General features: G+C 41.8%; 4 protein-coding genes and 1 pseudogene across 4 annotated transcripts; 3 read left to right on the forward strand and 2 right to left on the reverse strand.

Moving 5' to 3' along the window:
* The first annotated feature begins 2889 nt into the window (after positions 1-2889).
* LOC104611870 (uncharacterized) lies at positions 2890-11254 on the forward strand. The gene is made up of 4 exons (XM_010279124.3): positions 2890-3520; positions 4633-4869; positions 4986-5203; positions 9917-11254. The coding sequence occupies exons 1-4, from the start codon at positions 3254-3256 to the stop codon at positions 10095-10097; spliced, it is 903 nt and encodes a 300-aa protein (XP_010277426.1). The 5' UTR covers positions 2890-3253; the 3' UTR covers positions 10098-11254.
* Positions 11255-15238: 3984 nt separating this feature from the next.
* On the forward strand, positions 15239-16959 carry LOC104611896 (putative LRR receptor-like serine/threonine-protein kinase At1g12460; the record flags this gene model as incomplete). Its single annotated transcript, XM_088895722.1, is given in 6 exon segments — positions 15239-15563; positions 15566-15761; positions 15763-16018; positions 16020-16410; positions 16413-16594; positions 16596-16959. Coding segments are annotated over 6 exon segments (1569 nt in total), but the record flags the coding sequence as incomplete, so codon positions are not given.
* Positions 16960-17458: 499 nt separating this feature from the next.
* LOC104611872 (uncharacterized) lies at positions 17459-18725 on the forward strand. Its single transcript, XM_010279125.3, has one exon. The coding sequence runs from the start codon at positions 17607-17609 to the stop codon at positions 18585-18587; it is 981 nt and encodes a 326-aa protein (XP_010277427.2). The 5' UTR covers positions 17459-17606; the 3' UTR covers positions 18588-18725.
* Positions 18726-19245: 520 nt separating this feature from the next.
* Positions 19246-23263, reverse strand: LOC104611873 (putative aminotransferase ACS12). The gene is made up of 4 exons (XM_010279126.3): positions 22537-23263; positions 22292-22429; positions 20218-20381; positions 19246-20125 (listed from the first exon to the last, which is right to left on the reverse strand). The coding sequence occupies exons 1-4, from the start codon at positions 23026-23028 to the stop codon at positions 19270-19272; spliced, it is 1650 nt and encodes a 549-aa protein (XP_010277428.1). The 5' UTR covers positions 23029-23263; the 3' UTR covers positions 19246-19269.
* Positions 23264-46004: 22741 nt separating this feature from the next.
* Positions 46005-58537, reverse strand: LOC148804295 (nicotinate N-methyltransferase 1 pseudogene; annotated as a pseudogene).
* Between the last annotated feature and the right edge of the window lie 13552 nt (positions 58538-72089).

The raw sequence follows: 72089 nt of genomic DNA on the forward strand, positions 1-72089 counted from the left end.
TCAACAAGCTCAAAAGGCATAAAATCGGTTTTTTCTCATTTGGTAATCAAAAGATGGAAAGATAAGAAGATGCATACACGGAAAGACCCGAAAACACCAAATTTCAGGAAGCTTTCATATGCAACTTTCTGGTCTTTCTATGTAATAAATAACTTTTAAACGGGTTTTTAAAAACCCAATAAATCAAGCTGTTTATCAAACTGTCTTTATCTTTAAAGACAACATTCTGAAAACTTATTATGTCTTTTAATCATTTGAACTGTTAGAAGATCATTCTAAATTAATTTTCCAAACAATACCTAAATTAAATAACCATTCCTTCAATTCCGCAAATTCATGGGAAGTGAGGTATAGGCCGTTACAAGCACACGGCCAAACCTAATGCAGAAGTTATTCTTGTGTCATGTAGTTGGGTTGATCACATCACACCATATTAATATATTAGGTACATCCAAAGTACTTTTTTTTTTTTTATTGTTGTGCCATCAACAAACGTGTTTTTCAAGTTGGCCAAGAATACCTTGTTTTTTAAAAAAATGCTAGGAGAGGATTTGAGTGGTTTCCGTGTGGGTTGAGCTACAATCCACCTATTTAACCCGGCAACCCATTTATTGCTATTAGCTTAATTATAAGCCAATCCAATCCAATCCAATTATAATCAGTTTGGAACAATTAATAAAACAGAATTAAATGATTGGTGTTTGATATCATTGTCATTTTTTTTTTATTTTAAAATTCGATAAAATAATTTTTAGTTTTAGGTATGTTTTATATTATTATTTAATGCTATTAGGTGCTATACAGGTGAAAAATAAGTTGTTTTCATTGTGAGAAACGTTAGAATAACATTTTCACCTTTAGAATCCAATACTACTTGAAACGATTTGAAAATATACAAACCAGTAAGAAAAAAAATGAAGGAGATAACAAAATTCCCACATATCACTGAGATGGTGTAAATGCCTTAGAAGAAACAATTCCAACACCAAATATCATCATAATCAAGAATCAAAATTTCTATATGATATAATTGTATCTTTCGGTTTCTAATACAGTTATTTACAAGTGTTTTCAGGAATCCATTCTTTTTTTTAAATAATATATATAAAAAATATATTTAAAACTAAAACTAAAAAAAACAACTAAGAAAAAAAGGGGAAGTATCGTTCAAAGTGCCCATACACCTATATATATATGTGTGTGTATATGGAGATTCAAAGTATCGATACACCGATAGAGGCATATTGGTGTGTATCGGTACCTGTTTTTTTTTTTCTTTTTAGTTTTTAATTTTTTTCAAATCTGATTCAGAAGGTTTGGTTTAACATCCATCCCCTAAACTAGTCGAGACCTTGAAACACCCATATAAGAGGATTACTTTGAACCTTGCTTATATATATAAATGTAAAACTGGGGCTTATATATATATATATATATAAAAGGATTGGTTTGAGACTTTGGGTTGATTGATCGACCCACTTACGGCCTTATCTTTATACCCTGACAGGAGGACCACTTGGTCGTTAGACAAGGACCTAGGCCACACCAACCATTTGCAATGAGAAAACCAGTAAGCTAGCTTCATCAATACAAATAGCTGGATTTGTAACATAAAAAAGATTCTATTCTGCATTATCTTTCACTCACCGACAAGTAAATGAAATTTAATGATTTTTATCTATCACTAATTGGCAATAGAGGATGCATGGAATCAAATCATTTTCTATATTTTATTTTTGTTTTTAGAATTAATTGTCGATGAACTCATTAAAGACCTACACCACAAACAAAAGTCGATTATTCCCTGTGGAAAGTGGGCCATATAAGGTGGGGGGATTTTGAGATGTATTAGGGTTTAGGGTTTAATATGGGATTGAGTGTTGAGATATTTAAATTAGGAAAGTGAGAGGAAGATGCGGTATTTGGGATTTGGTAAGCCTCAATTTCAATTCTTTCGGAACAACCGAAAAGAAAGACGTCAATTTTTTTTTTTTTTTTTCTTTTTTGCAATCGATGGATATAATATATAAATAGAATGAGGTATTATTATTATTTTTTTTAAAAGGGAGATAATAAATGCCGGAAAGGTATAATACCATCTGATACGTTATGATTCCATTCTTATTGCCACGTGGCAACAATATGTAATAGACCAGAGTAGAAATTTATCTTTCACACTTCTCTCCTTTATTCTTTGTCAACGGCTGGCACGCCACGTAGTCGCTACCGACTTGACGTTAGGATTGGTCTTTTTTTATTAGAGCTCAGACTCAGAGCCTCTGAGACTACAGATTACAACAACTACAACTCGACCGTTTGAACCACGTCAATCCGTGACTCATTTGTGTCATCTTGCCTAAACTTCCTCCATTTGCCAATTGTTTCTTAGCACGAAACGTGGCGGCACTTGCACGATACACCACTCCAGTACGCGAAACCTGTGGAATTGCGGATCGCCGTTTCGGGAATCGGAGTTCTTTTACCGGATGGTGATTGGGATGATATTCAATATCGTCGTAAGCATCCACCCGACCTTTCGTTTCGTGCGGAACGTTTCGGTTCAATAGGGTTTATTGCGTTTTCCTGTTACGGTTGTCCCCAACTGCTTACTGCAGCCGCACATTCGGAACATCTTTCCATGTACAGCTGCAGTGGTAGTTTGGGACATTGTTGGGAGCGTTTTGTTGGTAGAAGATCCCTGCCTGGAGGAGCTCTCACCGAAAGAGGATTCTACCACTGGCAGTCTGGCACTGGGCCGACTACCTTTTTATTTATTATTTATTTACTCTAGGATTATTTTCGTGCTTCAGCAGTTCAGGCTGTTCAGCTTCTTCCGATTATTTTGTGATTTTGTCAAACATTCTTGTACCTGTCATTCGGTCTCGGTCATTTGAAGCTTGAACGTACTCCAGTTTCTGATCGAACCAAATTGGCTTCTAAGGTTTCTTATTCTACAATCTACAGGAGTGGAGGAAAGAGATGTTTTTATGAGTACTTGAAGTGCTCTTGCTTGAGCCTTGAGGCAATTAAAAGGGGAGGTTTTGCTGTTGTTCTGGGGTTTCTTCGCTTGTAGGGTTTCTCTAACGATTGCAGATTCAAGGAACCATGGCTAACTACTAAATTCCCCATTCGTTTTTAATATTATTGGGGGATTTTTTTTTAATTTTTTAGTAGTTTCATTTTACCAAATTTCAATTCTTTGTTGGCTTTCTCGGATTTGAGAAATTGGGCTTGGTTTGAATACCCCGGAGAGATGACATACAATGCCGATGATGATGTGGTTCCGGAGATGAAGCTACAGATGGGGGATGAAAATGGGGATTATGTGAGATTGGAATGCTCGAATGATTGCGAAGCGGGTGGATTGGAAAGGACGGAGTCTCCATCATCTCCTATTGGGTGCAGATCCTTTTGGGGCAGATCTTTCTGGTGGTGGGCGAAGGTGATTCTAGCATGCATTTGCTTGGGATTGCTCACCGCTGCTTTCCTCATCTGGGCCGTGCCTTTCGTCCTTGACAAGGTTTTTATTTGCATACAAACTCCATTTTTCAGAGTTTCATTTTGAAGTAATTTTTGTTCTTTGTTTTTCATTTCCTATTGCTTGAAGTCAAAAATTTCCTCTGCCTATATCTTTGACATATCCCAGGAAGCCAGGAGGTAGAATTTGTATTGTAATGAATGACGACTATGTTGCTGTACTCATTTTATCAGATCTTCTCTTGTTGACCTAAAAATTTAAGAATCTATATTTGTTGGTTTTTTGTTGGTGTGCCTTATTCAAATTGCACTAATAATGTTTATGCATTGGACTGGTCCAGTTAGGAGTCTCATTAGTTTGTTATTCCCTGCATTATCTTCAAGTTGTTCTGCATTCATTGCCTAGTTTTGACTTCTGAATTTGGAATTCATGATTACTTCCACTTTTTTCTTTTGGCACGTAGATGGAATATCATCAAACTAGCTACTAGTACTAGCCTAGGGATGGAACGTTAACATCTTTGAGAGTACTAGCCATTTCAGGAGGGGGATGCTGGTTCCAGGTCCTGACACCCACAACATGACCGCTTGGTTCCCTTCCTTATTCCAATTAACAAATTGAAGATTCAAATCCTGTTGATTGAATTGCTGATGTGCCAGCGTGTGGATATCCTTTATGTTTATGATATTGACAATTGTTCATGAAGTTTCATAGTTTCCATCGACTCATTCAATCACCACTTTGGAATTGTCTTCTACCATTGCTTCATTGTAATCGACTTCCATTGTCAAAATTAGAGTTTCCATTAGTTGCTCCAGCTTTAGCACATGTGATTGTTGATCTTTCTACTGATCCGAATTTGTTGCGCAAGTGCTCCCTAAACTAGTTTCTTGCTATGCATCCCGTTGTTGCCTCTCTGCTTTGGTTGATAGATGCATCAAAATTAATTTTTGTGATGTATTATTGATGCTTCAATGTGGTATGGTTGATATTAGACAGTATTTGGTATCTATTCTTCAATATCAACTGGCATTTGGTTGCTTGGTGTTTGTTTCAACAAATTGCAATGGGAATGCTTTCTTTCTTTCTTTTCTTCTTGCACTCTTTGTTCCCCTCCCTTGTTATTAATGCCCTGATTTTTGGTGTTTTGACAGGTGGTTATCCCGATCTTAGATTGGGAGATGACAACATTCAGCCCACCAGTGCTTGGAGTTATACTCTTTGTTTCTATAGCATTATTCCCTACTCTATTGTTGCCATCTTCACCTTCCATGTGGGTGGCTGGGATTACATTTGGTTATGGTCTTGGCTTCCTGTTAATTATAGCAGGGGTGGCCGTGGGCGTGTCATTGCCATATTTCATTGGTTCCTGTTTTCATCATAAAATTCAGGTTAGTATTTTTTGTTGTCACAAATTTCTTTTAATAGCAAACCAGATCTTTCTTTATGTCCTTTCTTTTCTTTTTCAATTGCATATCTTAGTTTAATGTCCTCTATGATAATGCAGAGGTGGCTGGAAAAATCACCAAAAAAAGCTGCAATTATAAGATTAGCTGGTGCAGGAGATTGGTTTCATCAGTTTCGAGCAGTTACCTTACTGAGGATTTCTCCATTTCCATATATTATATTCAATTATGCTGTTGTTGCAACAAATGTTAAGTATGGCCCTTACATACTGGGATCATTGGTGGGAGTGGTGCCTGAAGTTTTTGTTACAATCTACAGGTATGCTTTTCTCCACTACCTCCAAATCCTTGCAAACATGAAATGCTAAGCACACAAATTTTAATATAGTTACAGTGAAGGTTGATCCATTACCTATTGACAGGTCGTAGGCTAGGGATCCTATGTCATGCTTAGTGTTTTAAAAGCACAAAACGCAAAAAAAGCGCAAGGGCCAATTTGCACCTAAGGCACAATGCAAGGTGCGCGCCTTTTTAAGCAAGGCGCAAAACTACAAAAAAAAGCTAAAAGTAAAAAAAAGTCAGAAAATTAAAAAAAAATGCAAAAAAATATTAAACATAATATTAATAAAAAATATAAACTTAAATTTTAAAATGAATGTTTTAAAAAAACCTATTATCTAAAATTAAAATACATAAGTATAACATGTAAAGCATATTCAAATGAAAATTTAAAAATAAAAGCAAACATATAAAGCATTTTCAAGCATGTAAAACCCACAATCACTTTTTTTCCTTAATTGCATTGTTTCAAGTAGCTAATGTGATGTAAAACATATTGCATTCTTGATTCTATGAGTCACCTCTGTACCACGCCGCTTGAGGCAAGCCCGAAAAATAATGATTTTATAACTTTCATTGCCTTTTAAGAAGATATTTTATTGCAATGAATGAATGAAAGTTATAAAATCCGAGAACCCCCTATTTGCTAATGTTGTTCATTCATTCATTGCAATAAAATATCTTCTTAAAAGGCAATGGAAGTTATAAAATCATTATTTTTTCTGTGAGAAATAAGAATTTCAAACCCTAACATAGACTTGTTTGGGCTTGCCTCGAGGGGCGTGGTCGGGGTTCGGGGGTGGAGCCCCCAGCCCAGCCATTAGACTCAAAAAAGCAAAAAGTGCAAAATTTTAAAGAGGCGCACGCCTGGGCTGAGGTGCAAGGCGCATCAGGCGAAAGGGGTGCGCCTAGGACCTAGGTGAGGCACATACCCCAAAATGTGCCTTGCCTGTGCGCCTGGGCGCGACTTTTAAATCATTGGTCATGCTCCCCAAGTTTACTTGTGACATCCTTAGTTTTAGGAACTGCAATTGAAGGAGTTATAACATTGTTCTTTGCTTTGATTAGAGCAATTGCTTGATGTTCTACTTTTGGAGCATTTGAAGGACTTTGTAATTGGATTTGTGCTTCTACCCAATTGTGAAGTTTGAAATTTGAATTCATGACGCACAACTTTAAGTTTTTCTTCATGAAGATTAAGGTAGCTAAACATTGTGGCTTAATAGTTGAGATAAGGCTTTGTTAGTTCAGTTGCCTCACTATCATCATCTTCTTATGTTCCTAGGATATCTTCCAAGATAGACCAGAGGAATTGTATGTATAATTACAAAATCTCATAGCCACATTGAATATTATATTGTTTGTTAAATACCTTCAACATTCTTAAACCCAACATCTCAACCTCCCGCAGATGCAAATTGCTAGGAATGTTTTTAAAAGTAGCTTCCATGTTCATATTGAAGGCCATTATCCAATGCCAGTCCCGGTTATCTGGGGTCTTCGGAGGGGTGGACTGTCTGACCTAACCTTTGACCTTGTTCTTTTCTTCTTCTTGTTTTTTTTCCACAAAGCGGCAGCTCTCATACTTAAAAAGTGCATTCTCATTGTTGTCATCCCCCTGAGGTTCTACTGTTACACCAAGCAATAGCCCCTAACTTCTTTGATAATATGCTAACTTAATAAAGTTCCTATACTGACTTAAACAATACTATAATTTTTATTTTTCAAATAACTTAAATAATCTTAAACTTTCCTCCCCCTCTGCATGAAATTAATCCCAAATCTAAAATAGTCTTTGATTGTTGCCTATGCCATGCACCCTAATCATCCCTACAGCCTGCGGACTAACATTCTCCTATGCCTATGTACACATTTGTACTCCCCCTCCATCCCATCTACATGAACACCCTACCTTCAGCTCCATGGCAAAATGCATGTTTCTCTGGGTCATCTCTTCCACCAATTCCCCTTTCTTTTGTCATTGAAGTGTTTGGTTCTACTCAAGGTTAATAGTATTGATACACCCTTATATGCCGGAAGGGGTATATAAGTACTTTTAACCTCACACATCATATTTTTTTAGGTGTTTTTCAAATTTTCAAAGGAGGTCCCCTTTGGTGTTATTTAACTATTAAAAACAATGTTTCCTTAAAATGCCTTAAAAAGCTGTTTCAGCCACCTGCTGGTATGCTATGATATGCCCAATACAAGGCACATCATGTCAAATTTTTGAACCTAGGAACCTTAAGTGCTTAGTCGACACCACATTGCAAAAAGTTGTAAGATATCTAGGGTCTAGCAAAAGGAACTTGAAGACCAAAGGTAGAGAGACCCATGCCTCCCCACTTATATGTTAACTATCCCACACTTAACACATTCTATCAGAACTCATTAGGCTGCTACATGGACATCTAGCATTCCTATCTTGTCAAGAACATGAAACAATGGTGCTTTATTGATAGATTTGGTCAAGACATCTATTAGCTTATAAGCAGTTTTTGCATAAGGAGGACAAATTTCCTTTGAAGCAACTTTCTTATGAATAAAGTGCTGATTGACCTCAATGTGTTAAAAAGTTATTCATTGTAATCAATAATCATCACCATTATCATCCAAGCCTCATCCCAACTATATGGGGTTGGCTATTTGGTCATATTGTAATCAGGGATACAATTGCAATTTCTCCTTCATTTGAAAGTTAATAAAAGATGGGTCAACAGGTTGAGAGTATGACTCTTCTTCTTCTTCTTCTTCTTCTTCTTCTTCTTTCCTTAGACTAAAGCTTCTTTCCTTATTTTCTATTGTTTCTTTCCTTCTTCAGAGTACATGGTATAAGAGCACCTGTAATCTATTGGTTCGTTCTAGACACCCTTTTCTATTATTTCTTATTTCAAACCCACTCTATATGTTGTTGAAGGAAGGAAAAGGGACGCAAAAGGACTGATCATCCCTAAGGCTGTGTTTGGTTGCAGTGCAAATTTATTTGCACTAGTACAAATGTATGAGAGTGCAAATGTAAAAAATGCAAATTCTTGTTTGATTTCGTTTTGGATTTTACTTTATTCTTCTTCATGCCTTAATTTACTTCATTTGTACTGCAATCAAACAAAATAAGCTAAAATTTCAAACAAAAATAGGTCAGAATTTACTCTCAAATCATTTGCACTGCCATGGTTTTGCACCAGTGCAAATTTATTTGCATTGCAACCAAACACAGCCTTGGGGAAATTTATTCCAGTTTGTGTGCTGTTGGTGGTTTTCTAGACACCCTCTAATCAGCAGTTCAAAGAGGGGTTATTTTCTTCATGTGAAGTGTTACAGTGATTTTTCAATGTGTTGTGTTGTTTAGTTGATGTGTTTGGGGCAACTGTACCTTAGTTGGAGGTTGGTAACAGTGGTAGTTGATTCAGGTGAGTTAAACTATACCTTAGTTGATGTGTTTGGTGCAGCTGTACCTTAGTTGACATGTTTGGTGCAGCTCCCATTCACGTCTTGATTCAGGTGTGTCTTCTTCCTTCTCTACTTTAGCCTTATAGTAATCAGAGGCACAAATGTAATTTCTCCTTTATTTGAAAGTTAATACATAAAATGGATCTACAGGGTGAGTCTCAATTAACTCTTATTTTTCATAAGCAGAGTCGCGATTAATTTCTCCTCTGTTTGAACCCTATTTTTTTCCTCCATTCCTTAGACCAAAGTTTCTTTCCTTATTTTCTTTGTTCTTCTAAGGGTTTCAAGGCAGATTACAGAGAGAAATTCCAGCAAGGCAGCAACCCATTAGCTTACAAACTAGCTCACATTACAATTCGGCCCAAAATAGCTGCTTCCTATGAGCCCTTTGCCGTGCTAGGAAAACTAAAATGTAATCATTTGATCGAGTCATTGGGTGAACTACGTTGTATAGAGTTTCTTTAAATTTCCAAGTCAATATATGCTGATGTTCTCTTATTATCTTGGACTAGAATGCTTGACGTCTAAGTCATTGTTTGTCAGACTCAGGGTGGACCAGATAGTTGGACCAGTGACAATGACCCAATCGGCATTCTGGCTTTCTGTCCAGTCTGAGTCTGACACCACACTGTTGATAGAATATTTTTGGAATGCTTGGACATTAGAGAAGATGATGTATAGGTTTGTTATTGCATCTTTGAATAGTCTCACTGTAGGAGAAACTTCTGAACCTTTTTGTATGGATGTTCTCTCTACACTTTGAATAGTCTCAGACTCTCAGTATAGGGTTTAATCGGGGAAAAGGATTAATGGATTCAAACAAGACGTAGAACCCAGATTTTCAGATCAAAAGAAGAGAATCAATAGAAAAATGGAACTATACATATTTAGTAAACAGCTAGAATATATATATATATATATATATAGAGAGAGAGAGAGAGAGAGAGAGAGAGAGAGATTATAGTGACAATAGACAGTAATATCGTGTTTTTAACTAACATTGTTTTATATATTTTATATCAAACGTACCACTTAATCAGTTTGGAAATAAGCAAGAACCAGAACTGACCCAATTAACAATCAGGAAAAAACCACAGAACCAGAACCAATATAATCGGTTGGTTTGGTTGGTTAGCTAGAGCCAACTCATTGACAGCCTTATGTAAACTAATAACCTTAATAATCAGGATAAAAAACGAACATATTGCTCCTTTTATGCTGACTTGAACTTTCTCTGCAACAGTGGTATTCTAATCAGGACGTTGGCGGATGCTGCACATGAAAAGAGGTCCCTCTCAACACAGCAGACCATCCTCAACATTGCCGGGTTTTGTGGGACAATTGCCGTGACCGTAGCCATCACACTATATGCAAAGCGCCAACTCAAGAAACTTAGGAAAGAAGAGGTACCATTGTTAGAGTAGGCATTAGATTTGATAGCCGGAGAGGTGTCTGCCGGCCATGCCTTGTCGAGCCGTGTCTAAACCAAGTGCTACTATGTGCTTAGTGATATATTTCTACATCACTGAGTGATCACTCACTTGATTGGAACTGACAGGAGCGGGATGGGGAGTTGCTGATGCCACGTCAATTTGTTTGGAGAGGGGGGAGGGGGGTATACAGGCAAGTGTATATATATGACATTAATATATTAGTGTATGAAAAGCAGAAAACTTAATAGCAAAGTAGATGTGAACGTTACTGACTTGTTGGGAAAGTGGGTAGAAAAAAGGAAAAGAAAATGAAAGAGAGAAAGCATAATTTACAAGGTTAGAAAGGGGCGAATTCCATTTGGTCTTGTTGAATTGTTGTGTGATGACCAAGTCCGGATGAAGTCAACTAGGATGCCATACAGATACAGACATCAAGAAAACAAATCAAAAGTGTGTGGGAATGTGGGTCTAGGTTTGGTTTCCCTTCCCACTCCTTGCCCTTGGTAGGGACTAGGGAAGTGGTAGGAGGGAGGATACTCTTTGTGACTCCTTCAGTTCTTTGTTGGGGAGACCCTTGCCCTGGGTTTCAGGCTTTCAGATGGGTTGGGTGATTTTATTCCTTTTCCTGTTCCTGGCGTCAGACTTTGCTGTCGTCAATGTCCAGGCCTCCTGCCTATAGTGCTCGTCCTGGGGGTGGTTCTATCTCTTCTCTACTTACACTCGTATCCGTATGTGACCAAGAATTCTTTTGACCGGTTTGTTATTGTTTATTGATAATAACCAAAAAAAAGTATATGAGAATCTCGAAGGTTTTTTAAATATTGATTGGCTTATGAAGAACTCCCATATCCTATTCCTATCCATGATCTCATAGTTGTTGAACGTAGAAGTTGGTGGAATGGTATATCTCCGTTCTCCGTAGGACTGAATTGTGGTGGACTGTCAGCTCTCAAGCCCAGCAGCTTTTTTCTGTTTCTTGTCTGATTAGTTTCTAGAACTACTACTGAATGGAAAAGGATATTTTGAGAGAGAGAGATGTTTTAGGGACATGTATGGATAAAAAGTGTGAGTATGTTTGAAGCATCTATGTTAATGGCTTATATGAAATATGAGAAAAGCTATTGTCTATTGGGATATGAGCTTATCAATGGTTAGAAATAGAAATTTTAATAATTGAATTTTTTTTTTAATCTTTTTGACTTGAGCACTGAGAAGAGAAAGTCATTGTATGTTTAAGACCCAGATAGTTTTTAAGTTTTAACAAGTGAATTTTTTGAAAGCCATTTGCACAAAGAACCCGTTTGAAAGGACAGCCGCTTACCGTTGTTCACACTAGTGTAAAAATTGATCAAACCAACTTGAACCGATGTGGTTGGTTTTCAAATAAGCTGGGCGATTTTGGTTTAGAAATAAGTCTGATTGAATGGTTTGATTGCGGTTTATAAATATGTAAATCGAAATAAAACCGAATCGAGTACATGTTAATAATACATGTGACCTTAGTTTAACCATTCCCATGTCTCAATTCTCATTTCCCAATTCGTAAGAGGTAGTTAATGAGAAGTCACCCTTATGCCTTACACAGAGCCCCTATGCATTGTATAAGTGAGAAGTCACTTGACCCCTAGTCCCTAGGCATAATTGGTCTCTCCATCAAAAGTCAAACCTATTAGTTCTCTCTCATATCTCATATTTATTCTTGATTTACTTTTAAAAATGATAATAATAATATATTGTTTTGAGAGAGAAAGAGAGATTAATAATTAATTATAAAGTAATAATATTATATTTTTTAGGGGTGTATAGGCTGTACTCTCTACTCATTGACTAAACTATTAACAAAAGAACCTAGGAAAAAACTATTAACAAAATAATAAAATATTTAGTTATTTACTCTAAAGAAGACGTTTGAATTCTAAACAGATCAATTTTCTTGGGTTGTGGGCTCAAATCAAACCGAGACTAAGGTAAAGAGTTACTTGGTTTTCTATAAACTGATCAAACCAACCCTAGAGCCATTTTAAATGAGATAGCAAAAATAATTTTACCGGATTGATTTCTTAACTTATGTAAGGATAATTTGGTTTTCTATTTTTTCAGCATATAGGGATGGCAATTTCCTTGATCCCTGTGGGGATCTATCCTGAATGGGGTGGGGATGAGGATGGGAAAATTTTCATCCCTGTTGGCGGAGATAGAGAGTACTCCCCACCTCACGAGGACCCTAATCCCCGTCCAATGGGGATTTCTACTAATACACACACACACACGTATGTATATTAGTATTTTTTAAAAATATGGTTGAACATGTTTGAATATATTTGAACCTTTTTAATAAGATTGTAATTTTTAACTATTTTATTTTTAAATTTTTAAATAAAATAAAAACAAAAACAAAATGGTTGACATTATAAAAAGTCACGAGGATCTCCAATGGGAATAGGAATGAGGATAACCTTGTCCCCATTGATGGGAACAAGGGCAGGGATTTTTGCAAGCCCACCCGTTGCCATTCCTATCACCAAATATGACTTTCTAGCTAGGCTTGCCAATAATACCAAAAAATTTGATGCCCAATCTGACATCCAATTCGATTATTTCATATTCAGATAATGTGTTTATGTAAACGGATTATATTCATATTTTATAATCTAAATCTGATTAATAATTGTGGATTCGGATTTGATTCTATCCAATTCTACTAAAATATGGATATGCTTATATTATAATATTTATTGAGTTTAATATATAAATTTTATTTAATTATTATTTATAATTATAAAAATATATATTTTTATATTATATTATATATATAATAAATTCAATATGTTTATTTGCATTAATTTATTATATATAAAAGTTGAAAAGTAATTACCTTTTTTACTTTTTTTTTTGGTTTTTAAAAAATTAAAGCAAAGTCGGATTAAATTCGAATACGACCCAAATCCGTTAGGATTCCAATTTGAATACAAGGTCTTTAAATCTGATTAGATTCAAATGCAAGCTTTCCATAATCAGATCAGAATCGGATCTGATCCAAATTCAATCCGATTACAAGTCCTCTATTAATAGCTCTCGATCTAAGGATTAAGGACTAGGCAACGCTAGAAGCCCTCCAAAATAGACACAAATAAATTGATTATGGTTTTTCGTTTTTTGAGTTTTTTTTTCTCTGTTAGTGGCCACGTCTGATGGCCTCTGTTAGGTGGTGTTTGATAAATCTGAAATCTGAAATATGAAATCTAAAAAATTAAAAAGATATTAAAAGTGTCTTAAATCTGAAAAGAGACAATTGTTTTTGACTTTTTAGAGGCTCTAAATATAGAAGGTTGTTTGTGATGGATCGAACCTTCAGCATCTGAAATTTATTAATTTTACTATTTTGCCATTAAATTAGACTATTCGGTGAATTTGAGTCACTTGCCGTTGCTGGTTCGCCACTGCATCAAGTGGAGGAGATAAACGGTGAGAGGGAGAAACACAAGCATGTTTTTTAAGGTATTTTGGACTTTCGGCCAGGTCTGAATGCGTTTAGCGCCTAGTCCAAGTCTTATTATTTAATATCTAAAAATAATTTTTAGACCCAAATTTAGATATACTTCCAAACACCTCTGACGTCTGAAAAGCAACATTTTCAGACTTAAGAGGTATGAAAAGTGTTATCAAATGCCACCTTAATGCCATGCTACATCACATTTACTAGGAAACCAAATTTATCATGTTTGAACTTCTCCTACATCACTTTGTCTTTATTATCAGAAGTTGAGAACCATCTCTTCTTTTTTTGTTTTGGACTTTTGTTATCCTCTCCAACTCTTTGTTTTTTTTTTCTATATTCTGAGCCCGTTTTTCATCTCTTAGTTAAAAATCAGGGTGGAAGAATTCTCAATTTTGAATGAAAAATAGGAGTGACAGAAGAACAATGTTTTTCATTCAAAGCCATACATTAGGTGATGAGTGATTCGGCCCTTCAGTGACATTCCGACACGTGGCTTCACAAATTTGATGGATGACAACTCAACTCCACATAAGCAAGATTCAGAAATATGACAGGCACCTCGCATCCATCGCTGACTCCACGGCCCAACCTCGACCGGTTGGCATGTAGCTAAATCGGCCAGTGTCAGGTCGGTGTGTGAGGCGACTTGCCTCCGCTGACCCAGTAGATACGCGACCTAGCCTCGGCAGGTCAGATTGGAAATAGGTTGGTTGACGACAGGTTGGCATGGGAAGTGACTCGACTCCGTGGACCTAATGAAGATTTAGCCAATGGCCTATTTGATGCAATGAATGACCTCCTCCTCGGGCAAGCTACCGCTTCTTGCCTTCTTGGGATCACGATGCCACGATGTTGGAGCTAACTACCACCTTGCCCGCTCCGGACGTTATCGGATAAGCACTTTCCATTTACGCGGAGTCTACCTCTGGGCGTGAAACTACCTCCGAACTAAATGGGTCGAAGATCTCCAACTCACTTCATGAAGCTCAAGGCAGCATGCCTATATAAAGGCATCCCCTTCCAGATAAGAAGTACGCATGATTCAGCACTAACAACTCTCTTGCTCTCAATCTTTTCGATTTTCACAATTCATCGCTGACTTAAGCATAGGAGTGCCCACACTGGATAAAGCAACTCAGATACTCTGATCTCTTCTTTTGCAACTTAGCTAGTCGACCTACTCAGATTGGTGTCCGAGCTGTTTGCCAGTAGAGAGCACCAGATCGCGCATCACCAATTGACGTCATTTGTGAGAACTCGCTACACAAAAGCCTAGTTCTCACCTCTCTAAAATCCTAGACTCAATGACATCTTCAAGCAGCAACCCCGTCAACAACACCACCAACAACACACGTGTTGATGGTGCAGTTACAAGGGGCAAGACCAGCCCGCGATGCACAATGAGGTCCCCTCTATTTCTATCGAACAAGGTTTTAAAAAAGAAATGGGACAATCAACCGTTCAGAGGTCAGGTTCTCGGTCAAACAGTTCGACCGTTCAAACCGAACAAATAGCCCGTTCTGACAAAAAATAAAAACGGCAAAATCCTTGAATTGAGAAACTGCATATTTCTGCTAGACTGTGAGTCCTACACCTCTCTAACAATCTAATCTGTGTATCCATATTTCTTTGAATTGAGACATTGAGATTTCGAGTTCTTAATTGCAGGGGCGTTTGGGGTAATGGCTTACAGGGAGAAATTCCTGCGACCCTCTACAACTTGACATACCTGAAAATCCTTGACCTACACCGGAACCAGCTGAACGGAAGCATTCCGGTCAGCCTGGGAGAGCTGTCTCGGATCTAATTGCTTGATCTACCGGAGAATTTGCTCTCTGGGTCAATCCCATACTCACTTGGAAACGTAACATTGTTAACTCATTTCAATCTCTCCTTCAACAACCTCACTGGCACCATTCCTTCAACTTCAATTAGCCATATCCAATTGTTTGGCGCCTCACTTTCTTCCACAACCCGGGGCTCTGTGGCTCTCCTCTGGACGTACCCTGCTCTGCCAGTACCAATGCCACTGCATCAACATCAGGAAAAAGCAGGGTGTTGAGTGTTTCATCCATAGTGGCCATTGTTGCTGCTGCAATGATCATCACAGGTGTCTGTGTGATCACCTTCATGAACACCAGGGTTCGTAGGAGGAGAGGAGAAGAAAAAGCTTGCCATCAAGGATTGGGAAGCTGGTTCTGTTCAGCACATCATCATCGGGAAGCTGGTTCTGTTCAGCAAAAGCTTGTCACCAAGGTACGAGGATTGGGAAGCAGGCACCAAAGCTATACTTGACAAAGATTGTCTGATCGGAGGTGGGTCGATTGGGTCTGTTTACAAAACCAGCTTTGAATGTGGGATCTCAATTGCGATGAAGAAACTCGAGACGCTGGGAAAAATCAGGAACCAAGATAAAATTTGAGCAGGTTGGACGACTAAGCAACATTCGACACCCCAATCTGGTTATCTTCCATGGCTACTACTGGTCATCTACCATGCAGCTAATCTTATCTGAGTTCGTTTCCAGTGGTAATCTGTATCAGCACCTACATAGCCATCCAGGCACCAGCAGTAGTGGAAGCAATGACCTATACTGCTGGCCTAGGAGATTCCAGATTGCTCTTGGGGTTGCAAGAGCCCTTTCTTACCTTCACCATGACTGTAAACCCCAAGTTCTACATCTCAGTATCAAGTCCACCAACATACTTTTAGATGAAAGATATGAAGCAAAGTTATCTGATTATGGACTGGGCAAACTTCTGCCCATGTTGGGTAACTCTGGCTTGACCAAGTTCCACACCATGACTGTAAACCAGAGCTAGCTTGCCAAAGCCCAAGATTCATTGACAAATACGATGTCTATAGCTTTGGAGTGATCTTATTGTAGCTGGTCACAGGGTGAAAACTAGTAGAAAGTCCAGTAGCAACTGAGGTGGTGGGTTTGTGTGAATACGTCCGGAGACTATTATAGAACGGCACAGCTTCGGATTTGCTTTGATCGAAGCTTGAAGGGTTTAGCAGAAAACGAGTTACAGGTCAAGGTTTTTAAAATCGACCTGGAGAACGAACTGGTCAGGGGTCCGGTTCCTGGGTTGAACATTCGGCCCATTCTGACAAAAAAAATAAAAAAATTAAAAACGGTCAAAACCGTTCAAACGGTTCGAATGGTTAATTGTCAAGGTCAGAGATTTGCTGACCAAAATCAATGATTTTTGAAGAAAATCTGATTTTGGGGAAAAACGGAACCAATCACTTGGCCGGTTTCCAGTTTTTCCGGTCCAACCATCCAGTCCGGTTTTGAAAACCATGACACAGGTCATGAGATTGGGGCTGATATGTACTTCTGAGATTCCGTCAAAGAGACCAAACATGGCAGAGGTGGTTCAGGTTCTGGAGTCCATAAGATCTGGTACAGTATTATAGTTACTACTTACCAAAAGGGCAAAAGGATGGAGAAAAGATAAGGGGTCCCACTAAAGAAGTGGATTAGTAGGAGAATGGAGCAGGGAGGGGAGGTTCTACAGCTACTGATTGTTGGGTTGGTGTAGAAAATATGAGCGACCCCCAAGTCTCAACAAGCTTTATAAAAGGGGGAAATGAAAAGAAATTCTTTGTTTTTAATTCTTTTTATAGTTATAATTATCAAATATCAGTTGTTCATAGGCATTTTCCATTGTGCAATAAAATATTGATTCATGAATTTCGGTGGCCAATTAAAATAAGAACAAGTTCTAACCTAATTCCTGCTACTGTGTTTGAGTCTCAAACTTGTTACCAAAAGGGGGAAAATATGAATATCAAAAGGTCCAGGCTCCAGAGGGAGAAATGTTAACATTCCAAACCCACGTATGTCGTCATATGGTGCAGTTGGACGTGGACCAAAACATGTTGAATTAGTTGCAGAATAGCTAACCCACTTCTGAGTTGACTACACTCCTTATAAACATGGTGATGGGGTGATACCCCAGGATGAATACGGGATTGTAGTCTATTGTTCAAGAATGATAGAGACAGAGACAGAGACAGAGACCGAGCCTTCTCAGGCTCAGGCCTGTTCTCGGCAGCAGGCGAGGCAACAAGTTTCCATTCCTTTTGTTTGGGAAGAAATGCCAGGAACACCAAAAAGAGAGTGGAAGTGGAAGCCTCCTGAGGCTGTTCCAGTAAGTGCTATTCCTGCTCCAGTGAAGCTTATTGCATCAGTTCCCTTCAAATGGGAGGAACAGCCTGGAAAACCACTTGCTTGCTTCACTCAGCCACATCTGCATTCACCATTTCTTCCACTTTCTCCAGCAAAGCTCTTTGATTTTGCTTCCCCTTCACTACACTCTCCTGGCTCATCTCCAAACAGGTTGGGAATCATGTTTCCAAGGAGAAATGGTGATTACGAGTTGGAGGGAGGGTATGTAGGTCAAGGGATATTTGACTCAGATCTTGAGAGTTTTGGCCTTGAGACAGATGACCCTTTTAGCTCGGCTCCTCTCCTAGCAAATCGTCTTATACCAACGGCAGCAATTTCTACTGCAATTCCGGTGAATCAGACTCTGGTGAAGGGGAGAGCCGGACACGAAACACCCACATCAACCACTTCTGAACCAGATGATGATTCGAGTAGCTATGCAACTGGAAGCTCCAGCCTTGAGGGCGCTTCTATGCTAGAGTGCCTCTTCCCATCAATTTCACAATGTTCCAGTTTACTTGACAAGGCTGGTTGTCGTGAAAATAACTTCCCTCACACTCAAGAACAACCAACCCAACAGTCCAGGAACGAAAGTAAATGCAGCCTTATAGCCAGAAGGCCACCAACACTTGGGGAACTGATGCTGATGAGCCGCAGAAGAAGTAACAGGAGGAACACCATTCACACGAATAAGCACGGTCTTGCCATGGTAATTCTCCCGACCACCCAATGCTCACAAATAAGTATTTGCTTTAGAATTTCACTATTGAAGAAACAATTTACTACTGTTAGCTTTACCAAATGAAATCAAATCTGCAATTCAGAACTTAACAAGGTTGCAGGTATCAGACAACTATCATTTCCCGATGGTAAGGCCTGGCCAGGCCTACTACTGCGAGACTTGGAGCGTAATAATTTCAATACCATTGTCCAAAGGAGGGGATGGAATATTTTGGATGCCCAGCACAAATTATTTTGCCCAAAAAAGTTTAACCAACCTTCCTCAATTACTAATTCTTGACTGATTTGATTTTGATGGTATCAGGAATTCATAAAGAAGAGTGCATTAGGATACTGCATCTTTGGCACCGGTGAGAATACAATAGATGGACTGCATATGAAGCAACAAAGGCACGCACTGCAGCTGGGATAGCTGAGGAACGTGCTACTTCACAACTATTACAATCCACCTGAATATCAGCTCTTCTATCATTTCTCTTTTATAAATCACCAGGACCTTCGTCCTCTCCTTTGGAATTTGGACACTGACCCGGCAATGTAAACAAGTTCTAAAATGCAGTTAAATTTCAAGAAAAATCTATAAGAACTCTAATGCAGCTTAACAACTTGCTTTTGTACATAGACTCTGATTCAGAAGCCGTTTCTGCACCTGCAAATGAGAAGATCATTTAAATCAGTTTTGCTCACCAAACATATATTTATAGGTGATATGAGGGCAAAACTTGAATATTAAATAACAAATGCATTCAACTACTAGATTTATAGGTTGCAGAAATTTTCTGAATCCGTTCCATAACTACAGGAATATCATTTTCAGTTAATGTAGTAAAACAAAACCGAAACCATCCAGGTTCAATGCAGTGGCAGGATGATCCAGGAGTTGCATTGATCTTAGCTATATTCAACAACTTCTCCCACAGCTCAAGCTCCCCCTTCTCACTGTAGGAGCGGATTAACCCACTCATATCTGCCCAACAATAGAAACCCCCGCTGCTCTTTGTGCACTTAATACCCAACTGATTCAACCCTTCTGTAAATGCCAAATACATTCTTCGAAGCCTTTCCCTACTGATCACACAAAACTCCTTGATAAATCTATTATCTAAGAGAATAGAGATTAAAAGACGCTGGGTGGGGACTGAAATGGATGAGAATCTTGCCAATCTTTTAGCAGCAGCTAAAACATTCTCATTGTAAGTATAGATGACCCCCACCCTAAACCCGGGAAGACAAAGGTCTTTGGATAACCCATATATGATATGGACCCTGCTCCTGTCAAAATCCTCTGTTTCAAGAACATCGGCCATGCTAATGAACTCTTCAGTTCCATGGGTTGACCCTGCAAATATTTCATCAGAGATAATGTGGATGTTTTTCTCTCTAGCAAAGTCTAGAAGAGCAGACAGCATCTCCCGACTCATCAAATTCCCAACAGGATTTGAGGGGTTCGAAATAAGAACTCCACGGACTTTTATTCCTCGTTTCTTTGCCTGGTTGAATGCACGATCAAGAGCAACGATACTTAAATTGAAGTTGTCAGCACTGCGACAGGGAACAGATATCAGTTCCACCCCAGTTCTTGATTTTATATCTCGGTCAAACCTGTAGTTACGGATTACAGTAAAGTTTCAGGAGCTATGAGAAAAGAATGCTGACTTTTATCACAGTATCATAAGGGAGAAAATAAAAATTACCCTGGATAATATGGGGAAGGAACAAGAAATGCATTTCCTCTGTCTGCTAAGCAAAAACCGAGTATCTCAACTGCAGGGGTAGCTCCAGATGTTAATACCATTTGTGAAGGGTTAAATGAAACTGATCCTCCTCCCATGACTTGAGACATAAACCCTGCCACAGCCTGAAGAACCAACAAAATTAGTAAAAGCACTAAGATTCGATATGGTTCACAGAAAGAAGCCCTCTTCATGCTGTTTATGCCCTCAGCTATTTGTTTATGTACAAGTAAAAAAATAAACAATCTGAGAAACAACTATGATACAGGAAACATCTCGAAGAAAGCTTATTTCTACTAGTTGAGAATAAAATAAAAAATAAAAACAAAGATAAAAGAAAAGAAACCATTGAAGCCACAGTAGTTTTCTGTTAGGTAGACATCACCAAGAGCCACTTGGCAACTGCTATACAGGTGCCACTTGAGACAATAATGATTTGACATGGAAATATTCCTTTAGCATGTATAAGAGAATCTCATAACTAGTCTTACATAGCGTTAGCACACAACTTCAACAAGCCTGTAAATAGAAGATCCTGTCTATTCAAAGAATATGCAATACACTGGTCAGCTACCATTAGATTACTAGTGTTGGTCCTGCTTATGTGTGTGGTCTTGGGAGGTAGGACTGGTTACAAATCTAAACTCCATCTTTTTGTGGTTCACATAGTGTCTGCTGTCAGACTTGAATCCAACTTCTCATTCTTATCAGCCCAATTATACCATCAAACCCAGTAACGACCCTTGCTACCACCTGAATTACTATCATCATCGTCATCTAAGCCTTCTCCCAACTATATGGAGTCGGCTATATGAATCCTGTTTCGCCATTCTGTTCTGTTTAGTGTCATATCTGTTGTTAAATTATGAGTTCTACCATTTTGTGCTTTGCGCCAAACAGAGAAATATGATATCATTCATTTGCACTCCAATAATTCAAAGTCAAATATCTACACCTTCAGGAATGCCTTTTTTAGAATTTCCACTCAAGAATGATATACCTCTCATTAGAATGGCGCACTACCACCAAAAATAGATGATGTCAGACATAGATGTAAAGGACCTGATAATAAAGGAGATAGCACAAGTGATCACGTTGGAATTTATAGTTTTATAACTGAAGAATCCTTGAAATGGAATTGCATTCTGAAGGAATCCTGCAACTTAACCATAGAAACTATAGAAGAGAAAAATCTCCTTCCCATGCTTAAGCCTTCCCCAGTGCCAATAGTTCACCCAATTGGTCCTACTTACAATTTTGAAGGGAAGGTCTAGTTGCATTTTTAATAGGTGCTCTATGCAGAAACAGGACTGGTTAATTCATCCAATAAATTCCTAGGTATAGCTTTGTCAAGACAGCTCAGTTATATTTTGATGTTTTTCTATTGGGAACAGAAACCTTCCCAAAAAGGAACCTTACATGTGAAATAGAAAGAAGCATAGTATATGGTTTATATAGGCTCAGTGATGAGGCAAACTTGACAAGATTGGAGCAAGTGTCCCTTTAGTTTGTGGAGTTCATTTCAGATCATTATCTGGTTGTTAATCACCAGCAAATGGTATGAACACCCAAAAGAAAAAAGAAAATTACCATCACTCTTTGATAAAGAAGATTTTACCAAATCTATCATCATCTCTGAACCAGAATTTTTATTGAAGAAAGGTTGCTAGTATGATGCTCTTTCCTTTTCTTCCCTATTTTGTCTAAACCAGTAAGTGAACTCGAACAAACATATGCTCAGCCCATCAATTCCCGTTTACAACGAAGACATGTCCACGAGATTGAACTTATCAGATGCAAATTAATCATAATTTCTAAAAAAGAAATTAGAGATAATTCCAAAAGCACGGAAAAAAAGACATATAATAACCAGTTGACATAAGTAGAAATTCTGACTACAAGCAATCAGACAAATATAAGCCCTATTAAAAATTAAAAAGACTGAAAAATTCACAGGACAAGTCCATCGATCTACTGAAACACAAATACAACCAACACATTTTAATCAATAAACATGAGAACATTTCTTCCTTACCACTTTCAACTCCACTAGTCCATCAAATGGCTGATAAGTTGCAATTCCACATATATTCAAATCTCCATTTCCCTCTCCACCTGTTATCGAATCCTTGGCATTCTTAGAAAGCCAATCTTGCACTAAATCCAACGACAGCTGCCACCACCAGAAACTCACGTATACATTTATTAACATACATGTATAGAAAAAGGGGGGAAATGGATGCAGAAACAAGACGAACAGAACAGAAAGAATAGACCTACCTTATTTTCCGCCAATCCAAGCTGAATGACACCTTCTGGATTACTCATGGCATCGTAAGGATCCTCTGAAACCTTCTTGAGTCCAACATAGTAAGGCGAATCGCCAGACCTGGCTAGTGAATTAGCTCTAGAGGAAATATAAGCCGGTCCACTCGATCCCCTTGGCGAGAGATGTGAGCGTGATGAAGACCTATATAACCCAGAAGTCTCCGTAAGCTGATCCGAAGACGTCGAAGGCGAAAGAGGTGTCGACGACGGATTCTGAGGAGGGGATGAACGGTTCCTTTTGAGGTACAGCTGTAAAAAGTAAAACAAGGCGCAAGGGATGACTGAGCCCAAAACAAGGCCACCTCTGCCTTGAACCACCCCCTGTAAGGGCACTATTATTCTCATGGCCGTTCCTCCGCCACCACCACCAGCAGCAGCGACGCTTTTCTTGGAATCTTCTTCGTTTTCGAAATATGGGTACCGCCGGTAACGGTCTTGGGTCATTATTGCGGGTGGAAGAGGGTCATGGAGACATAGTCCCACTCGCCGGAATCCGACGCCTTGGGTTGTCCGTCAGACGCGCGAGGCGAGGCCGGGTGGAAGTGTCGAGGTGGAAGTGAACAGAAGTTTTGTTTGTTGTTGGAAACGTTGTGTTAAAAGGAGGAAGGTGTGAGGGAGAAAGCTCGAAAATTTTGCGCCGTTCACAGAGAAGATGGATCTTGTCATTTGGGTTGGGATTTTTTTTGGTTTGGAACATTTTCCATTTACTAAAATACCCATAAGTGATATCGAATTTACGAAAATGTCTTTTATTTTTTTTTTCTAAAAATTAATTTATGAGACATGTCTGTCTGAGAGAGGAGGGTACAAGGAAATGGAGCAAGTGAGGTTTATTAGAAAAAGAATTGATAGAGTAATCTTGATTTGTGCTGTTGTTGGATAGCAAAGAATCTGAGCTGTGCAATCAGTGAGGTTTATTAGAGTGTTATGATATCTTGGACCAAGATTAGTTGACTAATCTGATGTACGATCAGAGATTTTTTGCATCAATGATAACAAATGAAGACGACAATCATATTAGGGTGTATAGGAAGCAAGAGATAGCTCAAAGCTATATTTGGTGACATCATGTGTGGGGCACGTGAGATCAGCTCCAGGACATTCCGCCCATGAGGATGAGGGCATCTTTGAAGATACCCGGGTGGTTGACGACTCATAACTGTAGACATCCACGTTGCCGCCAACTTATTAAAATTTTTTAAATTATTCCCGGGTCTCCTTTTGGACCGCTCTTTAAAAAACACAAAAATAAAAAAATAAAACAAAAAGACAGAACAAAAAAGGGAAACCGCTAGTTTTTATTTGATTGATTTGGCCCGTTAAAAAAAGGAAAATTGTGGAGGGCTGCAAAAAGGATCGAATCGAATCGAATCGAGTATGTGTAAGTCCAAATTTGATCCACTTATATTCCAATTGGATTGTATCCACCGGATCAGATCCAATTATATCAGAATCTAACAGTAAATTAGTATTAAAATTAATTAAACTTGAAACGATCAAAATAATATATTGTATTAATAAAAAAACTATTATGATTTTAATATTATATTTTATAAACAAAGTTAATTAAAATTTACCAAAAATACAATATTTAAATCAACTTTACTAATAGATACAACATAAATTTTAAATATATCTGAACATATAAATTTAAATTGAATCGAATCAAATTAAATAGGGGTAGATCCATTATTTGATACAATTATAAATGGTTCAAATAAAAGGATCGAATTAAATTGAACCCATGACTTCTTTTATGGGTATTTAAATAGTATAATTTAAATATTATATGTTATTACTAAAACAAAATAAAAATAATTTTGATATTTTACATCATGAACAAAATGAATTGGGATCAACTTGTTTTAAAACTTGAACCCATGACTCTTTAATAAAAACATGACATTTAAATTTTTTTTTAATAATACAAAAGCATGCATATTCAAATTAAATTGAACCGGATCATATTGGATTGGAGAGGAGTGGATCCATATTTGATCCGATCATAAGTCTTCACCGGATTGTATTGTAATTCGGAATTTGGACAAACTAATATCACTTCAAGTTATTCAAACATATCCTCCCATGATTAAGGTTGTGTTTGGTTTGAAAGAAAAAGGTAGTGAAAGGAATATAGGTTTCCCTACACTTATTTTAAAACCAAACACAGCTTAGGTGAGTGATGTCCCCAAACCAAATACTAAAACAATAACCCTTCTTTCGTTTTATAAATGCATCATTTTGAAAACTCAACAAACATAACTCCAACTAAAAAAGATAAAAAACAATAATAAGAGGGAGAAAATTTCTTAAAATAAAATACATTTTACACATTTTTATTAAATCACCGATCAAAGAAACTAAGTAATACTTTTCAAAATATGACGTATGTGCATCAAGTAGACATCTTCACAGGCTGGGCTTTGGGACTAACTTTCCATTGTATCGAGCTCAGCTTCGGGCCAGGACCAGGACCAGGACCATTCAAGTTTTAGCAAAAGCCAAGCTCGAGCCTGGCCCATGAATAGGATTTTCTGCCCACTAACTACGATCTCTGCTTACACTACGATCGCCATTTTGTATTATATTATATGCGGCTGCAATGTAATGTGGGCAGGGAACGGGAAGAGAAAGTGAATAGAAAATCTAGATTACACCATACGAGACTAACCATTGTCTATTTCCACTCCCTTCTTCAGCTGGGCGGTCATGCACACATCATCGGCTCTTCTTTAGTTCTTTATATTGGGACTTTTATTTTTTAGTTTTTAATGCAAACATGCACATGCATGCCCAAATAGGGTTTTAGATAGGCAGTAGTAAATGGTTTCAGATTAATTTAACACCAATTGACTTTACAAATGAGGACGTGATCTACACCTTTACCATGCATCTATCATTTGCTTTTTGTTTCATTTCAAACTTTCAATTATGGCATGTAACTAGACCAATTAAAGCTTAATGTTCTTCATGTGACGATACCTAGGGTGGTTCTGAAAGTGTGGTTTCTAATCCTTAATCTATATATCTTTTGATTTGCAATTGGAATGGTCTATTTCTATAGTTTGTTAAGTTTAGATAAGAATTGGAATAAGAATTAAAATCAGTTGGAATGGGATTTCATTATGAGGGAGAGGATATTCCCTTAAATGGGGGAATGTCATTCCACCAGCAATGGGAATAGGATCGTGTGCTGTTTGCTAGAAAAGCAGCAAACAGGGGTCCACTGTAGACTCCACGACCGAGGCCGAGTACATTGCCGCAAGTGAGGCTGCCAAAAAAGCCGTGTGGATGAAGAAGTTTGTTCACGAATTGGTATTAGTTCCATCCAGCACATCACTCATCCCGTTGTTGTGTGACAACAATGGAGCCACTACTCAGGCTAAGGAGCCACGAACCCACTCGAAGTCGAAGCACATCGAGAGAAAATACCACGTACTGTAGGAGATTGTTGGTAGAGGGGACGTCCTGATTCGGAAGGTACCGTCAACGGAAAATGTAGCAGACCCATTGACCAAGCCACTATAACAGAAAGTGTTTGAGAAACACGTGGAAAACAAGGGACTCCAGCTTGTACCTGATTGGACCTAAGTGCAAGTGGGAGCTGTTAGACAGTTTTGTATGCCCTTAGCTTCAATCAGAATGATGTACTTTATGAGTTTATTGTAAATGAATAAAAGTGCATATTTGATTCATGTTCCCTTTGTATGTTTCTGTGTAATACCCTTAAACTGAACACTTAATGAGACTCGTGTTAGTTTAGAGTGTTCATAGCCAGTGGGTAAGTTTGGGGAGACCTATCCTGATAAGGCTGACACTGTTGTGCCACCAAGTCAGTTGGGGTGGCCTGTCTCAGCTACCAGGGTGAGACCCTAGGTGCATACAATGTAGGATTAATTGAATCTTTGAACTGGACTAGATTTCCAGTATTGCCCTGGACCTTGGAGATTGATGGGCAAAACTGAAAAGTTACACCCGACCCCTAAACTCGATTATGATACTGCACTACGTGTCGGATTGGGCTGTCTTTGTTGCACCAATCAGTGAGATCCTTAGCGGGGGTCAAAACCTGGGTATGTTGGGACAATCTGAAAATTCATCTGAGTGGGTGATCATAGTGACATGATCAACCCCTTTGTTGGACAAAGGTAATGATCGGGGATGCACTCTCATTGATGGAAACCAAGACTGCTGGTAGTCGATTTCAATCGTTGAGATTTGTTTTGCAAAGTATATTTTATATGAGATATAAAAGTATATATATTATGGTTTCTAAAAGGTGTGCAAAAAGGTTTTAATTCCCGGGATCCATATAAGAAGAGAGTGCAACACTGTTCCTTGCAGCCGAGGGAGAGGTCCTCTCTTGTCGGGCAGTGTATGATCATTATGGGCTGAGAGGTTAAGTGTAAAACCATTGAGGATAATACCTGATGGGCTAATCTTGCATCTGCCCACAGTCCCTGGGTGTTACAAGGTGGTTTGGCCCAGGGACCACTTAGGGTAAGTGTTGGGCCCATAGAACCCATTTGATGGGTTTCAGGGGGTGCACTATCCATAACAATGTATTCGGCCAGGCCTTGTAACAAAGGCTGGGCCGAACCCATGTGGCTAATGTGTAGATCAATGCTTGGGTCCCATGCCATACAAGGAAGCCCAACTGGGCAGCAGTTAGGAAGGTTAAGTGAGCACATAAGCTTAATGGGCCTAAAGCCCATTTCAAATTGGGCTATTTAATTAGTTAAATATGGGGCGAATTCGGAGATGGATTAGCAGATAGGATAGGGTCTTGACCCTATCCACTCAGAGAATCCAGATCTGAATCACATTCAGATCTAGAAACCTCCTAATGAGATTAGGAGAAAGCTAATCTAATCTGCAGATAAGATAGGGGTTAATCCTTATCACCTAAAGAGATGTTTTGATCCAAATAAGATTTGGATCAGCAACTCCTAATTGGATTAGGAGCTGATCCTTTGGGGTTAAAACAAATAAGAAGGGGGCGGCAGCTTTAAGAATAAGGAAATACTCACATTCCCTTGAGTGCTGAAAAACACAGAAGAAAAAGAATTAATCAACCCTGCAGAATTCTTTCTTGCCGCCCTGTTTGCCAGTTCGATCTCCAGTTGTGGGAGAAGTCAAGATTCGATCTTGACACCAATTCTTTGAGAAAGAATAGATAGGAAGTTGTGCTCACGTGCCATCCTGCTGTTTCTTGCGAAGGACAAAATTCTTGGAGAATAATACTGCTGATTCTGCTCCATCCTGCACTGCGCCATCTTCAGTGGGAGTAGTCTTTGGATCCTTCCTTGGGCGTGAACACCTTCGTTGGGAGATATTACTTCTCCGTATCAGGTATAATCTTCTCCTACTACTTTTGGTTCAGATCTGGTTCAGTTTATGGTTCAAGATTGATCCTTGAAAATATGATTTTCTAAATAGGGAATGCGATTCCTAGTTAAAACGGAGAGAAAAATTTTTGAAATTCGCTTCTTTATTCCGCAAGATTTGGGCGTCCATGCGATTCCTAGTTGATCCTTCAAATCTTTCATCTCAACGCTAGTCGTATGTTTCTGGTAGCCCAAATCCGGCGAGGTATTGTTGTTGCCTACACCGGGAAGGTGATTCGTTGTTCTTTTTCTCCTGATGAAGGGTGATTTGGACCGATTTAGCGAAAAGGGGACATGTGGACAAAACCTGACTAAGAGATGATAGCTCAACCTGGCAAGATTAATTTGTAATAATTGAGCTCGGGTATTCAATCACCTCGGCACAAGGGTCATTTCGGCACAAGGGTCACCTTGGCACAGGGTCATCTGGCGCAAGGCACCTCAGCGCAAAGTCACCTCGACATTCAATCCAGTTCGGAACTAAAAGACTAGAGTATTAGTTCGAGGCTACCGAACGGACCACCACGTAACAATCCCGAAAGTTTCTCCAGTAGACTCCGAACCTCACGGGATCACGCAGCGTAACGGCAGGCCTAATCTTTTCCCCGCCCAAATCGGGCGGAATTGATAACGTTACTCCCCAATTAAGGCGGAAACGAATCTGATGGTGCGCAATTCGGTCGGTCCTAGCTGTAAACGATCTTTCCTCGGGCTGGAGCAGAAGGTGCCTGAAACGGAGGAGAAAGTGAGTAATCTCCGGGGAAGAACCCGGTGAGAATGCTCCGAAGCTCAAGTTAGTATTTCCTCAAAGGCAAGATAAAAAACTAGATGGCGCATACCTCTCTTCTTGGGGGGAAGGGGGCCTTTTATAACCACTTCGCGCACTCACTCCCAAGCTTCTGTCAGGTCGGGTATGATTACCTCTGTGCTTCTGCCAGTTCGGGTGTCATCACCTCTGCTGGGGCAGAACCGCCACTGCTCTCTTTGTCGGAGTCGTCTCTGTAACTGGAGATGGCGGTGGCAGGTGGCCGTTGAAGTGCGACTGTCAAGCGTCAGATCCCAAGTCAGTAAGGTGCACCGCCTCAGGATACAGACTCCTTTGGTGTTAGGTACGGTACGGTTGTTCAGTTCGGCGTCTTGGGGGCGAAGTGCTGGAGTGGTGTGCGAGGTGAAGTCTTGAGTTCGGATAGAGGTGTGGTTCGAACTGCACTGGGGCGGGCCAGTTCGAGTTGTAGCCCTTTGTGTTCATAAGGCTCGGGGTCAAAGGGAGAGCTCGAGCTCCTTGTGGGGAGTTTGGACCGCGGGTTCCTCCTTTCGGAGATCGCGCCTTGGGCGTACTGTTGTGCCGAGATGTTGCCTTTGCCACGTGTTGAGTGGTTACAAGGTCGGGCCAAATCTTCCTTCATTAATTGCCCCCCACTCCTCGCACAAAGGGACTTGCCCTAGAGCGGGGAGTTCGCGAGGTGGTGGGTGGATTTGACCCGTACTTCGAACTGGTTTGACTGATAGCGCGAAGTGCGCGTTCGTTAGGATTTTTCCGGGTTTCTCGAGCGCCAAAAAGTCGGGAAACGCGTCAATCCGTCTATAAATCCTGACAGACATGACAGCGCGCGTTTATTTCAAAATTTAAAAAACGCGCCGCTGAGAGACGTGATAGCGGGCGTCATTTCAATTTTGAAAAAATGCGCCGCTGCCGCCTTTAACGCGGGGAGACGTGCGCTGGCGCTCTTTCAGTTTCATAAGACGTGCGGCCAGTCACGTCTCGGTCTCAGGTGACGTGCAGTCAGCGCGACTGCGGGCCGTTCGATTTGCTTTGATCAGAGTCGTTGGTTTTCGGTTACTGTGGGGATAAATAGTGGGGGACCCCAGTCGCTTTTCATTGTCATTCTCCTGCATTTTGCTTCTTGAGCTCACGTCTAAGTTTCAGCTCGCGTCCAAGTTTTTAGCTCGCGTTCAAGTTTCCGTAGTCCGTTTGCTTTTTCCGGGTGAGTACTTTCCTGGAATCCTTCTCCTCCCGATGTCTAGCTCGGATAGCTCAGACAGTTCTTCGAGGGGGTCAGATGTAGGTTCTACGAACCGAGCTGCATCCCCCGACAGTCCTAGTGAACCCGAGGTAGAGCTCGAGGAAGAGTTCGAACCCATAGGTCGAGTCGCTTCGGGTAGTTTGGCGTCCTCCTCCCGTCGAGGTCGGACGTTAGACAAGTTTGGGCCCTCGACCATGACGCCTGAGGGGATTCACTCCCTTATTACCCAGTTCAACTTGCCTAGGGAGTACACCTACTTTATACCCTCGGGCAATTTCCCTTGGGAACACGGTCCTGATGAGATCGTGATATTCCGGGAGCAGCTCATTGCTGGGTTGCGCCTGCCTTTCCACCCCCTCATTGTCGAGGTTATGAACCACTTTGGCGTTACTGTCGGCCAGCTTCACCCGAATTCTATTTGTAACTTGGTGGGGACAATCTCCCTATTTTGCGAACAGATCTTGCCTTTAGACCTGGAGATCTTTTCTTCCATTCTAATGCTTAAGAAGCAAGCGGGTCCCCTTCCCGGACGTAGGCGGGCGTATTACCTGTCTCCTCGCCCGGGGTTTAAGCTTTTACACGATCTTCCCAACAAGGTCCCGACGTGGAAACGGGACTACTTCGGGGTGCGAAGTGCATTGGGGTGGCCATTCCAAACCGGGTGGGGGATGACTGCCCCTGATGCCGGTGTTACGCTTGATAGGGAGACGGCGAAGGGCCTCCGGGAATGGGCACAGCTTGGGTTGAAATGCCACCATTATCTGATGAAGGCCAAGCTCATCGAGGCCGGTCTGAGTTCGGGTAGGTTCCTTACTCAGAGGCTTGCCTTTTGTTTTGCTCTGTTCTTTCGTTTTCCTAATGCCGAGCTCTTTTTGCAGGTGCCATGGATGTAGAGAAGACTCATGGTGGGAACCAGTTCACGTCATGAAGAGGAGGAAGCGAGTCGCCAAACAAACTCGTGCCGAGCTGCCCCGAGATGCCGAGCCCGAGGTACCGGACTACCCGTCAGTGGATCCGCCCAGGGAGCCCGAGATGGCCCCTCCAGTACAAGAAGCGGCAGGGGCCCCTTACGCCGAGGCTACTTATACGGGGGTTCCCGCTTACTCTGAGTCTACTTATACGCGAGTTGGGCCTTCAGGCTCGGGAAGCCAAGGCGAGTTCAAGAGCGTGTTGTCACCGAACCACGCTCATCAGAAAAGTAGGGAGGCCATTTACCCTGAGGAGGTCGCAGCATGGACCGAGCTTCCTTTGAACCAGGTAGCTTGTCGTGCTGCCACTCATGCCATGGTGGTAAGTCAGTGATTTCTTGTCAGGCTCTTTGCTATTATCTTTCTTGCTATCGTTCTTTTGAACATTTGTTATTTTTCCTTTTGGTAGGTGAATTCTTCTATCCATGCCTTGGCGGCCCAAGTGGAAAGGAGCTCGAGGCGGGCGCGAGCTGCCGAAGAGGTTTCCCGCGCTGCCGAGGTGGCTTCTCGAGCTGCTGAGGCGGCTTCTCGCACTGCACAGGCCAGGCTGGCGAGGTCTCAAAGAGATACCGAGGCCAAGGGAGTGGTGGTGAAGCATATGGCGGACCTGAGGCTGGATTTGCAACATCAGGTTGAATACCTTCAAGAGGATATTAGGGAGAGGACAAAGATCTTTTCTAAAGGCATCGAGGATGCCAAGAAGAAGGCCATCGATTAATATATCGCCTTGTCGCGCTTTGATGACCTGATGATGGGCTCATACAGAAGGGGCTTTAAACTGAGCCGATGGATGATCCGGAATACTTACCCCGAGCTCGATATTAGCGCCATAACCACTTCGCGCAATACTCAGGAGATGGCCAACACTGCAGACGGTGAACCAGACTCTGAGGATGAGGCAGGACCTTCGGGTATCATTGAAGTGCCTTCTGATGGTGAAGAAGTACCTCCGGGCCTGTGAGCTCGATATATATTTTTGGAAATGTACACAAAGTATTTTGCAATGGAATGATTTTCTTTTGGTTAAGTGTTGGTCACTCTCTTTCCCGAACTGACCGTATTGCCAAACTGACCATATGCCCAATCTATTTTGCCCGGGTTACTGCACTCGTGTGGCCTGTTTTGCCTTTGCTTGCCTATGCCGAGGTCCTTGTTAGCTTGGCATTCTAGCCTTAAGGCTCTGGTAGCGACTTAGTCCACTTCGCTTGGTGATCTATACATAGTATCGTCTCAAGTTAACGACGTTCCACGCTCGGGGTACTTGTTTGCCTTCTAAAGTTTCGAGCTCGTATGCCCCCCGAGCGGTCTCTTTACTCAGTAGGGCCCTTCCCAATTTGTTCCAAGTTTTCCCACGCCGGGCTCAGGTGCCATGATCTTACGGAGAACCAGGTCGCCGACATGGAAGTTCCGCTTCTTTACTCTGACATTGTAGTACCGAGCTACTCTTTGCTGGTAAGCTGCGGGTGCGCGACCGATGTGAAGTTCTGCCGAATCTCCATATCTTGGCACCATTCCTGAAACTTGATATCCTCGAACTGCTTGCCACTGTCGGAGATCAGAACCCGAGGTAACCCGAAGCGACATACTATGTTCTTCCAAAAGAAGTTCTGAACGTTTCAGGCTGTAACTGTTGCAAGAGGTTCAGCTTCTATCCACTTTGTGAAGTAATCTACCGCCACCACTAGGAACTTCCTCCCACCTGTTGCTGGCGGGAATGGCCCCAGGAGGTCGATGCCCCATTGCGCAAAGGGCCATGGGCTGGTGAGATACTTGAGGTCGGCGTCAGGCTGATGGTGGATATTGGCATGCTTCTGACATTTTTCACATTTTCTAACGAGCTCAACAGCCTTTGCCTTCATCGTTGGCCAGTAGTACCCTTGTCGAAGTGCCTTTTGGGCGAGGGCTCTACCCCCCAAGTGTCCGCCGCACAGACCTTCATGAGTGTCGCGGAGTACGAGCTCCGCTTCGGCAGGTCGCAACCAACGCAGGTAGGGGAGCGTGTAGGACCGTCGGTACAACCGTTCGTCTATTATGACATATTTGGCTGCCTGGCGCTGCACCCTCCTGGCTGCATTGCGGTCCGCAGGGAGGGTTTCATCTAGCAAAAAGCTCGCGAGTGGGTTGATCCAGCTCGGCTCTGCTTCAAGGACGGGAGCGACCTCCTCTGCCCCACTGAGAATGCTAAGCCGAGGTAAGTCCTCTATGTACATGGTTCTTAGAGCGTTGTGACTGATGCTGGCTAACCGGGACAGGGCATCGGCCTCAGTGTTCTCTGACCTCGGGATTTGCCTGATGAAGTGTGACTGGAAGTTGAGCAGAGCCTCCTTTAATTTTGCCAAGTAGGCGATCATAGTTAGCTTACATGCTTCGTATTCGCCCGTAACCTGATTGACCACAAGCTGGGAATCGCTACAGATAACTATGTGATTTGCTCTTACCTTTTGCGCTAGGTTCAACCCGGCTATCAATGCCTCATACTCCGCCTCATTGTTGGATGCCGCGAACTCAAAGCGTAGTGCGTATTCCAATTTCGTGCCACCCGAGCCATGCAGGACTATTCCAGCCCCGCTGCCCTGTTGGCTCGAGGAGCCATCTACGTGAAGGATCAAGGGCTCCTCATCCCAGTTCGCGTTTGGCCTAACTAGGAGAGAGGCCACCCTGGCTACTACTTCACGGGATTCAGACTCTATTGGCTTGGGAGCTCCGGGCTCACCTGAACTGGGGATCTCAGGCTCAACCGGCCTAGGGACTTCGAGGCTGAACGTGCACTCTGCGATAAAATCTGCTAAGGCTTGGGCCTTAATAGCAGTTCGTGGCTTATACTGGAGGTCGTACTCGCTGAGCTCGATGGCCTACTTCCTTAGCTGACCGAAAACCTCGGGCTTGAGTAAGACTTGCCTCAGAGGTTTGTCAGTCAAGACGATGACAGTGTGAGCCTGGAAATATGGGCGGAGTTTCCGAGCTGCAAATAACAGTGCGTATGCCAGCTTTTCTAGCTGCAGGTATCTCGTCTTTGTTCCCTGCAGAATTTTACTAACGTAATAGATGGGTCGTTGGACCCGATCTACTTCTTTTAATAGTACCGAACTGACCACCTCGTCGTTTGCAGAGAGGTACAGTTCTAAGACCTCACCCTCCTCGGGCTTGGTTAAGATCGGCACACTAGTGAGATAGTTTTTTAGCTCGTTGAACACGAGCTGGCAGTCTCGGGTCCATTCGAACCCTTTGCCTTTGATTGCTTTAAAGAAAGGCAGACAGCGGTTTGCCGACTTGGACATGAAGCGGCTCAGAAAGGCTATGCGGTCGTTTAGCCTCTTAACCTCTTTTACTTTTTGGGGTGGTCTCATATCTAGGATGGCCTTTATCTTGTCCGGGATGGCCTCAATACCGCACCAGTTGATGATGTACCCTAGGAACTTACCCGAGGTGACACCGAAGGTACACTTGTTTGGGTTCAGTTTCATGCTAAATTGATGCAGAATTTGGAAGACAGAATCTAAGTCTTGTATTAATTCCTGTGAAAACTGTGTCTTGATGACCATGTTGTCTACATAACATTCTATTTTCGTGCCAATTAATGGCTGAAACAACTTATTCACATGTCTTTGGAAGGTCGCCCCAGCATTCTTCAGTCCGAAGGGCATGACCTTGTAGCAGTACAGGCCGAACTCGGTTATGAAGGTGGTTTTTACTCATCAGACTGGTCCATCCTGATTTGGTTGTAGCCCGAGTAGGCGTCCAAGAAGCTTAGCAACTCATGTCCCGAGGTCGCGTCCACTAGGTGGTCAATTCTGGGGAGGGGGAAGTAATCTTTCGGGCAAGCTCGATTCAGGTCGATGTAGTGGACGCACATGCGCCACTTGTCGTATGTCTTTTTCACCAGCACTGGGTTGGCTACCCAGCTCGGGTAATGAACTTCCCTTATGAAGTCTGCTACGAGGAGCTTTTCGACCTCCTCGTTGACCGCCCTCCAGCGCTCTGGGGCTAAGTTGCGTTTCTTCTGTCTAATGGGTCTGACTACAGGGTCAGTATTAAGTTTGTGAGTTATAAGGTTGTGGTCAATACCGAGCATATCGGCCGCGAACCATGCAAAAATATCTAAATTTTGAAGTAAGAAACTCACCAGTTCGGTTCGTAGAGGTTCCTGGACGGAAGCACCGATCTGTAGCGTTCGAGCCGGGTCCGTAGCTGAAGTTGGGATTGTGACCGTTTCCTCTGTGGGCGAAGCTTGTTCCTCGCCTTGCTCCGTAGGTCGCTCCAGTTCGAGGTCATCGGCCGCCTTGGTTTTTCCCTTCAGGGCGGCAACATAACACTTGTGGGACTCAAACTGGTCGCCCCGCGCTACCCCCACACCGAAGTCTGTAGGGAACTTCATTGCCAAATAGTAGGTGGAGACCACTGCCCGTAGGACATGCATGATTGGTCGCCCTATTGTGGCATTGTATGGGGAGGGGGGCGCGACCACCGGGAAATCTTGTTTGAGTCTGACCGCACAAGGCCATGTGCCGACTTCCACAGGTACTGTTATTTTCCCGAGGGGCCTGACTTTCTCTCTACTGAAGCCCACCAAAGGAGTGTTTGCGGGTTTCAGCTCGCTTCTCTACAACTGAAGCTGGTCAAACGCCGACTTGAACAAAATGTCCGCCGAGCTGCCTGAATCCACAAGTACGCGCCTGACTTCGAAGTCGCTGATCCTTAGTTTCATGACAAGCGCATCATCATGGGGGTAGTGGACCCCTCGCGCATCGTCTTCCGTGAAGAAAATTGGTTCCTCCGTCTTCGGCCTCTTCGGAGGGTTCTGTTCTTCTCGGGCAGCTTCGCGAATTGACGCTCGGGCCGCTGCCGAAGTACAACCTACTACCACCGAACCTCCCACTATCACGTGGATGGTTCCCCGAATTGGCCTCTCTTCTGGTAGCTGTCTTTGCAACGGTTCGGCTGGCCTACTGCTAGATTTAGGGGCATTCCTTCCGTGCTCCCCTTGCCGAATTGTCTTATTATTATTATTATTATTATTATTATTATTATTATTATTATTATTATTATTATTATTATTATTATTATTATTATTATTATTATGCTGTACAAAATTTCTCAAGTACCCGCGACGGATGAGTCTCTCTATCTCGTCCTGGAGATTATTACACTGTTCGGTACTGTAACCGTGATCTCTATGGAAACTGCAGTACAAGTTTTTATTTCTCTCGTTTGGGTTCCCTTTTAGGCGAGGTGGCCATTTTACGTATGAGGCATCTTTGATCGTCATCAAGATCTCGGTCCGCCTCGTGTTTAAGGGTGTGTAGTCCGTCCGAGCTGCTAAGGGAGCTCGGAACGGCTAGATCGGCTTCGTCTTCCGGGGGCCGGGTTTTTTCTGCTGTCATCTGGGTTGGAGGGCTCACCTTCCCTCTTCCTCTTCTCGATCCCGCTTTCGGTCCTTTGGTTCATCTCTTCCTCTGTTCTCATGAACTTATCCGCGAGCTTGAGGAATTCGGCTATGGTCGCGGGCTGGCTAGCTACCATGTGCCATTTGAACTCCTTGTGCGTTACTCCTCTCTTGGCCGCCGCGAGCTGCACCGCGGGGTCTAGTCACGGTATCTGCAAGTACGCGTCATTGAACCGCTTGATGTAGCCCCAGATGGACTCTCCTTCCCTCTAGACTACTCCAAAGATGCTTTCCTCTGTTATGGGGCACCGCTTGCTGGTAACGAAGTGTGCGGTGAAGACCTACACGAACTGGGTCCAACTTCTTATTGACCCAAGGGCCAAGTTCCTGTACCAGGTGCGGGCCACCCCCTTGAAGGTGGTGGTGAAGGCCACGCACATGCATGATTCACTGGCCCTTGCAAGGTGCATTTGGGACTGGAAGGCATCAACGTGGTCGTTGGGGGTCGAATGACCCATCATACTTGTCTAAAGGGGGGAGTTTGTAATCTCTGGGCATGGGGACTGCGAGGAGTTCTGATGAGAGGGGGGAAGGAACTGAGAGAATAGGGGCTGCTTTTACCTCGTCCGAGCTTGTCTCTTCTTTGCCTCGGAGCTCGGGTAGGACACGGGCGGCAGTTCGGCGATTTCGCCGGTGTCTTCGTTGCTGAGTGGGCCTGGTACTGGCGTTGCTAGCCTCTGTGTTGTCGAGCTCGATGGGCCCAGACTATTGGTAGTCCACCGCTAGGACGCTGAATTGGTTCTCTATGGGCGGGAGCTCAGACTTGGAGTGCCGAGGTACTGACTTGGCGGGCGAGGTTCCCGACCCGCCGGCGAGCTACGAGGCGGGGGTGATTTTTCTTTTCCCCCGGCCCGGGGATGAGGCCCGGCTCTTGGGGGGTTCTGAAGTTGGGAGGCTTCTCCTCAGTGATGGCGTCCGCCCTGAGGGGACGGCTTAACCGGCTTTGGAGCAGGGTGCCGAGGTGGAAGTTGTGGTTGGTTCAGAGGCAGTTGGGGGAACTGCTGCTGATAGTGATACTGATAGATGTGGTGCAGAACTTGGTGCTGCTGGAGCTGATGTTGCTGGAACTGCTGCATTTGGGCTTGCATTGCAAGCATGCACGGCATCAAGTCATCAAACTGGTTCTGGCTAGTCGCCAGGGGAACAACAGTAGGTTCGGTAAAGGTTGTCTCGACAGGGAGAGAAGGAAGGGGGATGTTCACGGCGGGAAGGTTCACTGGCGCCACTGTTCGTGGCGCATTCAGGCTGTGGATCCCATCCACCGGAAGGGGGATAGTGAACTGTCCGATGCACACCACGGGGACTTGAAGTTGTTCCTCGGTGGCGTTCAACTCTGTGCCACGTCTGGCATTGCTGGAAGAAGCCATGAGTGTTGGGGTTTCTTGGAAAAAAAGGGGTTATGAGAGTTTTAGAGGGAGGCTTTTAGAAGCGTTTCCCACAGACGGCGCCAATTGATGGTGCACAATCCGGCCGGTCCTAGCTGTCAACGATCTTGCCTCGGGCTGGAGCAAAAGGTGCATGAAACGGAGGAGAAAGCGAGTAATCTCCGGGGAAGAACCCAGTGAGAATGCTTCGAAGCTCAAGTTAGTATTTCCTCAAAGGCAAGATAAAAACCAGATGGCACAAAGTTATCACATACCTCTCTTCTTGGGGGGAAGGGGGCCTTTTATAACCACTTCGCGCACTCACTCCCAAGCTTCTGTCAGGTCGGGTATGATTACCTCTGCGCTTTTGCCAGTTCGGGTGTCATCACCTCTGCTGGGGCAAAACCACCACTGCTCTCTTTGTCGGAGCCGTCTCTGTAACTGGAGATGGCGGTGGCAGATGGCGGTGGCAAGTGGTCGTTGAAGTGTGGCTGTCAAGCGTCAGATCCCAAGTCAGTTAGGTGCGCCGCCTCAGGATACAGACTCCTTTGGCGTCAGGTACGGTACGGTTGTTCAGTTTGGCGTCCTGGGGGCGAATTGCTGGATTGGTGTGCGAGGTGAAATCTTGAGTTCGGATAGAGGTGTGGCCCGAACTGCCCTGGGGCGGGCCAGTTCGGGTTGTTGCCCTTTGTGTTCGTAAGGCTCGGGGTCAAAGGGAGAGCTCGGGCTCCTTGTGGGGAGTTTGGATCACGGGTTCCTCCTTTCGAAGCTTGCGCCTTGGGCGTACTGTTGTGTCGAGTTGTTGCCTTTGCCACGTGTTGAGTGGTTACGAGGTCGGGCCAAATCTTCCTTCATCAGGATCCCATCAGGACGAAGATCCTGGAACCGATCTGCAAAACCCACGAGGGCTCAACTATATAAAGGCACCAACCCCAATGACACAAGGTACGCGTGATTTTTCTACTCTCTAGCTCTCTAGCTCTCAAAGCTTTTCAGCTCACATCACTGTTTATTGACTTAAGCATCGGAGTGACCTCGCCGGGTTAGCCACCCCGGGTTCTTTGATATGTTGTCTTGCAGATTCATCTAGCTCACTGCTCGACTAGAAGCCAGATCATCCTTCAATAGGGAGTAGTCAGATCACGCTACATCACTTGGCGTCATTTGTGGGAAATTGATCGAAAAGTCATCTTCTTTACAGTCATCGGCCTTCTGAATCAATGGCATCTTCTAGTCACGCCGGACAAAGCAACGAGATGAACGTCTCTGGGGGACAACCCCAACCCCCTTCAGTGTGCATCAGCCAGTTCACCATCCCACTTAATGCGGCTGGGGTTCCAACGCTGACCATGCCACCAAACACCACCCAGGTGAACGCCCCACTTCCCCCAGTGATAGGCACAACCTTTTCTGAGCCTTCTGTGGTTCCCCGGAATTGGACAGTCCCAGTTGGATGACCTCGTGTAGTATGTGCGGGCCATCTAGGTTCAAATGCAGCAAGTTCAGCAATTTCAGCAGTACCAGCAATACCTATTCTACCAGTAGTACCAACAGCAGTTTCCCCCACTGTCGTAGAGCCAACAGTCGGTTCCACCTTGGCACCCAGGGGCCCAGCAGATTCAGAACCGACCTCGCGTGAACCAGGACATCATTCGATCTCCCCACCTAGGCGAAGAGACTTCCCAAGTCCTAGTTCCTCCCAGGAGTCAGGTCTCACCCTGCAGGAGGAGAGACGGTTAGATCACTCCACCTGTTTCGCAAGGAAACCTCGGAAACAAGTCCGGGGATACTCAGCCCAACAGGGTCAATATTCCTTGGCGTTCGTAGCAAGAAGACGGGTCGCTTGCAGGTAACCAATTCGGGGTTTGGGATGCGAACTCAAGGCAGGGCCACTCCGTCCATGATAGCCAGCCCCAGAATCCCACAAGGAACCAGGACCTACCTCGTGGCAGAATGGTACCGGAGCAAACCAAAATCAGCAGCACCAATGCCGAGCTGATAAAGAAGCAACAACGGAGGCATCGCAAGGCACGCCGTACTTCAGCTCATAACAACCAACCAGCAAGACCGAACCAACAAAAAGGGCAGGCTAAAAGTAAGGAGGCAAGCTTGGTAGCTACAAAGGCCGCTCCTCCCCAACTTTTCGGGTCATCTCCCCTGTCTCCCGAGCTCTTGGCGACCCCAATAAACAAAGATTTCAAGATGCCTCCACTGGACAAGTATGACAGGTCTTTTGATCCTATTGATCATGTGGACTCCTTCCAGTCCCAGATGCACCTAGCTGGGGCTGACGAGTCTTGTATGCGCGTGGCTTTCTCCACCACTTTCAAGGGGTAGTTCGGACCTAGTACCGAAACCTCGCGCCAGGATCGATTAAGAGCTGGGCGCAATTCGCTGATTTGTTTACCTCGCACTTCATCACCAGCAAGAAGTGCCCAAGGTCGCAGGAGAGCCTCCTCAACGTGGTTCAGAGAGAATGAGAGTTGATTAAAAGCTACATCAAGCGCTTCAACGACACCTGCCTGTAGATCCCTGACTTAGACCCGACGGTAAGACTCACGACAGCCAAGAAAGGAATAACTCACAGAGAATTCAAATGGTAAGTGGTGGCCAATAAACCAAAAGACATCACAGAATTCCTCAAGCTAGCCGACCAGTTCATCGGAACCGAAGAGGAAATGAACCAGAAGACTGACAATCCGACAGAAAAAAGAAAAGGAGACTATGAAAACACAGGTAGTGATGGGCACAAAAAAAGAAAGAGCAAGTCCCCGAGTAGGGGAGGAAACAAATCTGGAAGCCAATCTCCTTCGCAATCTCGCAAGTCAGGTCGATGCTCCAGGACCCCACCTGTTGAAAGGACGAACTACACACCTCTCAACACTAAGCGAGGAGAAATTCTAATGACCATCAATGACTCCTCCTTTGTCAAGTGGCCTCCTAGGTTGAGGGGAGATCCTGCAACAAGAAACCAGAACGTCTACTGTCACTTCCAAAAAGACCATGGGCACAGTACGGAGAAATGTAGGAACCTCCGCGATGAGATCAAGGAGCTCATCTGTCGCGGGTACTTAAAAAATTTTGTACAACGAGAAGAAAGAAGCCAGGAAGATCGGCAAGCAAACCGGCAGGGGGACCAAAGAAGGAATACCCCCGAGACCAGCAACAGGCAGAACGAGCAGCCGCTACGGTAGTTGCCCGAGGAGAGACTGATCCGCGGGGTAATCAATATGATTATTGGCGGGTCCATCATCGTGGGGTGTACTTCGGCAACCGGATGAACCTCAGTCCGCAAACTAGAAAACGAAGAGGAGAACCCGCCAAAGTGACCTCGACTTGAAGAACCAATTTACTTCACAAAGGACGATGCGTGCGGGATCCAGTATCCTCACGACGACGCTTTGGTGATAAAACTGAGGCTCAACGACTTCGAAGTCAAGTGCATCTTGGTGGACTTGGGTAGCTCGGCAGACATGCTGTTCAAGGACACCTTCGACAAGCTACAACTCCAAGAAAGCGACTTAAAGCTGACATACACTCCCCTGCTAGGCTTTAGCGGCAAGGAGGTCAGACCTCTCGGGCAAGTCTTAGTACCTGTAGAGGCCAACACGTGGCCGAATATTGCGAGGTTCGAGCACACATTTCTGGTGGTCGCAACTCCCTCTCCTTATAATGCCATAGTAGGTCGACCCATTACACACGTCCTACGTGCGGTAGTATCCACCTACTATCTGGCAATGAAGTTCCCAACGGTCTATGGAGTAGGAGTTGTGCGAGGTGACCAGCTCGAATATCGCAAGTGCTACGTAGCCGCCCTTAAGGGGAAGGCAAAGCTAGCGGCTGATATCGAGCTCGAACAACCAATAGAGTGTGTCGACGAGCGAGCTGCCCCAATAGAGGAGACGGTCCACATCCCGATCTCAACTGATGACCCAGTGAAGACTCTCCAAATCGGCGCTTCAATCAATGATCCACTTCTCAACTAGTAAGCTTCTTACTAAAAAATTTAGATATATTTTTGCTAGTCCGCGACAGAGATGCCCGGAATAGATTCCAAGATTCTAACTCATAAATTAAATATCGATCCCTTAGTCAGGCCAGTTAGACAGAAAAAGCGTAACCTCGCCCCAGAACGCTAGAGGATAGTCAATGAAGAGGTCGGGAAGCTCTTAGCGGCAGACTTCATCAGGGAAGTTCATTACCCGAGCCGGGTTGCTAACCCAGTTCTGGTAAAAAATGCCAAGGGCAAGTGGCGCATGTGCATCGATTACACCGACCTGAATAGAGCCTACCCGAAAGACTGCTTCCCGCTGCCCAAGATCAACACCTAGTAGACGCGACCTCAGGGCATGAGTTGCTGAGCTTCCTCGATGCCTATTCTGGTTACAACCAGATTAGGATGGACCCCACTGACGAAGAAAAAATTGTCATTATCACTGAGTTCGGGTTGTATTGCTACAAGGTCATGCCCTTCGGACTAAAAAATGTCGGGCCAACCTTTCAACGATTTGTAAACAAAATTTTTGAGTCGTTAATCGATAATAAAGTCGAATGCTATGTTGATGACATGGTCGTAAAGGCCCAGTATTCAAATTTTTTGCTAGATGATTTTTAAAGTGTTTTCCAAATTTTATGAAAAAATAATATGAAATTAAATTCCAACAAGTGTGTCTTCGGGGTCACGTCGAGTAAATTTTTGAGTTATATAGTCAACCAACGTGGCATCGAAACCAACCTAGAAAAAATAAAGGCCATCTTAGATATGAGGCCACCTCACAAACTAAAAGAAGTTCAGAGGCTGAATGGTCGGATAGCCGCCCTGATCTGTTTTATGTCAAAATTGGTAGATCGCTGCCTACCCTTTTTTAAAGGCATAAAAAAGAGTAAAGACTTAGAGTGGATTGCAGAGTGTCAACTCGCCTTCGACGAGCTAAAAAGATACCTAGCTAGCACCCCGGTTCTGACCCGACCCGAGGAAGGGGATGTATTAAAGTTGTACCTCTCCGTGAATGACGAGGGGGTCAGCTCGATACTAATCAAAGAGGTAGAACGGGTCCAACGACCCATCTGCTATGTTAGCAAAGTTTTGCAGGATGCAGAAACCAAGTACCCGAAGATCGAGAAACTGGCGTACGCGCTAATCATAGCAGCTCGGAAGCTTCGTCCATACTTCCAAGCCCACACCATCGTCGTCCTCACCAACAAGCCTCTATGACAGATCCTGCTCAAGCCCGAGGTGTTTGGTAATTTGACGAAGTGGGCTATCGAACTAAGTGAGTACGACATCCGGTATGAACCTCATATGGCAATCAAAGCTCAAGCCTTGGCTGATTTTGTAGCAAAATGTGCATTCAGTACCACAACTCCCGAGTTGACTGAATTTGAACACACGATGGAAAAATCAACCGGTGCGGCACCAGTCCCGGTCAGAGCAAGTTCAACCTGGGACGAGGAGCCTTGGATTCTCCACGTTGACGGCTCATCCAACCAACAAGGAAGCGGTGCAGGAATAATTCTGTATGGCCCAAGCGAGGTGAAGTTGGAATACGCACTCTGGTTTGCCTTCGCGGCATCAAACAACGAAGTAGAGTACGAAGCATTGGTCGTCGGGCACACCCTAGCAAGGGAAATGTAGGCAAAGCACCTCATCATATGCAACGACTCTCAGCTCGTAGTCAACCAAGTCAGCAGTGAGTATGAATCCCGCGACCCCACCATGGCTGCTTACTTGGCCAAAGTTAGGGAGATCTTGTGCGGCTTCATTTCCTACTTCATCAAACAGATCCCGAGGTCCGAGAATGCTGAGACCGACACCTTATCCCGATTAACCAGCACAAGCAGCAACACCAAGCGGACCATGTATATAGAGGACTTACCTCAGCCTAGCATTCTCGTGGGGGGGGGGGGGCAGGAGAGGTCGCTCTTGTAGCATAAGCAGAACCGAGCTGTATCGACTCACTCGTGAGTTACCTGCTTCACGGGAACCTCCCGGCAGAAAATGCGGCTCGAAGGGTAGAGCGCCAGTCGGCTAAGTACGTCATTATAGACGAATAGTTGTACAGAAGGTCCTTCACACTCCCCTACTTGCGTTGCTTGTGACCCTCAGAGGCCGAGTACATACTTCGCAACACCCATGACGGCTTGTGCGGCGGACACTGGGGGGTAGGGCTCTCGTACAGAAGGCGTTACGACAAGGCTACTACTGGCCCACGATGAAGGCAGATGCACTCGAGCTAGTCAAGAAGTGCGACAAGTGTCAGAGGCACGCCAACATCCACCACCGACCTGCTGCCGATCTGAAATACCTCACTAGCCCATGGCCCTTCGCACAATGGGGAATCGACATACTTGGTCCATTCCCGCCAGCGACAGGACAGAGGAAGTTTCTGGTCGTAGCAGTAGACTATTTTATGAAGTGGGTGGAAGCTGAACCTCTAGCAACAATCACAACCCGCAACATACAAAATTTCTTTTGGAATAACATAGTATGTCGCTTTGGGCTACTCGGGTACTCATCTCCGACAATGGGAAGCAATTCGAGGATATTAAGTTCCTGAATTGGTGCGCCGAAATGGGAATTCAGCAAAATTTCACCTCGGTGGCATACCCCCAGGCGAATGGGCAAGCGGAAGTCACCAACAGAGTCATACTTCGCGGACTAAAAGCTCGCTTAGCTTGAGCCAAAGGGTTGTGGGTAGACAAACTGCCCCGTGTACTCTGGGCCTACCGGACTACCATCAAGACTGCCATAGGTGAGACTCCTTTTAACCTCACTTACGGCACAGAAGCGGTGATCCTAGTAGAAATCGAGGTGCCTACACTACGCTTGGAGGCCTTAATGAACAAACGAATGATGATGAGCTCCGTACCAACCTAGACCTGGTGGAAGAAGTACGAGACCTGGCATACATCCAGACTGCAGCTTACCAACAAAGAGTAGCTCGGTACTATAAAGCCCGAGTCAAAAAGCGACACTTCCGCGTCGGCGACCTGGTTCTTCAGAAGGTTATGGTACCTAAGCCTGGCGTTGGTAAGCTCGGACCGAATTGGGGAAAGGTCCGTACCAAGTAAGACGGGTATTCGGGGAAGGTATGTATGAGCACGAGACTCTGGAAGGGAAGCAAGTACCTCGAGCGTAGAACATCGACAACCTAAGAAGATATTACTTGTGATCACCGAATTGGAGAGAGGATTGCGAGTCACTCCCAGAAGCCCAAGGGCTATGATGCCGAGCTAACGTAAGACCTCGACACTATGATAAGTCCTAGTCACCTCCTCGGTGTAGGCAAATAAGACCCAGTTGCCTCTTCGGCATGGGCGGACAAGTCTTAGTCGCCTCTTCGGCATAGGCAAACCAGTTCATATGCTTGAGGCATAGACAGTTTGGGTACAAACCCTACTAGGTCTAACCCACCTCGGCATATAACAACAGGTTGATCCCATTTGAAGTCAGGCCCGACGGCTCGGCACTGAGGGATAACCGACACCTAAGCGAGTATCCTGTGTGCAGACAGGTCGAGTATAAACCCTATAGTGTTCGCCCACCACGATGTACAGCGATGCAAAGTTATCCCTACACGTAGTCTAGCTCGTTTGCTCGACAACTCGGGATAACCAACACTTTGATAACATTTACTCCTATTTTTGGTATAGTTCGCCAATTCGGGAGTTATTTACACTTGGAAATTTTCTTGCACAGAGATAGCCAAAATACTTGTATTTCATTAATGTCAAGTTTTGAGTACAAAAAAAAGAAGAAAAAAGAGACTTTCACTATGAACCGAGCTCGGAGGCTCGAGGTATACATCATAAAGGACCAAGAAAAGAGGCTTCTAATCACTTCGCGGCTCCTCACCCTTGTTGGAGGCTTCGGCAGGAGGATCCGTCTCCATACGGCTCTCGCCAGCACCGGTCTCCTCATCATCATCAGACAGGTTGCCACCACTTTCTACTTCAGAGTCCGAATCTTGGGCAGCTTCGACGGCCATCTCCTCTATGACCCTCAAAGTAGTTATTACACTGAGGTTGAGTTGGGGAAACTCACGTCGGGTCAGCCACCTGCTAAGTTTAAAACCTTTGCGGTAGCTCACCGTCCCCACCTCGACCATCTCCCTCCGGTACTTCGTCGAAGTCTTGTACTCCTCGACAGCCTTAACCTTGGACTCCTCCATTGCTTGAAGAAGTATCTCAGTCCACTCCTTTACGTGAGCCTCGAGGTTTTCCACCTCCCTCTTCTATGCTGCCTCTCGCTCCGCGAGCTCCCTCTTTAAGGCCGCCTCACGCTCTTCGAGCTCCTTCTTCTCTGACATCAGCAACGTGATCAGCTCCTTCTTAGCCCACGCGTCCTTCTTCAGTTGGTTATTTTCGTTGCGGGCTAAGTTCAGCTCGGTGTGGGCCTTGCGGGAAGACTCCTCGGCTATGATGGCCCACTTTAAGTTCACCTCGAACTGATAAGCCAAGGCGTGGATGGCGGAATTCACCTACCAAGAGAAGAAAACAAGCGTCAGCACATAAAAAGCCAAGTACAAGATAGATTGAAAAAGACAAGTCCGAAAACTTACCACCATGCAGTGAGTAGCCACTCGGGCTCCGAGTTGAGCAACCGACAGTTCGGCCCAGCCAGCAACCTCCTTGGCAAATACTGTGCCTTTGCTCTTGAAGAGGCCGAATTTCGGAGTTAGAATGCTCCAAGCTGCGCCGTCGCTGCCTGAAGAAGCGGCAGCTGCCGGGGCAGGTTCCGAAGACGTAGCCTCCTCGGGCGCGCGGGGCAGGGAGAGCATGCCCGATTCCTCCTCTTTTTGAAGCTCTCTTCTTTTTCCCCTTCTTCATACTCCCGAAGAGTTCATTCGCAGGGATGTCCATGATTGCTGCAACAAAAATGAACTGTCAGAAACAGTACCAAAATAAAAAAAAAAATGAAATACAACAAACAGCGACCTACTAGGACTTAGACCGGCCTGCACGAGCTTCTCCTCGGTCTACGAACTTCAGGCCGAGCTCCGCCCAAGATCGGAGCGCCTCCCTCGTCTTCAGGTCCAAATGGCTACCCTCAAATGGGTCAGAAAAGGCCATCCCTCAATGTTGCGGATCACAAAATAGCGCCTCTTCTAAGCCGGAACCTTGTTCGAAAATTCATGCAAGAGTTTGAAACCAGGACAAGGTGACAGATAACTACCCCTTCCTCTGAAAGTCGATCATCTGGTGAATTTTCCTTTGCTTCAATATGATGTTAACTCTGTTGTTCCCTCATGTCGTGTGCCTTTATGTTTCAACATATTATGTTTCCTCCCAACATCCCTGTCGTTTGTGTTTGGATGTTTGTTCTAATTCTAATAAAATGATAAAAAGATAAAATATTCAAGCAGAAAAAGTGCTTCCTAAAGATTCCATGTCCAACGAGGGGGGGGGGAGTTTCCTTCCATAACGGGGAGACAAGTCAACTGTTGGATTTCAAAATATGTGCAAAGGGTAGTTTGACCATTAGATTTCAAAATATGGCACTCAAAAGTCAAAGAGAGGTGCCACACCGAATCACCCATATGGCCCACTTCTTGAAACGCCATTCCAACCAGCACCAGGTAGGAAAGGTTTCTCATCGCTGAGTTAGCAGGTGCCTTTAGATGTCATTTCTTGAAACACCCGCAAATTATCTGATAAACGCTCCCCTAAGAAACTCCAACAGAACCAAACATGTACTGAATCTCTGCCTTATAGTCTTGAATCAGATGCAAATGAATCTGAAACCTTCACTTAATAACAGAAAAACAGGAAAAAAAAACAGTGAATGGGAATCTGCGAAATTTGAGCTTGAGAACCAAGTTGTTGAGCTCCAGACCCAAGTTGAAGCTGCAAAACTTGAGGCTGCTTCTAATACTGATATCCAGATGAAGCCTGAGGTTGCAAAGAAAATGTTGCCTTAAAACTTCAGCTTCTTGCTCAAGTTGAAGAGCTTGAAATCAGGACTCTGGAAAGGGACCTAAGTACACAAACAGCTGAATCAGCTAGCAAGCAACATTTGGAAAGGAAAAATCTAGGACATTTGATTTTCAACAAGACTAGTTATGGATACTTTATATGCATCATATCCATGAAAAGGAGAAAAATGATGCATTTAGGACAAATAAAGCATGAAGGTTACCATATTTTAAAATCCAAATATTTAGGTGGATCAAAAAAGAGATATTCATCAGCTGCTCATTACTTTTCAAGTATTCAAAGCTCAACTTTAGAACATGTATACAGATTTGCACTATACAAAAAGGCCTTTCCTTACCCAGATTTAGCTTAAGAGTCTACCACTTAGTTTAATTCTCTAGGGATCCATCTGTAGCTATGACCAATGAACTCGGAGATCACACTGGTTTCATGAAGGAGATGAGCTGGCTGCTAGGGGGCTGCCCCAGTCTTGTTGACCTAACCTATCACATTCCAAGAGTCACCTTCAATTGTCAAAGAAACAAATTAGGTCCATCTGGCAATTCTGAGTCTAGGAAGAAGGGCCTGAGCTTCTACTTCAGAGGCATATATTGCAATTTTAGGGCCATCAAAGCCCAACGCACTGGTGTGGACTGTGGAGGTCATTCTACCCATTTAAAAGATACAAGAGTCACGGTAAGCTTGATGATGGTTTACCTGAAGATTTGAAGGTCTCACATTGTTGGTGTTAGAACGAAAAAGTGCATGATCTAGTAGCTTGTACATGACTTCATTAATGCATTGCTCCTATACTTATCAGGTGTGGTGCCATTTTGCAAAGCTCTTCGAGCTATGTTGGGTCCCACTTAAGAATGGTAAACCATCAAATTATAAAGCCAAAAAGATCACATTAGAAAATTTATATTGTCAACACTGTTGTCTTTGGTTGCTTCTAATAGTGAAAATACATATCAGTTTTACAAGTCTTGTATAAGTCAAATGAATTAGTGAATTTCTATTTGGTTTTACAGGTTAAAAGCTCTAGTATCGGTTTCATATCTGTCTACTTGTGCAGGTTGGGTAATAAAATATGCATTATCCAAACATGTTGTCTAATACAACACATCTCTAATGACTTTGGTACAACACAACATGCCATTCTTTGCTGAAAATAGTCAAAAGAAACAAACAGAAGTATGAGGTGACTTCAGCTTGTCTATCTGTGGCACATCTGTGAATTATCTTTGTGGTAACTTAGGGCTTGTTCGTTTGTTCTGAACTCTGACGTTTGAAAGTGCAATAATTACATTAAGAGGTATATTGGTATTGGTGAACTTTTTTTTTCTCTGAACTCTGAATTTTAAATTCTGAAAATTATCAAATATCCATTTTGACCCCATATATGAGAGTTTTTGTTTGTCTTTTTGGGAGTATAATTGAAAAACAAAAATCTGTATGATTGAACTTTAAGAGATAAGAGGAAACGAACAGACCCTTAAATTATATAGATTATAAATAACTTAAATTATAAGTAGATTTATGTTAAGCGTGATTGAAGGATTTGATTATAATAATTATAAATAAATTAGGCAAAGCAACTCAAGAACTAGGTTTTAAATAAAATGGATACTATTAAGGATTTCCTTAATAATTTGCTCTAATAAAGCCCTTGGTATAGGGCGCTTTGGTCTCCAAAGAAGCCATATTTTAGGGGAAGTTAATCCTCTAAATGTTGTTCAAATAAGCATTAAAATCCTTGTTTGTGTTTAGGTTCCATTTGTCTAGGTAAAGGATTTATTTCAGAAGCATCTAGTCATAGTTCATCTAATAATTGACCTATCATCCATGTGATAGATAGATATGGGGAAAATCAAAATGGTTAGGATTATTTATTTATTTATTTTCAATAGGCTTCATAATTATGTAAATTTTCCATGTCTTCAACAAGCTTTCCCACCTTTGAAACCTCCTATGCATCTGTCAATGGTGTCTTCAAAGGCTTTCCTTGACATGGTCTTACTATAAATTAGGATCCCAAGGATAGGGGTTTTAGTTTAAATTTGTAGCATTGCTCAAGGATGGGATTCCTATTTTGTTAAAGAAAGATAATAAATCCAAACTTACAAAATACAAGCCATCCATCTTTATTTAATTGGATATCTTCCATTCATAAAAGCTAATCTTAAAAGTGTAGGAAAATATGAGAATGTGGAGGTAGAGTTAGAGACCCATATATCAAGAAAATCTTTTTCTACTTTTGGAGGATAGTTGGTAGCAAGTGCAATGTTTTCTATTTCATACAGAAAAATCTTAAAGTGCCTATCTACTTTCCAAATGGGAAATGAAGTGGAGAAAAATGGAAAGTTGCCAACTAACTTAGTGCAATTACCACTGACCTAGGGTTTGAGTGAGAGAGAGAGAGAGAGAGACATTTTTCATGTGTAACGAATTTGGTCTGTTTATCAATTTGGGTTTATAAGTAGAGAGAGATCAAAGGAGAATATAGGCCTGGAAAATGAATCATTAAAACAAAGTATTTTACAAGAAGGGGTTAATTAAATATGTTGAAGTTTGGCCTGCCCTAGAAGTCTGTTTGTCCGTTAGTAGTCAAGTAAAGCAAACAAGCAAGAAGAAGGAAGAAAGAGGAAGAAAGAGAGAAAATGTCTGCTTTGAATTAGGGAAAAATTCAACCCTACTTTCGGCCAGACCTGTTATTATATTATTAATGTGATAGGAAAAGACATCAATGCCCTTATTTAAGTAAGAGGAACTCGAACTAACATAATAGAACAACTCAGCAATCTCAACAGGTACAAAGACCGGAATACCCCTTCACTAACACTCCCCCTCAAGCTGGTGAGTATATATCATATAATCTCAGCTTGTTACATATGTAGTCCACTCTCCTCCGACTCAAACCTTTTGTAAACAAGTCTGCCCACTGGTTTTCCGTATTAACATATGCAGCCTCTATCACTCCATTCAGCATATTCTCTTTCACAAAATGACAATCAACCTCAATGTGCTTGGTTCTTTCATGAAACACCATATTAGAAGAGATATGAACTGCAGCAAGATTGTCACAATAGAGCTTCAAGGAGTACTAATGTCACACCCTATCTCCTGTAGAAGGTTCCTTAGCCACACTAATTCACAAGCAGTATGTGTTATAGCCCTATATTCTGCTTCTTACCACAACTGTTTGCTTCTTATTTTTCCACGTCACCAGGTTACCCCCCAGAAAAGTGCAATAGCCTGTGGTAGAACCGGCCCAGTCAACATTAGTCTATCCTTCTATTTCCAATTTTCTGCCACTTTTGTATAGCAAACCATGGCCAGGAGCTCCTTTCAAAAACCTCACAATCCTTAGCACTGCATTCCAATGAGGGACCAAAGGTTTCTGCATGAACTAACTCTCCGCACTAACCGCAAATGAAATATATGGTCGAGTAATGGTTAGATAGTTTAGTTTGCCCACAAGTCGTCGGTATCAGCCAAGATCTTTAAATACTTCACCCATATCACTGCTCAGCTTCGTATTTGTTTCCATAGGTGTCTCAGTTGGTTTCATACCTAACAAACTTGTTTCTTCCAGCAAATCAAGCACATATTTCCTCTGACACAGATTAATACCATGCTTAGATCTTGCTACCTCTATGCCCAAGAAGTATTTCAATTTGCCAAGGTCCTTTGTCTAAAAGTGTTCCTGTAGAAAGGCCTTCAACTTGTCAATTCCCATTTATCATTCCCAGTAACAACGATATCATCTACATACACCACCAGTAGTATTTTTCCTGCCGAAGAGTCATGACTGAAGACAGAATGATCAACTTGGCCCTGTTTCATACCAAACTTCTTGACCACCTCACTGAACCTACCAAACCATGCTCAAGGGGACTGTGTAAGTCCATATATAGCCTTCTTAAGTTTGCATACCTTACCATCATCCCCCTTAGCAACAAACCCTGGTGGTTGCTCCATGTAGACCTCCTCGAGCAAATCACATGCAAAAATGCATTTTTGATATCCAGCTGAGATAGGGGTCAATCATACATAGCTGCAAGAGAGATGATAACGCGAACTGACCCTATCTTATCAACCGGGGAGAAGGTCTCCGTGTAGTCAATACCATAGGTTTGGGAGTACCCTTTTGCTACCAATCGCGCCTTCAGGCACTCAACACGATGATCAGGCAAATACTTAACGGTATAAACCCACTTACAACCGACAACCTGTTTCCCAGGAGGAAGAGCGATGAGGTCCCAAGTGTGATTATGATGGAGAGCAGAGAGCTCGTCTTCCATAGCACGACACCACTCTGGAGAAGTAAGAGCTTCTTGGACATCCTTAGGGACAACCACCGAGGATAACAAAGAGATGAACTGGCAATGGGAAGCGGAAAGGTGAGTAAGTGAAACATAATTGGAAATAAGATGAAGGGTATAAGTGCGTTTACCTTTTCGTAAGGCAATAGGAAGATCAAAGTCGGAGACTGATGGCGGGTCTGGAGCTGGATCTGTTGATTGTGATGAAGTCGGAGGAGTCGCAGCCGGTACACATGGGCAATGTGTATACATGTGATGGATAGGTGGACGGTCAACGGGCGGTGGCACCGGAGGCAAGGACATAGGCACGGATGGAACAAGAGGAAGAGGATCAGCCACAGGAAGGGGAAGAGGAGGAGGTGATGTGGAGGAAGAAGCATCACCGGACCCCACAAAGAACGGAGTAGACTCAAAGAAGGTAACATCAACACAAACCAAGGAACGACGAGAACTGGGATGGTAACACTTGTACCATTTCTGAGTCCGGGAATAGCCAAGGAATATGCACTTAAGGGATCGTGCATCTAACTTGTCGTTCCCGGGACCTAGATTATGGACGAAACAGACACACCCAAATACCCGAGTTGAAAGCGGAAACGGGGACATGGTGGGAAACAAGACATTAAATGGAGAACGACCATCAAAGATAGACGTGGGCATCCAATTAATTAAGAAACAAGAGGTGAGCATCACATCACTCTGAAAGGGTTTGGGAACATTCATGTGGTGCATGAGGGAGCGTGCCGTTTCTAAAAGATGCTGGTTCTTTCTCTCAGCCACCCCTTTTTGTTATGGGGTGTAAGTACATGAAGTTTGGTGTATAATGCCATGTTGGTCCAAGTATTCTTGAAAAGATAAAGACAAATATTCACGGCCATTATCAGAACGAAAAATTTTAATGTGAAGGCCAAGTTGATTGCGAATCTCAGCATAAAATTTCTGAAAGATGGTAAATAATTCACTTTTTTCCTTCATTAAATAGAGCCACGTCATCCTTGAAAAGTCATCAACAAAAATAACAAAATATCTGTATCCATTATATGACATCACTTTATAAGGACCCCAAACATCTGAGTGAATTAAAGAAAAAGGACTCAATGCACGATTATCAACCCTAGAGCTAAAGGAAACACGATGGTGTTTCCCAAATTGACATGACTCACAATCTAGAACATAAAGTTGACTCAACGAAGGGACCAAAGACTTTAACACTCTCAGCGAAGGATGACCAAATCTACAATGCCACTGGAGATGAGAGATAGATGACTGAAGGGCTGTTGACATTCTTCCACCACCATCAAGATAATACAGTCCACCGGCTTCATGCCCTCCACCAATCTTCATCCCCATCTTGAGATCCTAAAAAACACACATAGAGGAGTAAAATGTAATGGAGCAATTAAGTGACTTGGTCAATTTACTAACAGACATAAGATTAAATGGAAGCTTAGGTACATACAAAACTAAGGATTGGGATACAGGGTCCAGGTCAACATTACCAACACCACAAATAGATGATGTAGAGTCATTAGCAAGTGTAACAGATTGTGATGTTGAGCAATAAGTGAGAGAAGAAAACACACCTGGAGTTCCAGTTATGTGATCGGAGGCTCCAGATTCAATAATCCAGGGGTTGGGTGTGGATGCCAAACAAGCCATACCTGAGTGTGCAAAAGTAGTTGTGTTCTTCTGCAATGTGGATTGAACAAACCTTTCATACTCATCACGAGGAACACTCACCATCTCCTTGCCTGGACCATCAAAAGAGGTAGGAGGCATCTGATCAGCTGAATGGTTCTCCTGTCTAAAACTGGGACTGGTGTCACTAGTCATGGCATGATTGGCCCAGGTCGAGGGTGGACCATGCAAGTCATAGCAGTAATTAACAGTATGTCCATCCAACACAATGAGTACACCTCCATGGACCCGAGCCACGTCCTCTACCACGAGCTCCCCCTGAATCTCTGCCTCCAGTACGACCACCACCACGGGTATGTGTAGATCCACCACTACCACTCCGGCCAAATACTGGGCCACTACAGCCACCACGGCCAGACTGGGCTCCTCGAGGCCCACTTCTAACACCTTGACCTCTCGACACTGCAAATGCTGATCTATCTGAGACATTAGGGTTTTCCATGGATCCAATGGAAGTCCTCCAAAGTCGAGCAAACACCTCCTCTAAAGATGGAAGGGCTGATCCTCCTAGTATCTGGGCTCGTACTGGTTCATACTCGGATTTCAGCCCCACCAAAAACCGAGTCACATCAAGCTGCTCCCTCTGTTGTTGTTGAATCTTGACATCAGGAGTGAGAGGGTGATAGACATTCAACTCATTACGGATGTTTTGCATACTGGCATAATACTTCTCAAGACTCTGATTGCCCTGTTGTAGATTGAAGTATTCCTAATACAGTTGATATACCCTGGTTGTATTGTCCTGACCATAATACAATTTTGTAGCATGATCCCATACCTCTTTGGTCGTGTCAAGAAACATGAAGTTCACACTAATTCTGGGTTCCATACTGTTCCATAACCACGTGATGATCTCTGCATCTTCTTGTTCCCAGTCTTCGTACTCATGAGAATCAGTGGGGGGTTTCTCCTCTCTTATGTGCTTCACCTTCTTCTTTGCCTTTAGAAAAACCTCTACAGACTTAGCCCAAGGGACATAATTCTCCCCATTCAGTTTAATGGAGGTCATTTGGACATTTAGGTAGTCAGTAGATATTATCACATTAGGTTTACTATCACTGTTATCTCCCATTGCTGAATTCTTTTATTACCGAATTCTGCACACTGCACTGCACACAGACACTTCACCGAATTCTGCACACTGATTTCAGCAATAATAAGTGCTAAAAGTTGCACTTGTAACACCACAGATCCTACTCTACAGCTACCTGAAGTTTCACCACTATGTGAACACCACTTCCCTTCAAATCACACACTAACCAGCATAAACCCTAGCACACTACAATCTGAAACCCCTCCATACGATCTGTACAATACCTCTTATGTGCTTCACAACAGAAATTATGCATAAAATAAACTCCTTACCTCATCGCCTGAAGGACAACCACACGAAGAAAGAAAACACCCACTGCACCACACGTACCAGCCCTACATTGATTAGGGGAAGGCTTAGAAAACACAGCAACCGACCACACACGACACAACCGGAGGCATAGACACCTCCAAGGGAAGAGGGCAATCACTCCTTTTCAGCCATTTTCCCAATCTCCAATCGACGACTGAAAAATCAAAGAAAAAGACCTAGGTCGAACGCGCAGAAGACAGAATTCTAGGCAAGTCCGATTTGTTTAATTTGGCTCTGATACCATGTTGAAGTTCGGCCTACCCTAGAAGTCTATTTGTCCGTTAGCAGTCAAGTAAAGCAAGCAAGCAAGAAGAAGGAAGAAAGAGGAAGAAAGAGAGAAAAGGTTTGGTTCGAATTAGGGAAAAATTCAACCCTACTTTCGGCCAGACCTGTTATTATATTATTAATGTGATAGGAAAAGACATCAGTGCCCTTATTTAAGTAAGAGGCACTCGAACTAACATAATAGAACAACTCAGCAATCTCAATAGGTACAAAGACCGAAATACCCCTTCACTAACAAAATACTTCATAATTTGCACCAAAAAAATGAAGGAAACAGTTGAAAATAGTTGTATGCTTTTAATCATTCCCAAACATTTGAACTTCAACTTCTGAAACAAAAGAACCACCAAATCCAGTAAAAGTTCAGATAGACAGCCTCCAAAAAAAATAAAAATTCTCAAAGCAAATAAAATCTAGAATCTGAAAAAAAAAATCGAAGTATTCAATTTTTTTTCATAAAGTGGTAGTTTATTTACCAAAGAAAAAAAAAGAAAAAAAAAATCTTTTAAATCACAATATCACATAACCAGAAGAATCTAATTCAAATACCATAATACAAAGAAAATTTTGAAATTTTACCTTGAATGCAAATTCTAACAACCAAATCCAAGATAATTGAATTTAGAATCGAATCGGGTATTGAACTTTCAAAGTCCATTAAGGACCCAAACCAATTTGAAACTGGTCTAACCAAAATATCAATTGGGTTCCATTTTCCACCCAAACCCAAACAAATTGACCAAACGAATAACCTTATGTCCATCCAAAACCCAAAAAAGCGAGATTTTGCATTAGATGAACACATTTGCCCTAATTTGGGTGCGGGCCATAAAAATTAAATTTGTACATTAGATGAACATGTATATAGCCGCACATGTTTTTATACTTAAGGGGCATTCTTTTTTTGGATTTTGAGAGGGGGAAAGTTAGTCAATGGGATTTTGGTTCCCATTGACCAAGAATCACATGTTTTTTTTTTTTAAGATTTATGTGGGAACCAAAGAAAGTTTATTTTCTTAGGTACTCCTAGGTGGGTAAATAACTTTCCCGCTTAAGGGAAAATTTGTTAACACTTAAATGGGATAAAATGCCCTTTTAATAATAATTTTTTATGACTAAACTGATCATTCCCTTATTTACATGAGAAATAAAAGAATATAGATAAATACACTTACCCGGATAAGTGTTTCCCAGAAAAAACTTATCCAAATTACTACATTTATCTAAATAAGTAACTTACTAAAAAGAACGGGGCCTTAGTATTAAAAAAAACATCAGTCCTTTTTATTTTAATTTTCTCACTATGAATGGATGATCCTCAGATCCTAGACGGCTGGATCCATCTTCGTTGGCTAATCCACAGATGCTGTATGATAGAATCTCCTCAGGAAATATCACTTCATATGCTGATCTCTTTCCTAATTGTTTATGTAAAAAAGCCTTTTAAAATGCAAAATCATCCACTTTTGGTTGAAGGCAGAAAATGACAAAAATGAAACTTTGGTTCATTGTCTTTCTTTCTTATTTGAGGTCATGCTTTGATTTCATTTTACTTCATATGAACCAACCACATGGTGCAACCTCAAAACAAAAATAAATCATGATTTAAACTCAACATAAAATTGCACCACAAATAAATAAATAAGTAAATAAAAAATGAAAAATAGAATAGCAAGGGAGGGGTTTTGAGTAAATTCACTATTGAAACAGCCTGCAAAATTTTGAGAGTGTCCAAAACTCCAGCCATCGAGGTCCAAGAGAATCTCTACTAAGCTAGGCAAAGAATCTGCCATTTCATGGTACGAACGGTGAGTTTTGAGCTATGGTCTGTCTTTTTTTTTTTCTTTTTTCTTTTAATTTTTAAGCTATTGGCATGTGACTGGGGGAGTGGGGGCCATATTTCACGTGACGGGGAGGGCATACAAGTGGGAAAATGACAGCTCGACTGGCATGTGGCACCGCTACTGTGGACTTTTTTGTCAATACATCTGGGAAAAGGACAGTGCACCAAATGCATTTGTCGTTTTATATCATTCCTTGTTACGCGAGTTCCACTTGCAAAAGGACTCATTAATTTACACACGTGTAAGGGAAAATCGTGTCAATAGAAGTGTAGGAAAAAGTTGAGACAAAAGTGCACGGACCCATAAATCGGTTGTGGCTTGCACACGTGTAAGAGAAAAATCGTATCACTAGAAGTGTAGGAAAAAGTTTAGACAAAAGTGCATGAGATGTACACCCTTAATTGAGCTTTTGTTTTTTTGGTAGAGGTAAGAGTTACACACACAGCGCGGGTAGCTCGGCCCCAAGAATCACTAAAATAAATAAATCATAAGGCTGTCGTTGGTTGCGATGTAAATGAAAATATGTTTTCTGCATAAATACTTTCTTTTGAAATTTTGGTTCAAGAATGAAAAGTGTAACCTATTTTTTGTATTGGGTTTGTTGCAGATAAAGACAACTTTTTGTCCTTAATATCAATAAAAAATAATATTTTTATATAATAATTGAAATAGGATAATTTTTGTTTTGAAAAAATATCAAGAAAGGGCACTATTGTTCTCCTCTACCTCTGTATTCATGTGAATACAGATCTCCGACGCTTTTGCCCACATTCACCAGGTGCTCCACTCCTTTGAACCCATCGTAGCCCTTCAATATTGTCTTCATGAACGGGCATGCCCCCGACATGGCCTTCTGTATTAGTTCGTTCATCTCCGTAATATGAGTACGCCAACTCACTGTTCGCCTTCACGAACACCTTCATTAGTGTGTCCTAGTGGTGCTACAGAACGTATGCAGCGTAGGATAGACCCTCCCCGTCGGTGACCAGGGTCTTTCCAATCTCCGTCAAGGAGTATTTGCGCTCTGAGGAGCCATCGGCGATGTACTCCGGGAAGACATCATAGTTGTTGAGCATTTGGAGGATGCGCTGGAGGTTTTTGGGATCGCCGGTTGGGATGACACGTGCTAGGATCTCGAAGGCGAAGAGAGGGATGTAGGAACCACCTTGCCAGATGACGTTGGGGACCTTGAGGCGGACGATGGCGTTGAGGGACATTGGGATGCTGATCATGTTAGTGAGCTCCAGTATGGCCAACTTGGTGTTGTTTCAGGTCTCCATTGTCTCGTCCGCCATGGTCGTAGAACTCTGCTTCTAAGTTCTCACATCTCAGAGATGACTATCCATTGTTGTTGTTGGTTTTTAATAAGGAAGTGAGGGTATGTAACTACAACTGATGATGCACGATCTGGTCGGTCCTAGCTACCGGTGACCTTGCCTCTGACGAAGCAGAAGATGCCTGAAACAGGAAGGAAACAAGAGATTCCCGGGGGAGGAACCCGGTGGGAATGCTCTGATGCTCAAGTTAGTACTTTTGAGAAGGCTAGGAGGATGAGAGATTCTGAGACCAGAAGGCGCAAGTATCACTTACCTTTACTCTGGGGGAAGAGGGCCTTTTATAACCACCCTGGGGCACTCACTCCCAGGCCTCTGCCAGAGCAGGTGTAACCGCCTCTGTGGGGGACAGGCATAACCGCCACTGTCTTCTCTGTCAGGGTCGTCTCTGCAACAACTGAGATGGTGGTAGCAGGTGGCCGTTGGAGTGCGGTTGTCATTTGTCAAATCCCTGACAGTCAGGCGCGTTGCTTCAGAGTACGGGCTTCTGTCAGGTACGGTTATTCAGTCATGCGACCTGGAGCTGAAGTGCCGGGGTGGTGCCTGAGGTGAAGTCTTGAGTTCGGATAGGAGTGTGGCCCGGACTGACCCGAGGTGGCGGGGTGTGCCCCGGACTGACCCGAGGTGGGTCGGTTCGAGCTTCACCCTTCGCGGGGTTCCTTGAAAGGCTCGGGGTTTTCTAGGGAAACCTCGGGTTCTATCTTCAAAGAAGCGTGGGTTCCTTTTTTGGGGAGCTTGGGCCTCTTCTTGGGATATGGCTGTCGCTGTGCCGAGCTGACACTCCTGCCAGGTCATACCCAGTTGCTTCCACGTGTCGCACAGCCAAGGGGGGTCGGGCCAAATCTACCTCCATCAGCAACGATTGCTTATTTGTTTCAATCCACCGGAGCAGCTGGAGAGAGAGTTATAGAAATAAGTTTCAAAGAGAGAGAGTTCTGGTTTAAGGAGGAAGACGCAGAGGAGGAGGATGAGCAAGTGCCCTTTCTTGATATTTTTCCTAAAAAGCTATCCTAATTTAGTTATTATATAAAAATAATGTTTTTTATTGATATTAAGGGCAAAAAGTTGCCCTTATCTGCTAAAAACCCTTTTGTATTTTTCCTGTTTGTTTGAGATTGGTACAAAATGTGGACCCCATCATTAAGTGCCTTAAATTTTTGGTCAAATATATCAATTATCAAAGATCAAAAGTTTGTATCCAAAAAATGGTTATAGTAAGGCTCAGTTTGGAAGGAGTACAATACAAATCCATACAAAATATAAGGTTTTGCACTGTATATATTTGTATTTATACTCCTTCCAAACGGAGCCTAATGTGCTCTTCACAATACAAAGATGTGATAAAAAACATTTTAGACATCTTAATCATTACTTTTTTTGTATGGCAACCAAATGCTCGCAAACGTGAATGGAGATACATAAATGCCCTGGTTTAACGTTTGTATTGTAAACAAATGCAGCCTAAAACACTAGCAACAGAGGAAGAACAAAAATTAAGAAGATTGAGAGAGCACATGCACCACCCAATGCGCAGCTTGATTGGCTTCCTTGAAAAATGTGGATATATATATAACCCCGCAATCTAAAACTGCTAACCAGCTTCGAGCAATCATCAACAATGGTCCTCAATCTCCACAAGATGTAATTGAGTTGAAAGTTGTAGAATGCATTTGATGGTTGGGGTCTACTCACAACAAAAACTATCCCAAGTTCCCAACACACTACCAATTAATATGTGACCGCATATCTCATTATAAGACCGAGACCCATCACGTCTGCAATGTATCATGTTATGGATACAAATCATATTGGAACGTGTTGAACAATTTTTTTATTTGTGAGTATATCCGAGCCCTACATTTGTGGGACACATTAAGGACTTCAATCAGTAACCATGCCCCGTAATATGCCCCTTTAGCTACAAGCCTACAACCACTCCAACCTCTCACTTCCTTGCTTCATCACCTTTATCCCATCAGGAGTCCATTTTCATTTCCAATTGGGATCTCCTCCTCCTAGAATGTTGTTCACCAACTTCACAGCATGTTCCAGCCGCACATTAGAAATATTTCCTCTAATATCTCCCATGAATAATAAATATATATAAGTATTGGAGATGTTCCCAATATGCATTTGAAATATGATGTGAGATTGGTGTAAGGAATGCTATGTGGGGAGTAGATCCAGACTCTAGTAGTACTAGTAGATGATTAATAATTTAATTAATTTAATTCTTTGTTTAGGCTTCAAAAACAATAAAAGTTCAGTAATTCAAATTCACCTCTAAAATTGATTAATGATTAATATAGTTTTAGAGGTACTAAGATGTCAAACTTCAACGCAGACTCTTAAAATTTATTACAAACGAATTTGGATTTCTTATTCACAAAATTTATCCTCACACCATCTTCACAGCCCTTATAGCTGTACATTAGGCTTAGTTTGGAAGGAGTATGAATACAAATATGTTGAGTGTTTGTATGTATTTGTACTATACATATTTGTATTTGCAACCTTTCCAAATTGAGTGTTTGTATGTATGTATTTGTATTTATCCTCACACCATCTTCACAGCCCTTATAGCTGTGCAATTTTATTTGCACTAGTACAAATGTATGGGAGTGCAAATAAAAAAAATGCAAATTCTCATTTAATTTAATTTAATTTTATTATACTTTATGTCTTAATTAACTTCATTTACACTACAATCAAACAAAATAAGCTAAAATTTGAAATAAAACTAGGTCAGAATTTACACTCAAATCATTTGCATTGTCATAATTTTGCATCAGTGCAAATTTATCTGCATTTCAACCAAACACAGCCTTGAGAACATCTCCATACTTGCAATTTTTATTTAGGTGGAGTTATTCTCAATGTACGGCTGCAAGAGCTGTGATCACAGTTTTTGTGAGGATGAAATAAAAAATTCATTACAAAGGGGACTCCATCTTGCCGCACATCCAAAACATTGGTGATATAAAGATGCTCCCAATATGCAGGTAGATGGACATAGCCATTATTGTATTTTGATCACCAGACCGCTGCAATGTATTATGGGATCGGTGTGGAGAGCTAAACCCGAATTCCTCGGAAGTCTATGTATAATGGGCCCTGTGTATAGAAGAACACTGATATATCTTGCGATTAGAAGATCCTAGATTATTAGTAAGGATGAGCACTATTCAGTTAAAATTAGAAAACCAAACAATAAATTTTGGTTTTGGTTTTTTGGATTCAGTTTTTTGGTTTTTGGTTAAATCGGTTTAGTTAATTTGGTTTTTAATTAATTCAAGAAATTCGATTACAAAAATAACCGAATTATCTATTATTATATGTAATATATAAAATATAATATGTAACTATAATATATAATATATTAAAATTTGATTTTATAATATATATATTATTAAAATTCTGTTTTAACCAAAAAAAAATTTAATTTTGATTCAGTTTTAATTTTTTTAATTCGATTTTTTAAATTTTGATTTATTGAATTCAGGTTTTAATTGAATAAACCCAATCATCCAATGCAGCTCCCTATCAGCTTTTGTCCCATCGCTATTAACAAAAGGTTTCTAGGGCGACTCAGATGAATTAGATCTCACATTGCTAGGTGCCTAGGCCACAAATAATCCCAATATTTTATTTTATTTAAACAAGTAACGTGTTTATTGAAAGTTCTAACTTCCAATTCAACGGCACATAATTGCCGAGGCAGCAGGGATTCAGGGAGTTGGACCACAATTTCTCTCAATGATTCTCGTAGCAAGAGAAGGTGGTTGACACATCTTGACTGGATTTTTGAGAGGCCTGATGTACGTACGACCTGGATTGGCACGTCTCGACTGAGTTGACACGTGTCGACTGGTTTTGTGTCTAAACGATTCTTGTAACCCTCTCGGTCTCCAATATGGACCCTCAACTCAACTCCTGGATTCCTGGATCCCGAATCCCTGATTGTCGATTGATTAGAGTTGGTTTCCCTACAAAGTACAAAATGAGGTCCGCTGGAGAGAATGTGGACTTTGTTCACCTATTTGATGAAAGGTCTCAATTAAAGATAAGCCTTTAAGCCATATGACTAAGAGGTGCGGTGAACAAATGGAGTAAAGCTGTCCTTAGATGTGGCGATGACATATACAAGAATGGATACGGATGTTTGAGGTCTATGATAGGCATAATTGCGTGTGGCCCAATACATACTACATATTTTGTTGTTTAGTTGACAAATTGCTCCCTTAAATTTCATTCACAACTTTCTGTTCAACCCAATGTTTTCATTATTTATCCATCAATCCAAACGGTTTAATCGATCAACCCAGACGGTTTAATCCATCAACCCAATGTTTTCATTATTTATCCATCAACCTATTTATTAGGTTGAAATGGTTCAACCTCTGGTCTGCGTTTTAAAACATTGGTTAAGTGTGGTTGTTGATATTTTGAATATTTACAACTCTGGATGGAAATCAGAAATCTGCATCCAACCTGTCCCTACTTTTCCGAATGCTTGTTTTATCCACACTTACACACATTGACTAATGTCCTTGTACGATGCGTAGGAGCCGCCTTTTGACATGGTCCCCCACATAATGAGATAGTCTTGTCAGTTGTCACTTGTGCTTGTGTTATATGGATTCATGTCCAAAGTCCCGGCCTTTTTTTCTATCTTGGATAGGCCCATGACAAAATTGGCCCAATTTTGCCCAGCTGGAAGCCCAAATTTACACTCAAGAACTCTAAGCTCTAGCATACAACTATTGAATCATAATGTTCGAAATCAACTTAATCAAATTAATTGAACAGTTTTTTTTGGTAAGACACTAAGATGGGTGCATTTATTCGTGGAGAAAGAAGGGCCCCTATAGAGGAATTGCAGTGTTATAAGACTCATAACTCATATGTGTTTAATCCCGTGCCAATATCTCAAACCAATGTTTTAAAAACTGAGCTAGAACCAGAACCGCTTTAGTCATTGGTTTTTGAGTCAGTGGCTTGACCACTTAGTCTGAATGGATTGTTTATTATAATTCAAAATTAAAAATTAATTAAAATAAAAAATGATTAAAACCATTGTCTGGGACAAACAGGTCAATGATTTAATGGTATGGGTTAACGGATTATTGACTAAATCAATAATTTTTGGCAAAGGAACAAATTAGGAATAAAACAGAACTAGTTACTTGGATGGTTTCTAGGTCAAACGATCCGACCAATCAACAACTGTTCGAAAACCATGACCTCCACTACTAGGCATCGGATTGTAAAATAAAATGAAAACTGGGGAGGGAGCTCCAAATTCAATTACTTCTTCAAGCGGATGAACATAGTATAATAAAGTAAAAGTAGATGATAAAGTTTCATGCATTGTTTTAAAAACCAGACTGGACTGTTGGACCAGTTGACCCAGGAATCAGTTAGGCAATTGGTTCCATTTTACCCTAAAACCGTCCATGGGCCAAAAACCGTTGATTTAGTCACTGACCCCCTGACCCAGGCAATCAAACTGTCGACCTGTTAACCTGGACAACAATTTTGGCCATTTTTATTTTTTAAAATCAAAATGGACCATCTGTTTGAATCAAACGATCAGACCATTTAACCCGAGAACCTGTTCCGGTTCCATGTCCAGTCCGATTTTTAAAACCTTGGTTTAATGGGGATAAAGAGGACCCCAAAATAAGATTATGACGTTTTCCTTACCTTGGTACATAAGTGGGCACCTAAGCCTCTGTTTTCAATTTTGTGGTGGTTAAAGCGACAATTAATTTCTTCAGTTTGGAGCAATTTTGGCTGCCTCAACAATGATCAAAAGCAATTGCAAAACTTTCCTGGACAAAGAATAGGTTTTTCTATTATTTGTGTGGCTAGAACCAATAATAATTCCATTACTAACTTAGCAGCTCAAACATGTCAGTCCAGTTTGATTGGAGATCACATCTCCTCTCCACAAGGGGCTGCTCCACAATGTCCCACAGCACATTCTTGCCATGTATTAAAAACATTTTTGGATGATATTATCAGAATTGATGATATCATCATCGAGAGATGTTCCCAATAGACGACAGGGATATACTATGCGACGTTGTGGGGCAGCCCCTAATGGGGAGGAGATGTGAACTCCTTGGGTTGATTTTGATTCAACTTTGTCTGTTTTGTGTTCTGAATCTTCTGAGGGCACATACACCATACCAATCAAAGAAAGATTTGGTCGATGAGCTCCACCTTCATCAGTTAGAACTATCTGGGGAAGTTAGTGGGCCAATCAGTCTCCTTTGACTTGGCGTCCCTATTTTGTTCTTGATCATGAGTTGGGTGTTGGGCCGCGACCCCAACTGGGGCGTCCCCCTGATTCCTGAAGGCCTGAACAAATAAACAAAAGACACAATAGTAGGAGTGGGCACATTTTTTCATATATTTGATTTACGAAATAAGGGAAAATAGGAAATTGAACAAATAAATGCCGTTTGGACCCTGATATTCTATTTTATTTGATTTGATTTGACGTGGACGGTGTTTGGAATTAATGCCGTTTTTTGATAGAAAGTTTTTTTGAAAATAGTGTTGCATAAGCATGTTGTTTTTTCAGAAAACGTTTTCTCACGCTTTTTATTTGGTACCATTGTTACTGCCACATAAACATCTTTTAATGCCATGTCAGCATACTATTTCTAGCAATAGTAGAAAAAATAGGAAAGTGTCAAAAGTGATTTTTAATCGTTTTCAAGGGTAGGCTGGGGGTATATTAAGGGACAGGTTTTAAAAAAAAAAAAATTCTTAGTGCTCATTGAACGTGGTTACAACTTTGTGCCTACCTGATCCTGACTGCTTTCTTATACCACACATTTCCCGGTTTCAAGGCATGGTCGGAGAAAAAATTTTTTTGGAAAAATGACTAACCAAACAACAAACATTTTCCCATAAAATGGATTTTTGATGTGGTGCTGATGTGGCATTGTTTTCTAAGAAAATGACATTGATGCCAAACACCTATGTAATTGCTCACAAGTGAAAAAGCAAAATATTATCTTTCTTTTGGATCCATGGGTCCACACAGCCAGGTGGGTGGGTGGGGGTTAGCTCAATTTTTCCACTTGTCAACCTTTTAAATTTTAATGAAATGACATCACCAATTTGGCACACCCAGGCTCAGCCTTGGTCCCCATTACTGGTAGGGATGGCAACAGGTTGGGTTCAATGAAGGTTATGTAAATTTTAGATCCCACCCACCTCCCTAAACCTCCTAACTCGTACGTTCCCCAAAATTCACAACGGGTTAGATTTTGAGAATTCAAACCCTCTCCGCACATAAAAAGACAAAACCCCTAGACTCCTCCCTACATTTAAGAGTAGGGGTGGGTTGAATTTAAAACCCTCATTTAATTTCTTATTTTTTCTTGTCATATATAAGCAATAAATAAAAGCTATACATATAATAGAAAGAGAAAAGAGGGAAGGCAAAAAACCTCTTGCTCAGACGAGTTCCTCTAGCCTCTCCCTTCTCACATATGTGATGAATTTTAGCTTAAGTGACTAAAATAACCCCACATGTTATTTGCACATTCATGGCATGAAAATTACAAAAACTTGTCTTATTCAAGAAGGAAGCTATAACTAAATACTAAAAATTATATTAGTCTTTTACAACATTGATTATTCTCCGAATTATTTCTTCCCATGATCATCATGTAATTTACCTTCTTCCACCCATTTCTCCCCCCTGTCCCTTTTTCTCTTCAATGCTCATCTGTTTCTATACTTCTCAAACTTTTTGAATAACAGTCTCATAATATTGTCTTTAAATCATTCTTTAATTTTGAGTAATCTAATTTCTAATTTCTATGTACATTCGCTTTATTTTTATTTGCAATTGGTTTACCTCTCAAGTACTTCGCTTCAATCTTCCAATCATGTGTTCAAGATGATCAATTTTAATTTTCTATTTTAAACTTTCTATAATAGAACACCATGAAGGGGCTTTAAGGTGAAAAACTCTGCCATGTGTGAGTCATAACAAAGTTGTCAAATATTGAGACCTCTTAGAGGATCTTGGGGCTGAGCCCTGCTAGGCTGCTGTGATTCATGGTAGAATAAGGAGATAATTGGGGGTGAATTTTAAAGGTCAAATTCTTCGATAATGTTTAGTAGATAACTAAAGCCTTCACTTATGATTAAAACTCAATTGTAAGAGAGGGGACTTGGGGAGGGGTGGTGGGGTTTCAGAGAGCCAGTGACTGCTTTTGCTCCCAACAGAAAAATGTTACATGAGCTACGTACGCACATCTGAGACATGGCCGGTCCTAATTTTATGGTGATGCATGTAAAAAGCATGTAGGGACAATTTTTCTTAAGGCTCAGTTTGGAAGGAGTACAAATATAAATACATACAAAATATAAGGTTTTGCACTCTACATATTTGTATTTATAATCCTTCCAAACTGAGCCTAAGAAGAAATCTCAACTCAGACTTGTAAAGTTAAAATGCATTGGGAATAGCAACCAAAGAAGGTTAATTTAGAGTGGTTTATAGCACAACATGGACTCAAATTTCTAAAACAAATGAGGAACAAAGGGTGGTTTCAATATCTATAATTGCTAGACCTTATAGCAGTTAAAAGGTGGTCTCAGGCCAGCTTGTTGCAATGGTTTATAGCAGCAAAATCAAGAGGAACCGAGATGGCTTTTTTTGTTTTTTTAGTAAGCTGTTTTGAAGTTAGCTATATATTTGTCGAAAAAATAGAAAATATAAGTTTTGGGCTAATTTTCTTCATAATTTAATTATATTTTTTTTAAATTCAATAATTAACTTATGAATTCAATATAGCTTCAACCCAAAAGTTCAAAGTATTATTCCTAATAATTGTTATGTTGATTTTTTTCAATAAGTTTAAATTAATTAATCTATATCTATTCTTCATTTGTATACATACTATCATGAATTTTTACATAATCCGGTGCATTGCATGGGTGTCTTGCTACTAATACAAATAAATAACAAAACTTCCAATTATTTGATTAAGACATGTAAAATACACATAAACTATCAATTATCTTTCACATAAAATTCAAAATATTATTAAATTCAACACTTAGTACATAAAGTTTATATATATGCTTTTCAATAATGGGTCAAAGAGAGTCAGGTTTAGGCCTAATACCGTACCCTATCAGTACCCGTACAGGTTGTAGAATCCCAAAACCTATCACTGACCCAAAACCCATCCTTTAAGCAAAAAACCCACCCCATTAGGGAGGGTAGGAAAAGTACCCATCGGATAGGGTAGAAATTGCCATTCCTAATTACTGGACTAACTAAGCAAATGGACCAATGGAATATAATTAGAATATAATTGTCACCTCATTGCATCCATGCAGGAGTATATTGGTGAAAGGGGGGGGGGGTCAAAAGTTAAAACCATTATTTTTATGGGTGGAGGCAGGGTCATAAACGTAATTAAGTGTGTCCTTGCCCCCCACCCCCAAAAAAAAATAAAGAAAATTCCTGTCTCTCTCTCTGCCATTAATCCCATCCATTTTGCAAAGGAATGGAATAAAGACAAAAACCCACATTATAAGAGACAAGGATGGTGATATCTAATCCAGACTAACTGAACACGATGGCTATGTGCTGTGGAACCAATGATTAAAACCCTACACCAGTCATAAGAAACACGGGATTATAGCTAGTGTGGGGGTGTTAACCGCCCACTGAAGAGCTACTGAGTTCAACTAATCCTATCTTGGTGATTTTTGACCCAACCCACATGGCCCATTCAACCCATCCACTTAGATCTGTTTGGGAGGGCTGAAGCTTTGATAAAATTGTTTTCACCAAAATGCTTTGAAGGAGCTGTTCAAATAAGCTTACAATTGAAAGCCTTTATTTTGGCTGAATGACAGAAAATTTGGGTTTTCAAGTTTTTCATCAGATATATGCTCCAGGCTATTCTGTGAAGGCCCTTTTAAACGGGCATTATAATTCATCCAAACCCATTCATTATCCCAAAGGGTTGAATATGGATTGTCCATATGAGTGTAGATGGAGTTGTTAGATTGAAACATAGATATGCCAACGACTTCAAATGAATATCACAATTGTAATAACTTGACACATTATCCATATTTGGGTAAATATCTTTTTGGCTTAATGGAGCCAAGGTTCAAAGTATCAATACAGGTTGATATGCCTCCAAAACACCACTGTAGGGGCATATTGGGAGACCAACAATTAATTAATATGATATGTATCAGCCGCCAATGCAACCTTATATGTATCGATATTCTGAACCTGATATGGAGCTATACAATGAGGGTGGCCCACCCCCATCCCATTAACCTCCCAACCTGATGGCTGCGAATAGATTTGATCTCAAGTCTCTATTGCAAAAAATCAGAAATTCTACCAATTGAGTCACCATCTTGGTGCCTAGAACATACCCTTTGAAAGTATCAATTTTTAAATGGATAATAGGGATGAGCAAAAAAAACTGAAAAATCGATTAACCGAATTTGATTGGTTCGATTTTGGTTAACCAATATAAAAAACCGACGGTTAATCAGACCAATCGACATACATATATTTCTATATATTTATGTATATTGTACTATATATTATATTTTTATATACTATAAATTAATAAATATGCAATATATATATTTATAATATATGAAATATGATACATTTTTTATTATTTAAAATATAATATTATATATTTAATTTTTTTATTATATATTTATTTATATTTTATAATATATATTATAAAAATTAAAAAACCAAAAAATTAATGAACCGAACCGACAATTAACCAATTGGCTTTGATTCAGTTTCAGTTATCGGTTTTCTAAAAGCCAATCGGCTTGATTAAAAAAAAGCACCCTTAAATGACATCTTTTTTGTGGTCATACTCATACATGTTAATAGTTGGGATTAAAAAAGTTATAATAATTCCATGTGCACCGTACCGTGTACTGTTGGAATTTCACCCAATTTGAATTTCGAGGTATCAAAGATTAAACCTAGCCCGAGGCATAAGAGTTAACCTGGTTTAACCACTTAAGTAGGAAATAGGAAATACATAGAAATTGAAAATCGAAAAGACAAAAAAAAAAGGTAAATTACATAAAACCCCTTGTACTATAGGGTTAATGACAAACGCCACCTGAACTTTTACATTGCGACAAATGTCCTCTCAATCATTAAATCAGAAAACGATGGAAGGCATTAAATTACTAAAATATCCTACTAAATTTTTTGAATTTTAATTTTCTAGTCATTCTCACTTAAAATCTAATTGAATCAAAAATACCTTTAAATGTTACCGAATTATTTTATTTGTGATGGTCTTGTTGCGAAATTCATTTACCATTGAATGCTTGATCCCAGCATTGATTATCACGAGAATTGTTTAGCATTGGGTTTCCTGAAGCTGACTTTGCAGGACCAAAGAGTATTCTAACAAGGGTTAGGTTAGGTGGGTATCATCAGAGTGGAACCCATTCTTCTGCAACCAATTTGGCCCGTCACTAGTGATGGAACTCTGGCATGGGTTGTAGCTTATGTGTCATGTCTATTGATATGGTTGCTAAGCTCTTGATGTCACAGACCTGAAGTGACCCACTACATTAGCATGCCACTTAGCCACCGAAGCTCTCCTTATGCCAAGCTTGCGTTTCAAGTAGAAATTATTTGAATAAAAAGGGTGAACCTTGGTAGTTGAGAGATTTACTAATTACTAGTGATGGAACTCGTGGTGCATGTGCATAGATTATCGTGCCCTCCTCAAAGACAAGTTCCCAATACTTTGATGAGCTTAGTGGTGTATGTTTTTTCTCTAAATTAGACCTAAGGTCTGGTTATCACCAAATACGAGTTCACCCCGTTGATGTACCAAAGACTACATTTAGGACCCACCATGGGCACTACGAGTACCTCGTAATGCCATTTGGGGTTGTTACAAATGCCCCATCAACCTTTCAATCCCTTATGAGCGATGTGTTTAAGACCTACTTACAGAGGTTCGTTTTAGTCTCTTTTGATGACATATACAGTCCTACTGTCCTACTTGGAATGAGCATCTGCACCACTTGAAGCTAGTATTCTCAACCTTGCGGACCCACAAGTTGCATGTTAAAAAAGAAATGTGCCAGTTCGGTCAGACTCAAATCAGGTATCTTGGTCATGTCACAAGTGTTTATGGAGTGGCCATGGATCCAGCAGCAATGGTGGATTGGCCCAAGCCCAACACTCTTAAAGCTACGCGTGGGTTTCTTGGGCTCACTGGGTATTACCGAAGATTTGTACAGGATTATGGAAAGGTGGCTCGTCCACTTACACAGATGCTGAAACAGAATTGCTTTGACTAAATCACCGGTGTTGGCAATGCCAGATTTCTCTCAACCTTTTGTGGTAGAGTGTGACGCCTCAGGGATGGGAATCGGAGCGGTGTTAATGCAGCAGGAATGATCCATAGCATTTATAAGTCATGCCTTACAAGGGAACAACTTGTTATTGTCTGTCTACATATGAGAAGGAGGTTCTAGCATTGGTGTTTGCAGTACAGAAGTGGAGGCACTACCTCTTGAGCCATAAATTCACTGTCAGGACAGATCAGTTAGAACCCCCGCCCAACAGAGATGGCTCTCGAAACGAATGGGGGTCAATGTATGGCTATCTCTAAACCCATACCCCTTTGGATCGAGCCCATTATCTAGCCCAAGAATCCAGCGTTTAGTACAATTGTGTGAAGCAGGAGAAGCTGTGGGGCCATGGCTTACTCTTTTTTAAGGGACGAATATACTTAGTTGGAGATTCTACATTAATTCCCCAAATCTTAGCTCAATTTCGCCAAGCCACTCATGAAGGGTATTACAAGACCTTACAACGTCTCAGGGCCATTTTTTATCGGAAGCAAATGCGACAGCATGTACAGGAGTACATTAAAACATGTGACACATGTCAACGTACTAAAGAGGAGCAATCACAACCTGCAGGACTACTTCAACCGCTTCAGGTCTGCCGATTTGTCATGGAAATATGCACACTTTGTGGGATTGTCACACCCTTATACGGCCCAGGGAGTAGCTCAGCTGTTCTTTGATCACACCTTCAAGCTCCATGGAATGCCACAATCATTTTTGGCGTGAACTGTTCAATTTCAGTTCAGCCTACCACCCACAATCGGATGGGCAAACTGAAGCCACCAACAGAACATTAGAGATGTATTTGAGGTGTTTTGTAAGTGCTTATCATGGGCTGAATATTGTTAAACAGACCCCTTTTGAAGCCGTGTATGGCACAGCACCACCCACCTTGATTCCATACGTCCCTGGTACAACAAGAACTCAAGCTGTTAACCAAGTCCTTATTGACAGTGATCAACTGGTAAAGGAGCTACAACTCAGATTACATGAAGCTCAACAAAGGATGAAGAGTTTGTATGATAGACACCACAGGGAGGTACAGTTCACAGAAGGGGAGTTTGTATTTCTGAAACTCCAACCCTACAGGCAA

Source organism: Nelumbo nucifera, chromosome 1 (genome assembly GCF_055504915.1).
Source record: "Nelumbo nucifera cultivar China Antique chromosome 1, China Antique-T2T, whole genome shotgun sequence".
NCBI classification, from domain to species: Eukaryota; Viridiplantae; Streptophyta; class Magnoliopsida; order Proteales; family Nelumbonaceae; genus Nelumbo; species Nelumbo nucifera.

Bases quoted from the DNA above. Each gene is read 5' to 3' on its own strand.
- LOC104611870 (XM_010279124.3), top strand. From the start codon at position 3,254: ATGACATACAATGCCGATGATGATGTGGTTCCGGAGATGAAGCTACAG. The intron at 3,521-4,632 runs GTTTTTATTTGC...GTGTTTTGACAG, and splicing joins TGCCTTTCGTCCTTGACAAG to GTGGTTATCCCGATCTTAGA. The intron at 5,204-9,916 runs GTATGCTTTTCT...TCTCTGCAACAG, and splicing joins GTTTTTGTTACAATCTACAG to TGGTATTCTAATCAGGACGT.
- LOC104611873 (XM_010279126.3), bottom strand. From the start codon at position 23,028: ATGACCCAAGACCGTTACCGGCGGTACCCATATTTCGAAAACGAAGAA. The intron at 20,382-22,291 runs GTAAGGAAGAAA...TTGGTTCTTCAG, and splicing joins GACTAGTGGAGTTGAAAGTG to GCTGTGGCAGGGTTTATGTC. The intron at 20,126-20,217 runs GTAATTTTTATT...CCGTAACTACAG, and splicing joins CCTTCCCCATATTATCCAGG to GTTTGACCGAGATATAAAAT.
- LOC104611872 (XM_010279125.3), top strand. From the start codon at position 17,607: ATGATAGAGACAGAGACAGAGACAGAGACCGAGCCTTCTCAGGCTCAG.